Source organism: Elephas maximus, chromosome 3 (assembly GCF_024166365.1).
Source record: "Elephas maximus indicus isolate mEleMax1 chromosome 3, mEleMax1 primary haplotype, whole genome shotgun sequence".
NCBI lineage: Eukaryota > Metazoa > Chordata > Mammalia > Proboscidea > Elephantidae > Elephas > Elephas maximus.
In genome coordinates, this window is record NC_064821.1 from 191,429,910 (window position 1) to 191,497,052 (window position 67,143).

A 67,143-nucleotide genomic window follows, 5' to 3' on the forward strand; every position below is an offset into this window, starting at 1 on the left:
CACACATTGCTCCAACTTTGCAAACTCAGTGCCCATAAATCAATCCCAGGTAAGAAACTCGATTGGTCCTGCTTGGTTTGTTTACTCAGCCTTGAATGAATCCCTGTCATCAGGGCAACAGGGTGCTATGATTGACCAGTGTGGGTCAGGTACCCAGTCCTAAGGCCAAGGGTCTCTTACCAGAAAAAGAAAGCAAGTTACTACAGTCACTACACTAGCCATATGACCTTACAAAGGTTACTTAGCTTTCCTCTAATGTCAGTTTACAAAGTAGAGCTGCCCCATAGGGTTTCCAAGGAGCAGCTGGTAGATTCGAACTGCTGACCTTTTTGGTTAGCAGGTGTAGCTCTCAACTACTGTGCCACCAGGGCTTCCTCTTCTGTAACATGAGGCTAATATTACCCACCTCTCAGGTCAGATGAGATGAAGCATGTAAAGTACACAGCAAGCACTCAGTGAATGTTATTGAATGTAGCAGAGGAACTCCTGATACATGGAACCAATGTCACTGCCGGGATGTCGCCATCTGGCATGTCAGCAACATAAAACCATGATCTCAACCCCACGCATCCACTAAAACACAAGGAAAATGATCTGTTTCTGGTTCTCTGTCAATATTTGTCCTTTGAGCCCTCATTTTGTCGTCTGCCGGCAGTAGGCGTTAACAGCTTAAGAAAAAAATAATAAAACCTTAAAAATAAGTCTGTTTTATTTGCTTCATTCTTTTTCCTAATTTGGAATGGCCAATTCCCATTATAACTGGAAAAACATACAGGTATAGCTTCAAAAACAGCAGAGTTTGGTGACAACCCAGCCTGATTTGGTCAATGCCCCCCTTTCATAGATGAGAGAATTGATTCCCTGCAAGGGAATAGATACACACATCATCCTAGCTCACTCATACATAAGACCTTCTACCACTAAACCTGATTTTAAACCACACAGTGTCCCCTTGTTCTGTTCGAATGCACAGAACGTACGAGATCTGGCCTATGTACAGATTTCGCATGAGCACGATTAAGTGTTCTGGAATTTCCGTTCTTCCAAACGTTATTCATAATTTGTTATGATCCGCAGGGTCAAATGCATGGTCAATAAAAAACAGGTAAAGATCTTTCTGGTATTCTCTGCTTACAAGTGATATTCATTATTTTTTTAGCCAATTTGTTATTTCGTTAGTTAACTACAAGGTGACCTCAGGGGTTAGTTTCGGTTTAAGGTTTGTTTCGTGCGCGCGCGCATGTGTGTGTGTGTGTGTGTGTGTGTGTGTGATTTGGGTGAAAGTTTATAGAGCAAATTAGTTTCTCATTAAACAGTTAATACACAAATTGTTTTGTGACATTGGTCACCAGCCCTGGGATATGTCAACACTCCACCCTTCTCCACCCGTTTCCCTGTCTCCATTTGTCCAGTTTTTCTGTCCCTTCCTGACTTCTCATCTTTGCTCTTGGGCTGGTGTGCCCATTAGTCTTATATACATGGTTGAACCAAGAAGCACGTCCCTCAGGTGTGTTATTATTGGTCCCATAGACCTGACTAGTCTTTGGCTGAAGGGTGAACCTAAGAATGATTTCAGTACTGAGTTAAAAGTGTGTCCGGGGCCATACTCTCAGGGTTTCTTCAGTCTCTGTCAGACCAGCAAGCCTGATCTTTTTTTTTTTCTGTGACTTTGAATTTTGTTCTATGTTCTTCTCCTGCTCTGCCCAGAACCCTCTAATGTGATCCCTGCCAGAGCAGTCAGTGGTGGTAACCAGGCACCATCAAGCTGTTCTAGGCTCAGTCTGGTGGTAGTTGTGGTAGTTGTGGTCCATTAGTCCTTTGGACTAATCTTTCCCTTGTGTTTTTGGTCTTCTTCATTCTCCTTTGCTCTAGCTGTCCTTCCACCTTCTTTTGATGCTTCCTGCATCGTTCCATATTTTGCCCATCGAATCCTTCAAAATTGCAACTCCAGGCTTGAATTTTTTCTTCTGTTCTTTCAGCTTGAGAAATGCCAAATGTGTTCTTCTCTTTTGGTTTTCTAACTCCAGGTCTTTACGTATTTCATTGTAATACTTTGTTTTCTCAAGCCACCCTTTGAAATCTTCTGAAGACTTAAAGCACTTACTGATGAAGATCAAAGACTACAGCCTTCAGTGTGGATTATACTTCAACATAAAACAAAAATCCTCAAAACTGGACCAATAAGCAACATCATGATAAACAGAGAAGTTGTCAAGAATTTCATTTTACTTGGATCCACAACCAATGCCCATGGAAGCAGCAATCAAGAAATCAAAAGACACACTGTATTGGGCAAATCTCCTGCAAAAGACCTCTTTCAAGTGTTAAAAAGCAAAGATGTCACTTTGAGGACTAAGGTGTGCCTGATCCAAGCCATGGTACTTTCAATCTCTTCATATGCATGCAAAAGCAGGACAATGAATAAGGAAGACCGAAGAAGAATTGATGCCTTTGAATTATGGTGTTGGCGAAGTATATTGAAAATACCATGGACTGCCAGAAGAATGAGCAAATCTGTCTTGAAAGAAGTACAGACACAATGCTCCTTAGAAGTGAGAATGGTGAGACTTCATTTCACATACTTTGGACATGTTATCAGGAGGAGCCTCCTTTCTCACCTCTGGAGAGGATTACCCAGCAGCAATGGTTAACAGCTACAACTGCTAACCAAAAGGTCAGCAGTTCAAATTCACCAGCTGCTCCTTGGAAACCCTCTGGGGCAGTTTTACTCTGTCCTATTGGGTCACTATGGGTCAGAATCCTCTTGATGGAAACAGGTTAATGGACCACCATGTAGTTGTCGATGGATAATGGATAATGAATTTCACCTGAAAGTGGTAGACACCTTTCTGCTTGAAGGTGACCAGTTGTACCTGCCCCTTTGCTATGGGGCCCAGAGACTCCCTCTGGGAAGCCTCTCTCAGAGATTGGCTCACACTGGCCAAGCTATATCCAGGGCTCAGTGGACGTAAGAAGGATATCATGCTTGGTAAAGTAGAGGGTCAGCCAAAAAGAGGAAGACCCTCAACAAGATGGATTGACACAGTGGCTACAACAATGGGCTCAAACATAGCAACAATGGTGAGAATGGCACAGGACCAGGCAGTGTTTCCTTCTGTTGTACATAGGGTTGCTATGAGTCAGAACCGACTTGACGGCACCTAACAACAACAAACCTCCAGGTCATCCACCTGGTTCTCTATTCATGAACCAGCCTTCTGGTTTGCATTTGGACTCTCAAAGGAAATTTTTTCCTGGGAAGAAATTGCACTGATTCTTGGAAATATTTGGGTTTACCATGCAGTCATAAGAATGAACAAAAATTAGTCTCTCAGAACAAGATCATCCCGAGCAAAGTAATAAAGAATGACTTTCTCAACCTGCCCAGCTCCTGGTCAGATGAACATCTGCTCCTAAGAAGGAAATAAGGCAGGCAGACAGGTAGGCAGGAAGAAACTAAAATTTATTGAATGCTGACTCTGAGTAAGCATTGCACTAGTACTGTACATATATCACCTAGTTTAATCCTCCCAATCACCCGATAATGTGGACAATGTCTGTAAGTAATAGATCAAGAAACAGAAGCTCAGGAGATTAAATGTAGAGCTAGGATTTGAACTTGGGTCAGCCTGGCTGCAGAGCACCATTCCTGAATCACCTTGACTCTCAAACTCCTTCACCCAAAGTTCCTTCTCTGGCTATTCCTGGGTTCCTCTTCCTCTCCCTACTCCTGCTGATAGGACTATAGTTAGTCCTCTACCTTTTTGTCTCTTGCTTCCTTCTCTCTCCTTTCTTACCTTTTTTCTCACTCTCATGGCATCACTAACCACTTAGTTTATATAATTCCTAAAATCAAAATATTTAAATCTGCCTTCAGTCAGCCCAACCTCCTAGACCCAGGCTCCATTGGTGACTTCACTGCACCCCCAATCATCCACGCCCCAATGTGGACACTACTTCTGCCTTCCTCTATAGATTCCCCAGATCCAACCTGGCAACCTTGAGTCCCCACTGAGCACACACCATCTGATTCTGGGTTTTCCTTGGACCCTTGTCTCACCAAATTTTCCTCTCTGTTCCTATAGCTACTGTCTCATCCCAGCCTTCCCTGAGACAGCAACCTCCTATCCTCTCTCCTCCTGGACTCCAGGCTGTCTCTTCTTCATCCATTCTGACCAGATGTCCAGCTAACCTTTCAAATATGTTGCTTCTATCTGTCATTCACTTGCTCAAAAACCTTCTGGGTCTCTCTGCTGACCACGACAGCATTTCAACTCTTCAACGTGGCTCTCAAGGATACAACTCTCCAATTCATTCTTCATTTATGTATTCAACAAATCTTTCTTGAGTAGTGACACTGTGCTAGGCACTGGGGATACATTGCTGAACGAAACACGCATATTCCTTGCCCTGGTGGACTATATAGTCAAGTCAAAGAAGACAGAAAATAAGCAAATGTATAATTAAAAAATGTGGTAAGTTCTATGAACAAAAACCAGTGGGCACAATGATAGAGACTCATGACAGGTGGTGGTCACCTACTTGGGTAGGGTGGTCAGGAAATGGTTTGCTACAGAGAAGACCTTTCATCTTAGACCTGAAGTATGAGGAGTCACCCACACAGAAAGCAGAATGAAAATCCTAGGCAGGCGTGCAGAAGCAAGAATTTGGTGAGTGAAGGAAGCAAAAAAAGGCCAGAATGGGTAAGGTGCAGATGTCTAGAGAGAGATATAAGACTGGAGAGGTCATCTGGGGTCAAATCATGTAGAGCCTTGTAGACCAGTGTAAGGAATTAGGTTTTATTTTAAATATAACAGAAGGACATTGGAAGATTTTCAGTACATAGGAAATGACATAATCTGATTTAGGACTTAAAGAACACTCTGGGAAACTTTCAATAAAAGATCGTTGTTGTTAGGTGCCATCAAGTCAGTTCCGACTCATAGCGACCCTATGCACAACAGAACGAAACACTGCCCGGTCCTGAGCCATCCTTACAATTGTTGTTATGCTTGAGCTCATTGTTGCAGCCACTGTGTCAATCCACCTCGTTGAGGGTCTTCCTCTTTTCTGCTGACCCTGTACTCTGCCAAGCACGATGTTCTTCTCCAGGAACTGATCCCTCCTGACAACGTGTCCAAAGTATGTAAGATGCAGTCTCGCCATCCTTGCCTCTAAGGAGCATTCTGGTTGTACTTCTTCTAAGACAGATTTATTCGTTCTTTTGGCAGTCCATGGTATATTCAATATTCTTCGCCAACACCACAATTCAAAGGCATCAATTCTTCTTTCTTCCTTATTCATTGTCCAGCTTTCACATGCATATGATGCGATTGAAAATACCATGGCTTGGGTCAGTCACACATTAGTCTTCAAGGTGACATCTTTGCTCTTCAACACTTTAAAGAGGTCCTTTGCAGCAGATTTACCCAATGCAATGCGTCTTTTGATTTCCTGACTGCTGCTTCCATGGCTGTTGATTGTGGATCCAAGTAAAATGAAATCCTTGACAACTTCAGTCTTTTCTCCGTTTATCATGATGTTGCTCATTGGTCCAGTTGTGAGGCTTTTTGTTTTCTTTATGTTGAGGTGCAATCCATACTGAAGGCTGTGGTCTTTGATCTTCATTAGTAAGTGCTTCAAGCCCTCTTCACTTTCAGCAAGCAAGGTTGTGTTATCTGCATAACGCAGGTTGTTAATGAGTCTTCCTCCAATCCTGATGCCCCGTTCTTCTTTAAAGAGTCCAACTTCTCAGATTATTCGCTCAGCATACACGGTTAAATAGGTATGGTGAAAGAATACAACCTTGACGCACACCTTTCCTGACTTTAAACCAATCAGTATTCCCTTGTTCTGTCTGAACAACTGCCTCTTGATCTATGTAAATGTTCCTCATGAGCACAATTAAGTGTTCTGCAATTCCCGTTCTTAGCAATGTTACCCATAATTTGTTATAATCCACACAGTCGAATGCCTTTGCATAGTCAATAAAACACAGGTAAACATCCTTCTGGTATTCTCTGCTTTCAGCCAGGATCCATCTGACATCAGCAATGATATCCCTTGTTCCACGTCGTCTTCTAAAACCAGCCTGAATTTCTGGCAGTTCCCTGTCGATACACTGCTGCAGCCACCGTTTTTGAATGATCTTCAGCAAAATTTTGCTGAAGATCGTTCAATAAAAGATGTCAGGTACTTTTTCTCCACTTTGGAACCCCACTAAGAACAATTAAACAGAACAAAATGTTGAGGGTAAAAGGTCATGTTTAATGAAAGAAGGGGACTGGTACAACCCCAAGCCACAAACCATGAAGGAGACCTACCAAATACAATATGTGTGGATCTGAGCAAGGGAATAGAATGAGAGTAGAAGCATGCTACCTAAACTCTTGAGTAGAACACAGATTTCCCTGAAAGGGTTATCCAAAGTCCCTTTGATTGAAGCAATGTTTGAGGTTGAAAACAGGTAAGGGAACGGTCACCCTGAGAAGACCTAGTCTGACATCTCAGGCCAGCAGACAAGGGGGAACTTATGAAGAAAATATGGTGGCATGGCATTCTATTGCCTTATGACATGGCCTCCTAGCCAAGGATGCCACAAGAGGTGAACTGGGGTGAAGAAGGAGAGAAAGCAGAAAGCATCAGACCACATTCCACCAGGTTTTGCTGTGACCTAACTCCCATCTCCCAAAGACCAAAAATTGAAAGATGTGCTTCTCCCTGCCATGTACCACCCCAGCGTACTACATTCCTACCCTACTCTGCTCAACTCCATTCTTAAGGAGACAGCTAGCTCCATTCAAAGGGAATAAAAATAAAAATTAGCCTGGGAACTTTGTTTTTAAATGTTTGTTTGTTTGTTTTTTAATGAGGGAAATGTTGAAAATAAAAATAAGTGAAAAAAAAAGATAAAGTTTAATTATCAAAAGAGAATATAGCCAAAGAAACTCAGGAAGACCTCAAAGAATTCTACATAACCTTAAAAAAAAAAAAAACCTATATAACATGATCTTTATAAAAAGTAATTTTTAAAGAGATGCAAAGTTTCAAAGAAAAGATAATATAGCAAAAGAAGATGACTAAGGGAGAATTGGCAGATTTCAGAAGAGAAAAAGAAAAATGTTAAACATTACAAAGATGAAATTCATAAATAGCTTTTAAAAATACAGGTGATGGTCAACTGGTAATGGCCTTAGGACCTAAACTCTTACACCAGATCAACCACGATTCCCCCAGATAAAGGTGAGGTGGTTGAAACTTGAACAATTAGATAAAGCAGACAGATTTGCAGGAAAAAATATATATATGTGTGTGTGCGTGTGTGTGTATATAAACTTACCAAAACTGATTAAGAAAGAGAAATTCCAAAGATCTATAAACATCAAAGAAATCAATCAAGAGTATAAATGTACCCAAAAAAGCTAAAAATTAAATATAAAGCAGACCCAGATGGGTTTTACAGGCAAGTTTACCAAAGAATCAAGAAAAAAGCAGAAAAAGAGGAAATACAGCCAAACTTATTTTATAATGCAGGTATAAAATAACCTTTGTGGTAGATACTGCTAGTTACCCCATTACCTGTTCTCCCCTTATCTCTCATAGTAAAAGAATTTCTGCTTTTAAATTCAAATTAAGGCCACACTTCCCAGCCTACCTTGCAGCTAGGTGTAGCCGCATGACTAAATTCTGGTCAAGAGGAAGTAAATGCAGTGACGCATGTCACTTCTGATTCCCGCCTTTAAAGGCAGAGGACATGCTGTTCCTCCACCCTGATGCTTAGAAAATGGATGAACCATTTGGGCCATACAGCCTAGGGATGGCTGAGCAGAACCACCAACCTCCAGCTAGTACATGACGGAGGATTAAACTTCTGCCTTGTTCAAGTCACAGTTATTTTTGGTCTCTGTTACACTTAAGCAAACCTGTGCACTAAGAAGGTCATCCTAGATACCAACACCAGAAGGAAACTATACAAGAAAAAAAAAAATTGAAAGTCATTCTCAATTATGATCATAGATGAAAAATTCTAAGTAAAATACTCCAAAAAAACCAAACCCACTGCCGTCGAGTCGATTCCGACTCATAGTCACCCTATAGGACAGAGTAGAACAGCCCAATAGAGTTTCCAAGGAGCACCTGGTGGATTCAAACTGCCGACCTCTTGGTTAGCAGCCGTAGCACTTAATCACTACGCCACCAAAGTTTCCAAGTCAAATACTAGCAAATGAGATTTAGTATTATATTTTTTTAAATATATTATGACTAAGTTGAGCTTACGTCATGAATGCAATAACGATTTTAACATTGAAAAATCCATTAATGTAAATCACCATACTAAGTCGTTAACTGTTAAACCATTGCTGTAGAGTTAATTCCCGCTTATAGTGGCCCTGTAAGACAGAGCAGAACTGCCCCATAGGCTTTCCAAGGAGTAGCTGGTGGATTTGAACTGCTGACCTTTTGGTTAGCAGCTATAGCTCTTAACCACTTTGCCACCAGGGCTCTAAATCATCATAATAGTAGGTTAAAAATTAAACAGCCAGAACAAGAACAAAACTGGAGGACTCACACTTACCAATTTCGAAACTGCAAAGCTATTCCTCTTTGTGATCAAAACAGTGTGGTACTGGCCTGAGGATAGACTCATTACCATTAGAATAGAATAAAGATCCCAAAATAAGCCCTCACATACATGGTCAATTGATTTTCAACAAAGATGCCAAGACTATTCAATAGGGAAAGGACAATCTTTTCAACAAATGGTACTGGGACAACTGGGTATTCACAAACAAAAGAATGAAGTTGGACCCTTACTTAACACCATACACAGTGAAATCTGTGAGAGCCAGAACTTGATGGGACTGCCTTGTTTTTCTGGGCTTCTCAAGTTTTCTGCCTTTGGCAGGGCAAAGTCATCACTTTTCTATTGCTCTCTATTTAGTGGAAAATGCTTGAGCTTTCCTTCTCTGAAGATTTCTGCCTTACACAGATTCTAGCATTCATAGGTTTTACCACTCTAGAATCAATTCAAAATTGATCAAAGATCTAAACCTCAGAGTTAAAACTATAAAACTCTTGGAGGAAAACTTTACGACCTTGAATTTGGCAATGAGTTCTTAGGTATGACACCAAAAGCACAGACAACAATAAAAAATATATTGATAAGTTGGACTTTATCAAAATTTAAAACTTTTGTGTTTTAAATAACACTATCAAAAGAATGAAAAGACAATCCACAGAATGGGAGAAAATATTTGCAAATCATGTATCTGGTAAGGAATTCATATCCAGAATAAATGAAGAACTCTTACACTCAACAACAACAACAACAAAAGCCCAATTAAAAAACCGGTAAATGAATAAAAAAAAAAAAAAGGCAAAGAATTCGAATAGACATTTCTCCAAAGAAGATCTACAAATGGCTAATAAGCACATCAAAAGATACTCAAAACTGTTAGTCATTAGGGAAATGCAAATCAAAACTGTAATGAGATATCACTTTACACCTACTAAGATGGCTATCTTCAAAAAATAGTAAGTGTTGGCAAGGATATGGGGAAACTGAAACCCTCATGCATTGCTGGAAGAAATTTAAAATGGTGCAGCCACTGTAGAAACAGTTTGGTGGTTCCTCAACACTAGCAAATGCAATCTAGAATTCTTAAAAATAGAATTACCTTATGACCCAGTAATTCCACTCTTAGATCTACACCTGAAAGGCTTGAAAGCAGGGACTAAAACAGACACTTTTACACAAGTGTTCGTAGCAGCATTATTCACAATAGCCAAAAGGTGGAAACAACCCAATATTCCATCAAAGATGAATGGATAAACAACAGGTGGAATATTCTATGGCCCTAAAAAGGAATGAAGTTCTGATACATGCTATAACACAGTTGAATCTTGAGGACGTTATGCTAAGTGAAATAATCCAAGCAATGTTGTATGATTTCAGCTATATGAGATGTCCAGAACAGGCAAATTCATGGAGACAGAAAATGGAATGAAAGTTGCCAGGGGCTGGGGGCAGGGCAGTAATGGGGAGTTATTATTTAATGTGCATGAGATAATAAAAAGAACTGGAAACAGGTAGCCCTGTTGGAATAATAGTGATGGTTACACAACACTGTGAATGTATTTAATGCCACTGAATTATACACTTAAAAAATTGTTAAAATAGTAAGTGTTATGTATATTTTAACCACAATTTTGAAAAAAACATATGATTATGTCAATAGATGCCGGAATAATTCAATATTCGTTCATAATTAAAAAAAAGAAAAAAAAACCCTTAGTAATCTAGGAATAAAAAGAAACTTCTTGACCAATGAAGGGCATCAAGAAAAAACTTACTGCAATTTTAGTCTTAACATTGAACCATTAAAAGCATTCCCTTAAAGTCAGGAACAAGTAAAGGATTCCCACTATTATCACTTTATTCAACACTAATTTGAAGGTTCTGGCCATTACAGAAAGGAAAACATTTTTCTTAAGGAATAAGGATTAGAAAAAATAAATATATATGATTGCCTCCATAGGAAAAACAAGAACCCTGACAACCACCTACAAACAGGGCAGCATAAAAGCCCTGTTGGGATAAGAAGCTTATGGAAATGGAAGTTGGCTGAATTGAGACAAGCCTCCTCCCTTCGTCCAAATCCTCAGGACCTAAGGAGATCATTTCTTCTGAGAGACCCTTTTTTGTTAAAGTTTAAAGACAAATTCTTTTCCAGGTATGTTGTCTCGTGGAAGGGTAGCAAACAGGACAATGACGTCAGTTCTCTGGTGCCTTAGGCTGTCTACCCTGAGGGCTACCCCCAATACTCATTGCCAGACACAGTAGCTGAGAGCACCTGGAGAGCTGAGAAAACAGGAGGTCACAAGCCAAAATTACCAGAACCTGAGGTGTACAGCTATTACAGGGAAATACTAAAAAAGAAAAAAGTGCACCATAAACCATTTGAGGCAGAATTTTAAAACTTGGTTAAAATTTTAACCAAGAAGTTAAAATAAGATAATAAATATCTTCAAGAAGACAAAGGAGATTAATGATAGAAATAAGAACAAAAAGCCATTAAAAAAAAAGACATAAACCAAACCTTTTGCTATTGAGTCAATCCGACTCATAGAGACCCTACAGGACAGAGTAGAACTGACCCATAGGGTTTCCAAGACTGTAAATCTTTCTCCCGCAGAGCAGCTGTTGGGTTCTAACCACCGACTTTTTGGTTAGCAGCTGAGCGCTTAACCACTGCACCACCAGGGCTCAATTCGAAGTAGGCTTAGTAAATATTAAAAATATACTAGTTGACGTAGCTGCCATCGATCGTGGAGATCTTATGTACAACAGAATGAAGTTGAGATAAAGAAGACAATAACTGGGAAAAAGAGAGGATGAATACAGATGAAGAACAAATGAGCGAGCAGAAGGTCAGATTGGGAAATTCTCTCAGAAGGCAGCAGGAAAGAATAAAGAGAACATAAAAAGGGGAGCTAGATTATGTGAAAGATAGAAGTAGAAATACCAATAACAGGATAATAGGATTCCTCCCCCCCCCGCAAAAAAAAAAAAAAAAAAAAAGAGAGAAAAAAAATATTAGTGATAATGAAATTAGGGGTAATTGTGATAAATTTCTGAGAAATAGAGAATGATGAAAGATCTCAGATTGAAAGGTCTCACCGAGTGCTATAAGGGGTAAAAAAAAAAAAAAAAAAATCCAAACTCATTGTGGTTGAGTTGGTTCCTACTCACAGCAACCCTATAAGACAGAGTAGAACTGCCCCATACAGTTTCCTAGAAGGCCCTGGTGGATTTGAACTACCTACCTTTTGGTCAATAACCACAGCTCTTAACCACTACACCATTCAGGGTTTCCACTATAAGGGGTAATTAATGAAAAACCCACATCTAGACTGACCATAAGGAGCTCGGGTGGCCCAACAGTTAAGCCTTCAGCTACTAACCTAAAGGTTGGTGAATCCAACCCACCCAGCTGCTCCTCAGAAGTAAGACTTGGCAATCTATTCCCATAAAGATTACAGCCTAGAAAATCCTATGGGTAGTTCTACTCTGTCATATGTGGTCACTATGAGTGGAAATCGACTCCATAGCACCTAGCAACAACAGACTCATTATATATTGAAATTTAAGAACATCAAATTCAGATAAAATTCTAAACACTTCCAAAAGCAATAGACTGCCTATACAGGAAGAAGAATCAAATTGATATCAGACTTCTCAACAGCAACAATGGGTGCAAGAAAACAAAGTGATAATGTTTTTAACTATTTAAAGAAAATTTGTATATAGCGAAATAGTCATTCAAAGGTGAAGGTATAATAAAAATTCTTTTCAGAATTGTTCCTCCCCCATTAACATAAATTCACTGCCCCCTAAGTTTCCTATCTAATCTTTCGAGTTGCTATTGTTAATTTGATCCCATGTAAGTAGTTTTTAATTAATAGTTTTTTAAATAGCCAAAAAACTGAAAACAGTCAAAATAGCCATCAACAGGAGTATAGCTAAATTAGGACCTCTTCGTACAATGAAACACTATAGAGCAGTGAAACTCAACGAACTCCATTAGTATGGATAAATCTCATGTTTTAAACAAAAGAGGGAGTTGCAGAAGAAAGTATACATTACGATACCATTTATGTAAAAACATGCAAGATAAATAATACATTGTTTAGGGATGTTTGCATATGACCATAATTTTTTTTTTTTATTGTGAGAAACATAAGCACATAATTTAGGATAGTGGCTATGGCTGTGGATAGGGCAAGTGCAATAGGGGGTTGGACACAGAGACCTTCATAAGTTTTATTTATTTTAAGTGATCTTAAGCAAATATAGGAAAATGTTTCATTCAAAATGTTTATTTCAACAAAGCTTGTGGTTGGATGTTATATTACTTTCCATACTTTTCTGTACACTTGAAATATTTCATCATTAAAACTGGAAAAAAAAAGAAAAACTGAACATTCATTAAGAAAAAGCAAGCCACCTACAAGGGAGAAAAATTCGGTTAGTCTGAGATTTTCCCATGGCAACTCTCAATAGCAACAAACAGTGGAGCAATGTCTTACAAAGCCCAGAGAGAAGGAACGCATGACCCAAGAGTCGCATTCCCGGCCAAGTAACAACAGCATGGACTGAAAGAACTCGAGGAATACAGAAGCCAAGAGCCCTTTGAAATCCAACCAACCAAATGATGAGTCAAATAAAGGATGCGGGAATGACGAAGCCAAGCTAAGAGGTCTGTTTGTGAACTTTGAATTCATAGAGCTAAGGCTAACCTTGAATGGAAATCATGGTTACAGAAGTTGAATTGCTAAAAGTTGTGCAATACAATAGACAGTCCTGGGCAAAGCTGAAGAAAAATGTAGAACAAAATTATAACTAAAAAAAAAAGACCAGACTTACTGGTCTGACAGAGACTGGAGAAACCCCAAGTGTAAGGCCCCCAGGGTACCCTTATAGCTCAGTAATGAAGTCAATCCTGAGGTTCACCCTTCAGCCAAAGATTAGGGAGGCCCATAAAACAAAATGGTACTAACGGGGCACACCAGCCCAGGGGCAAGGATGAGAAGGCAGGAGGGGACAGGAAAGCTGGTAACAGGGAACCCAAGGTTGAGAAGGAGAGAGTGTTAACATCTCGTGGGGTTGGCAACCAGTAGCACAAAACAATATGTGTTATTAGTTGTTTAATGAGAAACTCGTTTACTTTGTAAACCTTCATCTAAAGTACAATTTAAAAAAAAAAAGAAATACACACTTAAGTATCTAAGGATAAAAAAAAAGTGTGCGATATATTTACATCAACGACAAAAAAAAAAAAGAGTAGCTGCTAAGGCCACTTATGTACAACTAAACACCTCATGGGATTTGGTTCCTTAGTTTGAAGGTTTAGGGTCATGGTTTCATGGGACATCCCAGTTAATTGGCCTAGTACCTTGTTTCGTGCTTCTGCTCTACCTCCTAACTAATGGAGTAGTGCCTAGGGTCTTAAAAACTTGTAAGCAGCCATCGAAGGTACACCAATTGGTCTCCATTCGCCTGGAACAGCAGAGGAAGAAGGAGAGCCAGGAATAGGAGGAGGAAATGGAATGTGTGGGTTATTTCCCCCATGAACAATTGTCCCCTTTGCCATGAGACCAGAAGAAGTAGATGGTGCCTGGCTACCATATACAGAACATTTTGTTTTGTTTTCATTTAATTTTTTTAATTGTACTTTAGATGAAAGTTTACAAAGCAAACATGTTCCTCATTAAACCATTAATACACATAATGTTTTATGACATTGGTTGCCATCCCCACAACATGTCAACACTCTCCCCATTACCAGCTTTCCTGTCCCCTCTTGCCTTCTAGTCCTTGCCCCTGGGCTGATGTGTCCATTTTGTCTTGTTTGGTTTTATGAGCCTGTCTAATCTTTGGCTGAAGGGTGAACCTCAGGAGTGACTTCATTACTGAGCTATAAGGGCTCCCTGGGGCCATATACTCGGGGTTTCTCCAGTCTCTGTCAGACTAGTAAGTGTGGTCTTTTTTTTTTTTTGGTGAGTTAGAATTTTGTTTTACATTTTTCTCTGGCTCTGTTTGATACCTTCTATTATAATCCCTGTCAGAGCAAGCGGTGGTGGTAATCGGGCACTATCTAGTTGTGCCGGACTCAGCCTGGTAGAGGCTTTGGTAGTTGTGGTTCATTAGTCCTTTGGACTAATCTTTCCCTTGCGTCTTGGGTTTTCTTTATTCTGTCTTGCTCCAGATGGGGTGAGACCACTGGAGCATCTTAGATGGCCGCTCAAGCTTTTAAGACCCCAGATGCTACTCACCAAAGTAGAATGTAGAACATTTTCTCTGTGAACTATGTTATGACAATTGAGCTAGATGTTCCCCAAGACCGTGGTTCCCATAGCCCCCAGCCCAGTAATTTGGTCCTTCAGGGAGTTTGGATGTGTCTATGGAGCTTCCATGACCTTGCCTTGGACAAGCTGTGCTGGCTTCCCCAGTATTGTGTACCATCTTACTCTTCACCAAAGTTACCACTTAACCCAACATTTTGATCAAAGATTCTGTAGAAGAATTCTGATCAAAAATGGGAAAATGCAGAATAGAATTTCAAATTCTCATGGAATTCAGAATTTCTGGAGCCGTGAAGGCTGCATGGACCCCTGAAACTACTGCCTGGAGATAATCTTTAAACCTTAAACCAAAAATATCCACTAAAGTCTTCTTAAAACCAAACAATAGTTTAGCTTAACCAGTAAAGAATGTGTGCGTTGAGCGTTGTGCTCTTTTAAGATCTATCTATATGAGATCGAATCAACAACAGCAAATGGAAAGATTAGAGGGGAAACTTAGGGGGCAGTGAGTTTTATGTTAATGGGGGAGGAACAACTTGGAAACGGAGGGCGAGGATGGTTGCACAACTTGAAGAATGTAATCAATGTCACTGAATTGTACATGCAGAAATTGTTGAGTTAGCGTGTGTTTTACTGTGTATATTCTCAACAACAAAAATAAAATATTTAAAAAAAAATCATGGTTACAAAACAGGATGCCAATACCGTACACATCAACATTTTAAAATTAGCTAATATAACTATCCGAAATTGGTAGATTGAGCCTGGGAAATGGCAATAAGTATAAATGCACTATTTTCCTCACTGGCAGAGCCCATAAATACTGTCTAAAATAGAAACGTGTAGTGAAGAGTTTTTTTTTTTTTAATCCCTGGGACCTTTTAAGAATTAATATTTCTCATGATAAAAAAATATTTATCTGAAGTTCAGGGATTTGTTCATTTTCCCTTTGATTTGTTTCCTCTGGTTAACTACAAGTAAAATTTAAATAGTACTTTTTATTATAAATAACACGTATCATGGCCCCATTTTTGTAACTTTTTTTTCTAGAAATCTCTCAGTCTTACTAGCTGCATGTACTCAGAGAGAGATACCAAAATCCTGCCCATCAAATGCTAGTGCTTATTTCTGGGTGGCAGGGGGGTGAGCAATTTTTTTCCCCTTCCTTCTCTATACTTTGCTTCATTGCCTAGTTATTTTCTTTTTAAATGAGCATGGGCCATGGGCATTCTGAAAAGGAAACAGAAAAAATTACTTTGGCAGTTATTTCTTAGATTGAAGCAGGCCATGTTAGAACAAAGAGGGTAGCTACTGCCATGGTAAGACAGTGGGGTTTTGAGATAGGGAAAGAGCTTTAGAGAGGGAAAGAAGTTTTGAAATTTATTATTGAGGTAGAACAAACGGAACTTGCTGAACAATTGGATATGGGGAATGAGAGAAAGGGAAGAAGAATCCAGGGAGACTTCTAGGCTTTTGACTTGAACAACTGCATAGATGGTAACACCATTTATGAGACAGCAAAGAATATTGGGGGAATGGATTTAGGAGAAAAACCAAGAGTAAGAGTTTTTTTTTTCTTTTTTTTTTTTTTTTAACATGGTAAATTTCAAATACTGTGAGGCATCCATGTAGAAGTTCTCTCATTCAACAAATATTGAGCACTTCTTATGTGCTAGGCACTGGGATATCACAATGAAGAAGTCGATGAAATTTCTCTCATGGAGCTTGCGTTGTGGTGAGGAAAAACAATAAGCAATAAATAAAATATGTCATATTTTAGAGGCTATCAGTGCGATGTAGAAAAATAAAGCAGGAAAGAAGGATGGGGAGTGCCCATCTGCAGGGAAGTTCGATTTTAAACAAAATGGTCAAAGAAGTGCAAAATCTGAGCAAAGACCTGAAGTACAAAAGGCAGGAGCTTTCTCTCAGTAACTCCAATTTATCACGGTCCCTCCCACCACAGGACCTTTGTACATGCTGGTTCCTCTATCCGGGAAAGCCCCTGCTCGTCTTTCAAATCTCAGCTCAACTGTCACTTCCTCAAGGATATTCCCACCTCCAGGATAAGTCAGATTTCTTTGTTAAAAATTCCTACAAATGTGATCCTTTTCTTCTAACCTAGGTCACCTCAATTTGCAATTACCCACTTGTCTCTATGATCGCAGGAGTCTCTGGGTAGTGCAAACAGTCGAAGCACTCAGCTGCTAGCACAGAAGTTGTGTTCAAGTCCACCCAGAGGCATTATGGAGGAAAGGCCTGGCAGTCTACTGCTGAAAAATCAGACCCTATGGAGCACATGGGTTCGCCATGAATCAGAATCAACTTGACAGTAACTGGTTGTGTGGTCACGGCTATTTGCTGTCTTCTCCCTCTGAACTGTGAGCTCCATAAAATCAGGAAACATATCTGTTCCTACTCTTTTTGTTACAGCACCTACTGTGTCTGGCACATGGGAGACTCTATATACTTCATGAATGAATGAATGAATGGGTCTACTGCGGTAGTAGTCACAGTCACACCATGAAGGGCCTGTAGAGGGCACTCTTGGCCCTCTGTAGTTATTGGAGGTAAGTTCTGGACAAGAACTTTCGGCACTTTAGGCCTCCCACACAGTTAGTAAAAGATGAAGTCTGAGTCACAACTCCCTGGTCACCAGCAGTGTGTCCTTGGGGAAGTCACATCATTTCTCAGAGCCTGGATATCTTCATCTGTGAAATGTGGACCATGAATCCTATTGTCTGGAGGACCAAGCGACCCTCAGAATGTGAAAGTATTTTTTAAAAACCTTTAACATTGGGCAAGCAGAAAGGATGGCTTAATTTTTCAAAAGGAACTTTACTAGGAATCGAAATGGAACGCAAAAGCAAATGTACAGGAGGTGCCAAGGCTGACACAAGTGGTCTTAGGTTTCTTACCCTCATGTGACAAGATGAATCAGACTCTCACCGTAAAGAAAGACAAGTCTGGCTACAGATGGGCTTGAAGGGCACAACTTACTAGGTACCCAGCACCTCTGTCCCAAGTGGGTTAGACACGAGGCCAGGCCAGTGCTAAACCCCAGATAGAAAGAGGACCTTCTTAACTCCCCTGGGGACCCACAGGTGCCCAGCCAGTGGCTCCCTCCAACCCTGCTCTGCTCAGGCCATCAGGTCCTTGCACTCCTGGGCAGAGGCCAGGAAGACAAGTCCTTCTCTGCCCCCAGCACCTCCCGGAGGTCTCAGGCCACGATGCCTGACCCTGCAGTGTCTGCTTTCGCTCCTCTGGGACCTCTCTGGCTCCCGGCCCTGAAGTCCAAGCCCTGACTGTCATTAAGTTTCTCTGACCTCCACTGAAGCTGAGCTTCCTCCGCAAACATCTAGGTTTAAGCTGAGATCCCCCAGCAACAGGCTTCTAGCTGGGGTCACAAACCTGCTGGGCTGCAGCCAAGTAGGGGGAGCAATGAAGGAAGCAGAGTCCAGCCTCTCAAGGAAGCATGACAAGCCCTGAGGGGGAGGGCAAGCTGGGGTTGCCCCCAACTCCTCGGCTCCTCCTGAGTCTCTCTCTCTTTCTGATCTCTGATACGGAGATAACATTTCCCTCCCTAAGCAATTTCCCTGTCTCTTTGGAATAAAAGGTGGGAATGCAGCGTAGGGCAGAGGGAACAGACACACTGGAGGATTGAGAGTACACTGAGGAGCCAGCAGAGGAAAGGAGGAGACAGGCGGGGCTGCTTGGTCCTGAAATGCCTCTGCAACTTCTCCTGAGATCCCTCACTGGAATCACTGCCCCCGCCACCCCAAGGCCTTGGCACCTGGCCACCCTGCTGTATCCTCCAAGAGGCTCCTTGTCCTTTGTCCCCTCACCAAGGCCTGACCCTCTCTTGCTTTTCATTCCAGCTCAGATCATGCTTCTTCCAGGTAACACCTCCCCTACACCATGGTGACTTAAAAACACACGGTTGCTGTTGAGTCAGCTCTACATGGCAACCCCACATGTGTCAGAGTAGAACTGGGCTCCATGGGGTTTTCGATGCCTGGTTTTTCAGAAGTAGATTGCCAGGCCTTTCTTCTGAAGTGCCACTGGGTAGACTCAAACCACCAGCCTTTCAGTTAGCAGCCAAGCCCTTTAAACATTTGTATCACCCGGAGACTCCTGCTACCCTCTAAAGCAGTGGTCTGTCTTCATAAGGCTTACTTCTGTGCTCCCTAAATGCATTTTGAAGAACAGTGTGCTGCCTGGCACGTCTTTAAATTGGCAGCTCAGATTTTTCATGACAAATTTAAATCATCACAAAGGATTTCATTTCTGAAGTATGGTAGGTATTGTGGCATTTTTACATAAAACTGTTTTAAATGTGTATTCAATGAAATCTGAACATTATGGCCATTTGATACTCTCCATCATCCATCCATTAAAAAACCCTTGTGGTTCAGTGGTTAAGAGCTATGGCTGCTAACCAAAAGGTTGGCAGTTCAAATCTACCAGGCACTCCTTGGAAACTTTATGGGGCAGTTCTACTCTGGTCTATAAGTTTGCTATGAGTCGGACTCAACTGGATGGCAATGAGTTTTTTGGTTTTGCTTTTAATATCCATTAAAAAACAAAATACATGAAAAAGTTCTGTACCGTTTGGTCAAGGCAGGATAGTGGTAATCAGGACAAGTAGAAGATACGCCCTTCACTTTTAATTAGGGAAAGGTTGTTGTGAAAGGTAGGTGGGCAAGGAGGACCAGCATGGTACCTTGACTGAAAGGCTGCTAGGAGGCAGGCCAGTTGTAGAAGGCTGAAGGTCTGTACGTGATTCCAACTCAACTATCTGGGCCCGCACAGCTCCTGAAGAATCTTCTTGGACCCTGGGGTGCACGGCCCCAGTTTGAAAGCCACTGACCCAAAGCTGCGCTGGCTGGGTTCCCTACCCTGTTTCTCTGCCTTCTTCCCTCAGACTGGCGGGGGCTTTCCAGTGAAAAGCATAAACTGGCACTGTCCCCCTGCAGCTGCAAACAGTGGTTTCCTTTCCCACTCCCAATCCCAACACTGGCCTCTCGCACCCCTTCCACTTCACCCTTACTTCCCCATCCCACAAATTTCTCTGTGCATTGGAATAAAAGTGAAGACTAAAGGAGACCTACTATGTGCCTGGAAGTTGAATATACATCTGTGTCTGTACTGCAAGGGCGCAGAGATGGCGAAACGTGACCTTTACCTTTCCTGGAGCAGGAGGGCAGCACTTGCTGGAAGCCAGGATTTCTGGCTTCTTTCTTGCTCCGCCTCCGGGGTTCCTCTGGGAGAGTTCCCCTTGCCTCAGGGGCCAGGGCAAAGACCACGGAGGCTTGAGGAGGCTCCCAAGGGGTGGAAAAGTTTAAATGAACATCACAAAGGCACAGGGTGAGAGGGCTACACCTCCAAATCCAGCCTTTATTGCCGTTCTCCAGTGGCTGAGCAGGAGGGAGGATGCCCAGACCTGCTTAGCTCATTCCCAGACACAAAGGCAGCTGGAGGGGATCCCTGGACATGCTTCTCTACCCAGCAGAGGGGCCAAGGGACAGGGGGAGAGTCTCTGCTCAAGCAGCGAGCCACCCCTGCAGGAGGTTGGGACGGGCCCAGAATCAGGCAAAGATCAAGCCGTAACGGCAGACATTGGACAGGTAGATGGGCTGGACAGGTGAGGAAACTCTTGGGGTCCCCAAACAGCATTGAGATCTCACAGAGGGGTCCTCAAGGCCTACTGGCTCCAGGGACTGAAACCCTCAGGGAAGCACCCCCCAACTGAGGCACTCACACAGGGGCCCTGATGTCCCCTCTCTCCTGCTCTGCAAGGGTCAGGGAGATGGTCTGAAGGGAGCAGCTAAGAAAAGGCCTGGTGGGCAGAGGAGGCTGAGGAGGGACCTGGCCAAGAGCATGGGAGGCTGGGTGCCAGGGTTAGTGCCAGGAAGGGGTGGGGGGCTCTAGCTGCTGCTCTGCTGCTCCTGCTGGCGGATGAGGTTGGCAATGGGGCTGGTGATGCCACCTATTAAGGTCCAGTACTCGTCGAAGCTGATACGTCCATCGTGGTTGGCATCTAGATTCTGAATAAGCTTGTCGGCGGCCTTTCGGTTCCCTGTGTCCTGGGGAGGGACTCAGGGTCAGCAACTCTGAGGGTGGCAGCCACACAGATCCCCCAGACAGGACCCTGGGCAGAGTTTAAGAAATCTGGCCACGGCGGCCTCTGCCATGGGAATACAAACAGAGCCTCACTGGTTCAGGCCTGGGCATTTGACAGGACAGAGGCCTGGGGGTGGGGGAGAGGCCCTGGGGTGGGGGGATCCTGCCAGGACAGAGGCCTGGGAGTGGGGGAGAGGTCCTGGGGTGGGGGAACCCTAGCAGGACAGAGGCCTGGGGGTGGGGGGCATCCTGAGAGGACAGAGACCTCCAGAGGTCGGGAAGGGGAGGCCTGAGATGGGTTCTTACCGTCAACATATGGTTGAGCTCTTTCTGGAGCATCTTGCGGAAGCTGCTCTTGCTGATCTTGTTCTTGACCAGGCTGTGCTTAGACACGTATTTGTAGAAGTTTTCCACTAGGACCACAACTGCCTTCTCCAGCTCGGTGTAGCTGTCCGCCATCTTACCACCTCACCTCCTCTTGGGGCCTGGGCAACAGAAGGGGAAATAAGAAGGGACCGCACAGGCCAACCCCCCTCCCTGACCTCCCTGCCCTTGTCCTTTTCCTGTCCCAGACCCTGAGCCCCCCAGGCTGGTTTGTCCTCAGGAGGAGGCAGGGGAAGGAGAAGACCGTGACAAGGTGGGCGTGGGGGGGTGGGGAGTGGAGGGACCTGGAATGAGAACTATGTGGTTCCTCTAATCCAGGTGTTCCCCAGCTCAACCGCCTCAGCAGGTTCTCCAAGCCCTTCCCCAGCCCCAGGCACCGGCTGACAGCACGTCAGAGCCCCAGTGAGAGCAAGAGGCTCCCATGGGAAGGGGAGGAGTAATTGCCCATCCTTACTGGCCAACACAGCTGGCCAAACGGCCCTGGGGGCAAGCTCTTAAGAACCGCAAAGGTGAGCCAAGGGGGGCGGGGGGACAGGAGCTATTGTCTTGCCCCCAGAGTTGGCTGAGATGAGACATTAGCCCTAGGCAACAAAGCAGGAGGTAGAGGCCTAGGTCCTCCCCTATATCCCAGCAGACCCCAGGGCAGTGAGTCAAGGGCTCAAGTCACAGCTGCCCCTCTCTGGGATAAGTTTCTGGTCCATTGAGTCAGATTCTGTGCTGAACCGCCCCAGCCATAGCCACTAGCCTCTCCCCTCACACCCACCCCTATAAATACAGCAGGCCTCAAGAACCCCCCATCTACCCATTACCTAAGGCAGAGCCAGGCCCGGTTTGTCCCAGCTGGAGTCACCCTGGACACAGCTGCAGCCTGCCAGAGGACACAGCATCCCCCCCTCGCCCCAGGACAAAAGGCACTCACATTCCGAGCGGATACAGCCTTCTGAATAACAGGATATGAGGGGCAGATCTGCTGTGGGAGTCACCGCCCAAGCCCAGAGCCCCCCCCCAAGTCAACCAGGCAAATCAGACTCCCCTCCCGCCCCCAAGCCCCGGAATGAACTCCAACCGCCCTCGCCTGGCGGCTCCTGGACACAGCGGGGACACAGCCACTGTGGGGCCTGAGTAGCCTGCAGTCTGATTCAGACAGGCTGCCTGCTGTGCCAGGCCCCACCCCAGCACCCTGCCCCTGCCACCTGCTTTCGAATCCCCTCATGGCCCTCCCTGCTCCCACACCTGCTCCCCTGGCCTCTCCACCTAGCTGAGCCTGCCCGCCATTCCAGCCCTGCCCAAGCCGCACCTCCTATGGGAAGCCTGCCCTGACCCTTGCCCTTGGCACCCTCCTCTGACTCCCACAGACATGGCTGTCTTCACTGCCCAACCTTGGCTGGGGCTCACTGACTGGAGTGGCCCAGCCTCTTCCTGGATCCCATCTTCCTAGACAGTCCTTGAGGCCAGGACATTGTTTTTACACACAGTCATATTTTCTCTGCCAAATCACAGGACTCAGAGCCTACCAGCAAGACTAGAAATTTGGGACATGTTTGTTTAATTCCTGAACATACCATCTCCATGCTTTAATCTCTGTATCTCCACTAGCCCTCACTGCAAGGGGACAGTGCCTTGCTCAAGGTAGATGCCCTATAAACGGTCCCTCTCCTGCCAGCCCTGATACCCGGTAGCCACAGCCCCCGACCATCCTTCTGAGCTGGTGCAGGGCTGTGCTTTCCTGGAGGAAGTGTGAAAGACGAGGGGAGGGGCAGGGCCAGGTTGCTGGAAGGAAGGAGAGAAGAGAGGGAGAGGGGTCAGGCTGGGGCGGCAGCCCGTCTCTGGCCTGGAATCCCGCCCTTCCTATCCCCTGCTTTGCCCGCCTGACCACTCTGGTCTGTGGCCGGAAGGATGGAGGATGGAGCAATGACTGCAGGAAACCATTCTCTTTCCATACAGATTATTTTTTACGGGTTTAACTGTGGGATTCAAAGTTTATATCTTCCTCAGACTTTCATACAAAAACTCTAACATTCACAAATGAGGAGGGAAAAAACTTTTTTCAATACAAGCACTGTTATTCCGCTGCACTTGGGGGTGGCCAGGCCCATGGCCGGCGTTTCAGGGGATTCATTTCAGGAAAGACAGTGCTAAGCCTGTTCCCAACAGAGCTTTGGGAATGGGGAGATAGCTCAGAGAAGCCTCTGTCTTTAACTATCCCAGACCATTCTCCCTATATGAGGAACTCTGAAGGAAATAAGGAGAGGACAATGGAAAGAAATTGGTTTTTTAGGTGGTATGACTCTCTGCTCTCTCCCGTGCCCCACCCACCACCTGTTTTCTTCATTTACCTCCTTGTCAGAGTCTTATTTCTCTGACCCCAGGAGTCCTTTCCTGCCCCTCTTCAATACCCTACTTGGCCACTGGCAGCAGCTAAGCAGGCAAGACACAGGATAAGCATCCCAAGAGACTCCTCAGCTGCCTGCAGTCAAGTGTGCTGGGTGACCCCAGAGAGGTAACTCGGCATCTCTAGGCTTCAGCCCCCAGGCCCTCTTCCCAGTAATCCACCCCGTTCCCCACCACCTTCTTGTAAATGGACCATGCTGGAAATAACCGTATGGACAAGTGCTTTCCTGAAGCATTTTCTGAAATAAGGGTGTCAGAGCGGTACAATCAGGTATCATTACCCTATTCCCTGGGGTCCAGGAGACAGGATCTTTTACCCTACCCATCCCACAGCTATTCACCCCTCCTCCCTGTCCCATCCTCTTACCAACCAAGGTGGAGGGAACCCAGTCATGGGAGGACCCATTCCCTCCTGGAACAGGTCAACAGGACTTTGCTACAGGTAGATCCTGGCCCAACAGTGGGGGCACGCAGACAATATGCACTGGAGCCTTCCCAAAAAGTGGAAGTGGGGACCATTTTCCAGTGGGCCCTCACACCTGGACCCCCAGCCCCCTCTCCACAATGTTCTCATTGTCTTCTCCTTGGCTGATTCATCACTGAGCAACCAGGAGGTTCCCGCCCGCCTCAACCCAGCTTGCTGACTTCTCCAAAAGCCCAAATTGCCCTGACACCATCCCCCTGGATCTCAGCCACTCCAGCCCCGCCCTCCCACCCCCAGGGTCCTGGCCCCACCCCCTCCAAGGGCCTTCTAACCCAGCCCCACCTCTTCAACTCGCAGGTTCCCTTCAACCTGAAGTCCTGATCATCTACCACACCCTCCAAAGTTCACCTTGCCTTCCCACCTCCATATACACTTCTTGAGCCTTAAATTTTTTCCAAGAGTGAGATTATGTCCCTGGACTCACGTCCCTCCAGGTCACTGTTCTCTCCAGAGTCTAGCCCACTCTCAACCCTAAACTTAGCATCCTGTGTCCCTTTCATCTACCTCCAACTCATTCACCCATGTGTTTGCCATTCATTTGCTTACTCATTCATTCATTGCTCATTTATCCACTCTCATTCATTCATTCACTTACTCTCTCAGAAACACGTTCATTCTCTCAATCATTCACTCATTCAATTCCTTGTTAATTCACTCATTCACCTCAACTCCCTTCCATACACAGGGATAGTGCAATCTGAACTGGCTTAGTAATACTTTACTCTATTTGCAAGGCTATTTCAAACAAATCCAGCTTAACCAGTCTCATTCTCTCATACTCTTTCCTCAGTTCCAGGGGACTATAATCTCAGTCTCTCATATAAAAATACCCCGTCTCTCCTCCCCACCCCATGCAGCACTCACATCTAACTCACAGAGACACACACGGAGCTAAGAACTCTGTATTCTTGGTCCCCTCATCTTGGGTAACCCATCTTCCTTCTACGCACTTCTGCTTTTGCAGCATGCATTTGTAGGAAGCACCTGGCTCCTCTGAAATTTCTTCCTGACAAGTGAACAAGTGAAGTTGGAGGAGTTTGGTGTGGGGAGAAAGACAAACACACTGTGTACACACACACACACACACACACACACACACACACACACGGCTGGTCCTGGCCTCACTAACACCCAGACCTATTTCCTAGTCAGTGGAGAAAGGCTGAGCCCCTCTCACCAGCACCCCCAGTGCTTCCTCTCCCAACACCCCTGCCCTCACCCCCACCCCACAGGGCTAGGCAGGGGAATGCTCCCATATAGTGCAGATGGCTCTGCCAAGCAAAGCAAGTCAAGCCAGGACCTGCCTGGGTCCTGAGGTGGAGGAGAAGCTGCTGAGGGTCGGGCCTTCTCGCTTTCGCTTTCCCCGGTGCTTCCAGGCTTCCCCAGGGTCTCACCAGGTTCCTCCCAGGACTCATAGTCCTTTCCCAAGGAACAGCTCCCAGAGCACAATGGGCCCTATGTCAGGGGACCTGCCTGGGTCCTGAGGTAGAGGAGAAGCCGCCTCAGCCCCTGGCCCCTCTACCTGGGTTCTCAGGCTTCCTGGGCCTTCTTCAATTCCTCCTAGGCCCCATCACCTCTCCCAGGACACAGCTCCCAGAGCCCAGAGAAGCCTGTGACCAGGGTCTGACCACGCTCCTGCCCCCCACCAACACGTTTTGCCCTTTTCTGTCAGGGAATGATCAGAACAGCTGTGGGCAAAGCTCCGGAACACTCTGCCTGGTAGCCCAGCCTCTGGAGAACAGCCCAGTCTGCTGCTGGGCCCTGGGAGGGGGTCTTCCCACCCCATACCCTCCTCTGTAGGCTTCCCACAGCCCCCAAACCCAACCCCAGGGGTTGAGGACTTTCCATTTCCAAAGTGGCCTCTGTGGAAAGTTAATCATTAGACATCTTCCTGCCCTGCCTCTGGCAGGCCCCTCTCCCCAGCCCTTTTCATTGCCCTTTTTCCTGGCCTCCCAAGCCTCTGCAGGGCCTCTCAGGCAACCTCGGACCTCCCAGGCCAGGCCTGGGGCGCTCACCTGCCTCCTCAGTCCACCTTCTCTCCAGCAGGGCTCTGGGGCCTGGGCTCTGGCACTGCCAAGCAGCTCCCCCGCTCACCCCAGCCAGAGCTCCTCCCCGCTGCACTCCCAGAATCTGTCCCACTCCCTCCCTGCCCTGCCTGGCGGAGCTGGCTCGGTGGGGAGATAGTGACTGAGCTCCCTCTTGACTTGGCCCTGGGGTTGGGCCCTTGTTAAAGGGATACACACCTTTTTTAACACCCTCCACCCCCACTCCAGAGGGAGTGGTGGAAGCTGGCACTCCCCCAACCCCACCCTCCTAACCCCGCCGGGCCTGATCAGAACCGGACATGGTGAAGACAGGAAGGGAAGGACTGTCACCTGCCCTTCTCACCTGGGTCACTGAGAGCCCAGTTTTAGGGGCCCCCAACAGACCAGTTCAGTTAGCATTCCAGGCCAGCCTGGCTGGCCACAGAAACTTCCTTGCTGTTGGTATTTCAGGAGTCACACCTGATTTCCGTGGGCCCCAGTGTTGCTCCTGGTCTTCCATCTCCAGTTCAGTCCATGGGGAATTCTCCTGAGACCCAACCCTGTTGGTGGTGGTTGCTGTCAAGTTGATTCCAACTCACGGCAACACCACGTGTGCAGAGTAAAATGGAACCATATTGTTTTCAAGGCCGTGAATTTTTCGGAAGCAAATTGCCAGGCTTGTTGTCTTCCAAGGCACCTTGGGCATGTTCATACCACCAAATTTTCAGCTAGGAGCCCAGCACTTAGCTGTTGGTACCACCCAGGAAGTCCATGGCCCATTCTCATGCACAGCACAGGACACCTCTGGTAACTATCCTCCACCCCTTCCCCAAGATACCCATGGAAACTGGGAGGTGCCATCTCACTATACAGAGGTGGCAGCTGACACCAGAGAGGGAACCCACTCACCTACCTCCACAGATACGATTTGTGTTCACTGACCACTCACTACGTGTCAGGCTTTCTGCTAAGTACTTGACATGATGCAGCGCAGTATCACCTTAACAATCCTGTGAGGGACGTGCTATTAATATTCCCATTTTACAGATGAAACTGATACTCTGAGAGCATGCCAAAGTCCCTAAGATAGTAAGTGGCGCTGCAAGGATTCAAACCCAGGCTTGCCAGCCTGTTCCTCAGCTCTGAGTTTCCCTTGCTAACAGTCAGCCAGGTTTCAGGACATCTGGGTTCACATCCTTTTCTCCAGGTGTACACACGCACCTCATCTTCTGTCAGAGGGCCAGGCCACCAAACAGACAAGCCCATCCCTCAGAGAGGACCAGTTCTCCCACCTTTTGGATCTGGAACCACCCTCAGCCCAAGCCCATGGGGATAAGTGAATCCCCATTCACTTCTGCTGCCAACCACTCCAGCCCTGACATGTCCCACCCCTCCCACTGGCTGTCGCCCATCCCCAACCCCCCTCACCCCGTGGACCTTCAAACACCCATGGGATGTCCTATCAAGACAACAGCTTTTCAAATAGAATAGGTAAAAAGTGTGGGACAAAATTCAAATTAAAAAAAGATCAGACTTAAAAGCCTGAAAGAGGCTGGAGGAACTCCCAAGACTATTGCCCCAAAACTAACTTCTAACTTGAAACTATAAACACTCCCGGAGACCACTTTTCAGCCAAATAATAGACAGCGCTATAACATCAACAATAACATCCGGGAAGAATGTGCTTCTTAGAACAATCAACCACAGGAGACCAAAAGGGCAACATTTGACCAAAACCAAAGATGAAAAAACAGGGAGGGAGAGGGAAACATGACTAATGAAAAAAAAAAAAAAAACGGGAAACCTAGGGAGGAAATGGGGGAGTGCTGACAAACTGCAGGGATTGCAACCAAAATCATGAAACAATTTGCATAAGAATCACTGATTGGAAAATTAATTTGGTATGTAAACTTCCACCTAAAGCACAATAAAATGTTAAATTAAAAAAAAAAAAAGACAACAGCTTTCACTTTTTCTATTTTTTTTATTAATCAAATGATACAAAACAACCATAATTCAGTAAATACCTAAGCACCCAGCTGGTCCCTCACCCCCAAAGTCAAGCCCTCCTCAGCCTCTCCCCAAACCTACTCCCCCTCCTCTGTTGCCTTACCCCAGGGACAGAGCCCTATGAGGAGCCTGGGGCTGAACTGGAGGTGGGAAGAGAAGGCACAGGACAGACAGCTACAGTTTGAATTGGAGGAGAGACTGGGAGAGATACGTTCTTGTAGGTTCTTTTTAGTGCCAAATATTCAGCCCTGTTTGTTCCCAGCCACCTCTCACAAGTCATTTCCCAGACTTCAGTTCCTCTCTGCCCTTTCCCCGTTACCAATTTCCTTGACCCTTACACCATTCTTATCCCTCAACATCCATCCCTGAGGATGGATCTTATTCCCAACCCACCCCCTGAGCCTCCCTCTGATGGGACTTCTGGCCCCATTAGCTCCTAGGAAGGAGGCACACAGAGACCTCTGGGAGGACCACTATGAATTACACAGAGGTAAAAGGTGCAGGCTGCAGAATGAGGTGGCAGTGGTGGACAGAAGGTTTTATTTCCTGGCCCACAGTCTCTAAGGTCCCCTTGCCCCAACATCCCCCCAAGATTTCCAGGAGAAGATTCTCAGCTCCCTGGGCAAGGGTTCTCCAGCTTCACACTCTTGGCTGCTTCTCCAATCAGCTCCCAGAAACTTCCAAACTCCAGTTTAGAGTCATTGCAGCCACCCAAGTTGGCAATTTTCTCTTCCAGCCCACAGTTGCTCTGAAGGGAGAGAAGACATCGACAGCTCAGAGAGGCAGCACCTCCAGATTGTCCCACCCCACCCTGCCCAGGGGCAGGAAGCAGAACCTAAGCCTACCTGGCATTGGCAAGGGGAAAGGGCTGGAGGGTTGCTATTGCCAGGGGCCGGAAGTATGGGTGTGGTCTTAAGGTACTTGCTTGGGAAGTCAGGGTACTAACTGGGGTGGGGTGCACTCCCTCAGTACCGGCATGAGGTGGGGCAGCTGCTGGGTGACCAGGTCCCGTAGCTCGGAGGGAGTCAGCGTTTCCTTTCCACCCTCCACTGAGTACTGGTGGAAGTTCTTGATAAGGGTCTCAATTGCCCTCTCCACGTCACTGAATTCCTGGGCATCCTGAGGGCAGGAGACATCATCACCCACGTCAGGGAGTTTCCACCTACCCACAGACACCATGCATCTCCAGGAGTCCACAAAGTCAACAAGGCAGAAGAAAGGAGCTGGAAGGCACACGGGTTCCCACCCACTCCCAAACCCAGAATCCAGCTGCACTCCCCCTCCCCCGCCACATGGGCCTCCCAGTCACAGCTGCCTCTGCCCTGAGCCACAGTTAGGCAAGCCTTCCCTCCCCCACCCCCAGTCCCCAGGCAGAGCAGGCCCCAGCATGTGGTCTTCTTGGGAAGGCTCCATCACAGCACCCTGTGTGGCATCATGGAGGGGGTTGGGGCTCTCAGGCAGGGTCCTTACAGGCTGACAGGCCGAGATGAGGGGGCCCAAGACAATGAGAAAATATAGACCCTTCGGTGGAGGAGAGGAGTGTGGGGACAGAAAACACACAAGGAATGAATGGACCTACCTCAGCGTTGGCGGATCGGCACTGTCCCATGGTGCCCTGGGTGCACTTGCTCCTCTGGAGAGGTATGTGGTTCTACAGCCTGTCCCAAAGGAGCTGATGGCTCATGCTCCACCTGGAGCAGAGGGAGGCCCTTCAGTGAGGGAAGAGCCCAGCATTCCTTCCTCAACTCCCTGCTTTGGCTCCACCCCAGATAATCAGTGCCTCACCCAAGGGGTCAGAGCCAGCCCCACACAACGCCCAGTCCCTGCCTAGGCTCCAAGAGCTAAGGTCACAGAACCCAGACCAGCCCACTTAGAGGGAATCCCTTAGACCTCACCTCAGCTCATTCCTCCCAACCCCTCTAACCACCACCTCCACTGTACACACAGACACAGACACACACAGACACACAGACACACCCCGCCTCCAGGACCTGGTTGCCCAGCCATTCCCCTGGCAGTCTAGGGTAGACTAGGAAGGTTAACTGTGCTCTCTGGGCCAAGTGCAGCCCATCTGGGTAAAAAGACCTGGATTTTCTTACCTGCTGGCAGCCGCTGAGACAGGACAGGAGGAGCCAGCTCACCTGAGCTCAGCTCTTATACCTGGGGGAAGGGAGGGGAGAAAGAGGGCTGGGCCTCATCCCTAAGCCACCCCTGCTATTATAGTTGCCTGGGTTCCGAGCCAGCTGTGTGGGCCCCACCCTCCTTTGGCCAGAGCAGATAGCCCTCTCTCCCCACCCTGCCACGGGGAGGGATCCGTGGAGGGCTCAGTCTGGGATGCCCCTCACCCTAGACCAGCAGTCTGGGTTGTGGGGGGAGGTGGGAAGAAAGGCTGGAGAGAGAGAAAGGGAGGGCTAGGAAACACTCCAGGGTTGAGCCTCGGAGGTGAAAGGACCTAGGGAAATTGTGGGGCAGGGAAGTGGCTGAGGTCTGCGTCAGTAACCAGGAAAGGAGGAGCAAGGGCTGATCGAGGCAGGGTTTCTAGCACAGAGGGAATGAGGAGCATGTGGGGTTGAGAGAGGTCCCTGAGGGCTACTCTAGACTTTCGATGTGACACACACAGTCCTCCCAACCAGGGCCAATTTGAATAGTGACACTTATCAAGGCTGCCCAGACCCCAGAACCCCAGCCTTTCCCAGTCCTGGTGGCAGAGATAAATGAAGAGGACTTGGATCAGAAGGAAAGGACCAGAGAAATGCAACCTGGTAGAGGGGACCAGCCAGACTGAGTGTTGTCCTGACTTCTCTTTTCCCAGAAAGCTCCCCTCATGGCCCGAATGGGTTACCTGGCATCTACTTACCTCCAAACCAGTCTGGCTGCCTGCTTCTCCCTCTCTCAGATCCCCAGGCTTTCCCGAACCCAGCGGCTTCACAGCAATCCCCGCCCACATTCCAGTATCCAGGATGACATCCTAGGCCCACTGGATCACAAGTCCAGGGACTCAGCCTCAGTTCACCCCCAACCCAAGTGGCCCTGCTCGCGCCTTCCCAGGCCCAGTGGCCTGGAACCTGAAGTAATTGGCACGGAGTGGAGTGGGGTTAAAAAAGGCAGAGGATAGTCAGTGTGGGTCAGAGCAAGAATGGGGTGGGCCCAGAGCCAAAGTTCCTAGGCTCCTTTTCTAAACTCTGAGATGAGAGTATACCTCCCAACGCTCCTCCCTCTGACTCCTTCTAGAGCTCCCCTGTGCTTCTGGTCTGGATAGCGGACCCTCTGTGACTATCTCAGTGGAGGGACCCTCCCAAGAGTGTCTCATTCTGAATGTTCTTCTGAGGGACCTCAACCTGGGGACCCCTCTGAGGGCTCTCAATCTGGAGGTTTCCCCAAGGCTGTCTCAGCCTGGGGTCCCTCTGAGGAATCTCAGTCTGGGGTCTCTCCAAGGGTCCCACTGTGGAGGGGCCTCAGTGTAGGAACATCTCTGGAATGTCTCATCCAAGCACCCCCCTTCCCAGAGAGTCCCAGCCTGGGAGTCCCTCTGAAGTGTCTCAGCCTGCGGGGCCATTAGATAGGAGGGGAGAGAGAGCTTGTCTCAGCCTAAAAATTCCTCCAGACTAGCATCCAGTAAAACCAATTGCCATCGAGTTGATTCCTACTCATGGTGACCCCATGTGTGTCAGAGTAAAGCTGTACTCCACAGGGATTTCAATGGCTGATTTTTTGGGAGTGGTTGCCAGGCCTTTCTTCCTTGGCATATCTCGGTGGATTCAAACTGCCAACCCGTCGGTGAGTAGCCAAGTGCTTTAACTGTCTGTACTACCCAGATTAAAAGCTGCCCCAAAGGACTCCACCTGACAGTATGGTAATGAGGAGTCAGCCCCACAAGGCAGCACCCTCTGAGCAGCCCTGCCCCTGCTCCCTCTGGTGGCAGGTAGGGCAAATCACATGCCCCTCAAACCATGAAGGAGAGGGAAAGCTGAGACACCACGGTGACCAAAAATTCTTCTTCCTGCAGCCCCACCACCACCACCCTCACTCGACGGCCCTTGAAGCAGAACGTTATGTCCATCTTTTTCCTTCACCCTTGCTACGGAGGGAGGGGAGAGAGAAGGAGAGTCTAGTACTTCCAAGCATCCATCCAGAGAGCAGCCCAGTTAATCACAGAGGCTCTGGAATTTCAACCCAATTCCATCTATTCTTATCTTTATGACTTAACCTCTCCAAAATCTGTTTCCTCACCTTTAATATAGGACTTAAAAATAGGACCAACTCAAGAACACCTATCTCAAAGGACTGTGAGAATTAACTAAAATAATACTGAGGAAATGATTAGCACTGTGACTGGCACGTAGTAAGCCCTCGACACCTGTTCACAGCTATCATTATCATTTGGTGGCACAAACCATGAGAATAAGAAATTTGGGAGCAAGGACCATGCCCCTGAGTCTCAGAAGGCACCTGGGGGGCATGAGTTACCTCATCTGCCCCTTACCCAGATCTCTGTCGCTACCTTTCAATATTCATTCATCAACCATTTATTTATTAAGCACTGTACAAGACATGGAGCTAGGTGCTATAGGACATGTGAAGATGAATAACGTTCCCTGCCTCCAAGGATCCTGGGTGGAGCAAACAGTTTGCACTCAACTAATAATCTAAAGGTTGACAGTTGTAATTTACCCAGCAGCTCCTCAGAAGAAAGGCCTGGCAAACTGCTTCTGTAAAGATAACAGCCAAGAAAACTCTACGGAGCAGTTCTACTCTCTAACACATGAGGTCATCATGAGTCAGAATCCATTTCATGGCAACGGGTTAACCGGCCTTCAAGGAGCTCGTAATTTCCAGACCCATCCTCAGGCAGGGCAAAGCTTTTCCACCCCCTAGTCTCAAGGTGCAGTGGTTCGAATCCACCAGCCACTCTGCAGGAGAAAGATGTGGCAGTCTGCTTCTGTAAAGACTACAGCCTTGGAAGCCCTATGAGGCAGTTCTACCCTGTCCTATCAGGTCGCTGAGTCAGAATCAACTTGATGGCAATAGGTAATCTCAAGAGAGAAAAAGGGAAACGGGTCCATAAGTAGCACATTTTTGTTTCAAGAAGGAAGCTTTATTTGGGGGGAAGTGGGGTTCTGCCCAGCCCACCTGGCCCTGCTCAGCCCGCCCCCATCCCTGCTAGTCAGCTTTACTTCTTCTGGATCTCTAGGGCCACCTCCTTCCTGATCTCCTTAGCCAGCTCCCCAATCAGCCTCCAGTACTCATGGAACTTGAGCTCTGAGTCCTGATTCACATCCAAGCTTTTCATCTTCTCATCGAGGGAGCCCACATCCTGAGGAGACACCAAGAGGAAAGGCAGAGTTAGAAACTAGAGTTCTTGAGACAAGCAGTGAGGAGAGAATTGCCAACTGCCATTCTCTGAGGGAGGGCGAATAAAAATGGCAGCATGGAAGCATCTGACCTCCTCTAACTTCACAAGGGATAAAGAGAATCAAGATCACCAGCCCAAGGCTGATTCCTATGAGGCAGAGGTCAGACAAGCCTTCTCTCTCCAAATTTTTTACCAATTCTGACACCAACCATCCCTCCCACAGCATTCTCTACTTCTCTGCTGGGTCGACAATTCATTGCAACGGGCGCAAAGAACTCACAGACCATACTCTCCGTTATGAGGTTTATTAGGGAAGTAACAGGTTACAGTTCAGTAGCAGGCATGACTCAGGACACAGTTCTTCAATCAGGGCAGCCTCTTCTCAGAGGTGCCAGCAGGCAGGCCTCAACCTGGCCCTTGGCCCCTTGATGCCTCAGCCCAACCTCTGCCCTGCTTGGACAAGCATTACAAACTCTTTAGCTCCATCAGTAAGTACTTGGAGGCACCCCACTCTGCCAGCAAGCCTCGGCCTGAAGGCACTCAGCTCTCTGGCTCCGTGGATCGGCAAGACCAGCTCTATGGTCTGAGAAGCCCACTGTGCCATCTTGGGCCAATCTCCTGGTTCTGCTGCCACCATTTCTTTGCCACTGCTTCTTGCCATCTTGTGCTGTCTCCAGTGTTACAACCCTCTCCGTCTCCTGGGTATAGAAAGTTCTAAGTGCAGAGATCCTGGGTCCAAAGGACACACTCCACTCCCATCTCTTCCTCTTGGTGATACTGAGTTCCTCTGTTTGCTTCTCTCTTCTTTTATCTCTTGTAAGATAAAAGGTGTGACTCAAGTAAGGGTGTGACTTGAATAAGGGTGGTAAAGGTGGTGACTGGGGTAAGGGTGGTAACTTGAGTCACAACCTTCTGGTAAGGCAGCCACTGAAGATACATCCCGCTCTAATGCTACCTCATTAACATAACGGACAACTCACTTCCAAATGAGATCATAACCACAGGCACTGAGGCTAGGATTTATAACACATCACAAAATGGAGGATAATTACATCAGATCACAAAAATGGTAGATGGCTACATCATTACATAGCTGCCAAATTACATCATTACATAGCTGCCAAACCACTAAAAATCATGGCCCAGCCAAGTTAACATACAACCATAACCATCACAGGTTTCATACACCTTATTTGCAATCGCTGTGTGGGAGGCACAAAGACTATGACTAGAGGGGCCATATTAAGTAATTCACTGCATCACAGAGAGGAGGGCTACAGCCCCAGGACAGCGATGCTGTGGTAGGGAACTCCAAGAGGCACCAGCAGGGGAAGGTGGAGAAACTTGATTTGTAACATTTGCTGTGGTGTAAATACTCCCATGATGGCCAATTTCAAACCACAAACATGATGTCAACGAAGGAGGTTATGAGCTGGCCCCAGCACACCACTGTGCCAGCCATGAGATTTGACCAAGGATACTCAAGGAGCTGTTGCAGGGATGGATTCAGTCTGGTCACTCTCAGAGCCACCCTCCTTTTTCATGAGAGCAGGACAAGTTCACATCACTTAGCTGCTTGTTTGCATAACCCTGATGCCTTCCCAAGGAACCCTGGTGGTGCAATGGTTAGGCACTCAGCTGCTAACCAAAAGCCGCTCCATGGGATACAGATACGGCCACCTGCTTCTGTAAAGATTTACAGCCTTGGAAACGCTGTGGAGCAGTTCTACTCTGTCATAGGGCTACTATGAGTCCGAATCAACTTGATAGCAACGGGTTTTGGGTTTTAATGTCTTCCCCTTTTTCCAGCTGGGTCCTAACCTGGTAGATCAGGGAAATGGCAAGGATATGGGGTATTTGGTTTTCTAGGGGTCCTTGGCCAAATCTCTCACCATAGGCCTGTGGGATCCATGGATCCTATAAGCCGGATCATCATGATGAAAGGATTTGATGCAAGATAAAGATCACAGTCAAAAAGGAGACTGTTCAAAGGACGAGTCAAGGTCAAACCAGAGAAGGGTGCCTCAGGCGAAGCCTGACGCTCAACTTCTGACTAGACATTGGGATTGGGACGAAGGCAGAGAAGACCTGCCACATCTACAGATGGCATAAGGCTAATTCACAGAACAGCTACACAAGAATTTCAAAATCACAATTATGTTTAACTGCAAAATACTCTAAGTATTGCCAGTGGAAGGCAAGGATACCTAGTGAAACATTATATGGGGAGGGAAAAAACAAAACAAAACATGCAATTAGGCAAGAGAAAGAAATAAAAAGTATGAGTATCGGGAGAGAATATTAGTGTATTCTAAGAAAAAACCAAAACGGTGATAAAGGCTAATACTTCAACAAGTGCAAGCACTTAATAGAGCTAACTGTTCCAGACACTATGCTAAACACATGACGTGCTTTACTTCATTTAATTCTCATAATCTGCTACAATGAAAGGCTCCGTGAGCACAGGGCCGTTGTCCATCTTGTTCACCACTGTAACACCCCAGTGCCTGGGAGAGCAGAAATCTGGCGCGTAGCTGCTGCTTGCTAACCACTGTAAGCTGAAGCCTAGGACTGTGACAGGACAGGACATAGTAGCTGCTCAATAAATACTGGTTGACTAAACACAAGACCAACCCAACAAGGAGGGTACTGTTATAAGTCCACTTCACAGGTGAGAACATTAAGGCTCGAAAGATTAAATAACCAAGGATGACAACCCTGCATTTGAACCTAGACTGTCTCAGAGCTTATGCTCTTATCCACTTCTTGATATTTCTCAAAAAAAAAAATTAAAGAACTATTAGAAATGATAAGGTGTCTGGTTACAATATTAATACACAAAAACCAATAACATTTAAGTATACGAATATTAACCAGTTGGAAAATTTAATGAGAAAAAAATCCCATTTAAAATAGTAAAAAATAAAATATTTAGGCATAAATTTACAAATCAAACCTTTGTGGAGAAAACTGAACAGAGGGAGATAAAACGAAATCTGAATAAAGAGAAAAACATGGCTTTTTCTTAGACTCAAAAGTGCCAGTTTTCTCTCAAATATAATTTCACATGATTCCAATTCAAATAGGAGTCCCTGGGTGGTGCAAATGATTAATGGACTCCGCTGCTAACCAAAAGGCTGGAGGTTTGAATCAACAACAGAGTCCACTGAAGAAAGGCCTGGCAATCTACTTCCCCCAAATCAGCCATTTAAAACTCTATGGAGCACAGTCTTACTGTGACACACATGGTGTCGCCATGAGTCAGAGTTAATTCAATGGTCACTGGTACTGGTTCAATTAAAATCTACAGGATTCTTTTTAACATAATAAAATGTTACCAAAATTCATCTTGAAAAATAAACACTGGAAATCACTTGTAATATTCTGGAAACTACAAATAATGAGGGAACAAACCCTACAGGTATTAAAACATATTATAAAACTACAGTAGTTAAACCAGCTTGTTACTAGATAAGCAATAAACAGATCGATGAAGCAGAAAAAAGGGACCCAAAATGCACATGTGAATTGAATAGGTAATAAACGTAGTGTTTCAAATTAGTAGGAAAGTTTAAATCATAAAATAAAGTCTGGGTTTTTTGTTCTGTTTTTTGTCTTTTGTTGTTATTGTCTGTTAAAATAGGGAAGATCTTTCTAAGCATCACATAAAACACAAAAGCCATTCAGGGAAAGTTCAATAGATTTGACTATACAAACTTGTTAGGGGGAAATACTTGCAACACATACAGTAGACAAAAGGCTAATGTCTTTATTCTAGGAAGAGCCATAACAAACCAATATGAAAAAGAAAAACTCTGATAAAAAGAAACAAGCAGTTCACAGAAAAAGCAATATAAATGTTCATCAGCAACATTTTTTGAAAATCAGAACAAGATCCCATTTTCACATATTAGATTAACCCGTGGCCATTGAGTGGATTCTGACTCATAGTGACCCTATAAGAGAGAGTAGAACTGCCCCACAGGCTGTAATCTTTAAGGGGAAACCCTGGTGGCATAGTGGTTAAGTGCTATGGCTCCTAACCAAAGGGTCAGCAGTTTGAACCCACTAGGTGCTCCTTGGAAACTCTACAGGGCAGTTCTACTCTGTCCTATAGGGTCGCTATGAGTTGGAATCGACTCCACGGCACTGGGTTTGGTTTGGTTTAATCTTTAAGGAGGTAGACTACCACATCTTTCTCCCTCAGAGCGGCTGGCGGGTTGGAACCTCCGACTTTTCAGTTAGCAGCCAAAAGTGCTTAACCACCGCTCCACCAGGGCTCCTTACATATTAGATTAGCAAATGTTAAAAGATTGATAATACCAAATTCAGGCAAGGATGTGGAAAACGGGCAGGCACTAGCATGCACTGTTGATGACCACGTAAACTTGTCGGGTGGCAGATTGGTAATATCTATAAAAATTCAGTAAAAAGATGCCTTTTGACCAAATACTTCTACTGATATTTACCCTATACAGATATTATCCTTCAAGTACATAAAGATATATGAACATGGGTGTTTGCAAAAGAGACAAAAAAACCGGCACAAGAGAAATGTCAGTCAATAGAGGTTTTGGCTATGCAACTTTGTGTTAATCTATATAATGAAATACAGGGCACCATTTTCATTTCATTGATTGTAAATGTTATTAATACGATGTTAAAAATTTTATCTTAGTTTTAAAATGTTGTATGAACTAGGGCTAGCTTACAAACTGTAAAATACGAAAATATTTAGGGAACCATGACTTTTTACCCTTCTTTTTTTTAATTTTTTTATTGTTGTAAAAAGCATAGGTAACACATTTGCCAATTTAACATTTTTCACACACAGAATTCAGTGAGATCAATTACATCAATCGTGCTGTACAACCATGACCCGTATCCTTTGCCAAATTTTTCCTTCCCATAAACAAAAACTCATTGCCTCCTAAACAGTAATTCCCCCCACTCCTCATTCTCTAGCCCCTGGTAACCTCTATGTATGTTTATTTACTTAATAATATTTTATTATGTTTTTGGTACAGGTTTACACAACAGTTTAGGTTCCTCTTTGGCAATTTCTATACAAATTGTTCAGTGACATTGATTACGTTTTTCACAATGGATGAACATTGTCATGGATTGAATTCTGTCCCCCCAAAAATGTGTGTATCAACTTGGTTAGGCCATACGCGGCGATTGTTCTCCACTTTGTGACTGAAATTTTATGTTGAGAGGATTAGGTGGGATTGTAACACCACGCTTACTCAGGTAGGTCGCCTCCCTGATCCAAGGTAAAGGGGGTTTCCCTGGGGTGTGGCCTGCACCACTTTTTATCTCTCAAGAGATAAAAGGAAAGGGAAGTGAGCACAGAGTTGAGGACCTCACACCACCAAGAAAGCAGCACCAGGAGCAGAACGCGTCCTTTGGACATGGGGTCCCTGTACCTGAGAAGCTCTTCGACCAGGGGAAGATCGAGGACAAGGACCTTCCTCCAGAGCGGATGGAGAGAGAAAGCCTTCCCCTGGATGTGACACCTTGAATTTGGACTTGTAACCTACTAGACTGTGACAAAATAAATTTCTCTTTGTTAAAGCCATCCACTTGTGGTATTTCTGTTATGACAGGACTAGATGACTAACACAAACATTCTCAATACTTCCAATTGGTTGTTCTGTTTCCATTAATCTAGTTTCCCTTTCCCCTTACATTCTCATCTTCGCTTTAAAATAATTGTTGACTGTTTGGTTTTACATAGATGATTTTTTTTAAAGGAGCATAGTTCTTATGGGTAATACTCTTTATTTTGTGAGCCAATCTGTTATTTAGCTAAAAGTTGATCTCAGGGGCTAGTTTCATTTCAAGGTTTCAAGAGTAAGTATCTCAGGGCATAGTTTTAGGGAGTCCTCCAGTCTCAACTGGTCCAGCAAGTCTGGCTTTTTGTTTTTCTTTAGTAATTTGAGGTTCTGTTCCACCTTTTTTTTTTTTTCTATTCTACCAGGGTCCATCTATTGTGGCCCTGATCAGAACAGTCAGTAGTGGCAGCTGGGCACCATCTAGTTCTTCTGGTCTCAAGGTAGATGAGACCATGGCTCATGTAAACTATTAGTCCCTAGTAACTACTATTAAACTCTGATCTGTATATAGTTACCTATTTTAAGTACTTCGTATTGGTAACATCATACAGTATTTGTCCTTTTGTGATTGATTTATTTCACTCAGCATGATGTTTTCAAGTTTCATCCATGCTGTACCATGTATCAGGGCTTCATTTCCCTTGAAAGCAGTGAGACAAACAGGCACCACTTTCTTTAATAGGAAAATATCCAATAGTCGTTAATTTTTTTTAAAAAAACTATTTGTAAGATGCATTCATTCATTCACTCACTCAATAAATATTTATTGAACATCTACTAGGAGGTGGGCACTGCTCTCAGTACTGGAGATAAAGCAGTGAGCAAACTCCCTTCCTTCATGGGACTTACATTCTTGGTAAACATACGAGTATGTAACGAAGGTCAAGTGTGATGGGTGTGTTCTCGAAAAAATAAAGCAGGGCCAAGGAATAGAGAGCAATGGAGATAATATCTGGAATTGGTGGTGAAGGAAGACAACTCTAAGGATTTGCCATCTGAGCAGAAATCTGGATTAAATGAAGAATAACGCTAACAAATACCTGGACGATGAGCATTCTGGGCCGAGGAAAAAGCAAGCTGAAAAGCCAAGAGGCGGGAACATGCTTGGCATTGAAGAAAGGGCAAGAAGGCTGATATGGCTGGAGAGGTGTCAAAGGAAAGAAAAAAGGAATGAGGGAGGAGGAGAAGAGGCCGATCACATAGGGCCTTGTGGATCACAGAAGGGACCTTCAATGTGTAAGAGAAGTCCCAGGGTTTAGAGCAGAGGAATGACATGATCTGATTTACGATTTAAAAGGAAAATTCTGGCTGCAGGCTAGAGTACAGATTCTGGGGGACCAAGGGTGAAAGCAGGGAAACCATTTACGAAGCTATCATAATAGGGCAGGTGGTGGAAGACTGCTAAGACATGATTGAATTCAAGTATTTTGATAGTAGAGCCTACAGGGTTTGTTGATAGACTGGCTGAAAGGTGTGAGGTATGGGAAAAGGAAAAGGAGACTCCAAAGCTTTTGATCTGAAGAAATGGGGGAATTGTGGAGCCACATGCTGAGATGGGGAGAGGAGCAAGTTGCAGAGGCATATGGTGGGAAATACGGTTCTGCCTTGGACATGTTTGGTTTGAGATGCCTACTAGGGACCTAAGAGGAGATGTCAAAGTAGACAGTTGGATGTGTAAGTCTGGACTCCAGAGAAGAGTTCTGAGACAGACTATAAATTTGGGACTCATCACTATATAAAACCAAAACCAAATCCAAATCTGTTGCCCTTGAGTCGATTCCAACTAAGAATGACCCTATAGGACAGAACTGCCCCATAGGGTTTCCTGTGGCTGATAGATTTGAACTGGTGACCTTTTGAATAGCAGTAGAGCTATTAACCACTGTGCCACCAGGGATCCTTGATCATCAGCATATAGATGGTGCTTAAAGCTATAGGATCACCAAGGGAGTGAATGTAGATAAAGGAGTAAACAGGTCTAAGAACTGAGCCTGGAGGCACACCAACATTCAGAGATTGGAAAAAGGAGGTTCTTAGACTTTATTCAATGTGTAAAGCAAAGAAGACTAAGGAGGAGCAGCCACACAGATAGCAGGAAAACCAGGAGCACTTGTTATCTAGAAAACCAAGTGAAGAAAATGTTTCAACAATGTAAACAAGGAATATGAACTGATCATTTAGCAGTAAGGAGATCACTCATAATAGTAGCAAGAGAAGTTTCAGTGGCAGTGGGGTGGTGGGGATGAAAACCTGACTAGAATGGATGCAAGAAGAAATGGGGGATGGGGAGCAGACAGTGTCAGGAGAGGAGAGAGTGAAGGCCCTAAGTATAAATAACTCTCACTGCTTTTGAGGAATTCTGCTATAAAGGGGAGCAGAGATATAAGGCATAGCTCGAGGGGGTTATAGGGCCAAGGGAAGTTTTCTTTCTTTCTTTTTTTTTTAAGATGGGAGATATTACAGCATATGTGCAAGCTGATAAGAATGACCCATAGAGAGGAATCATTTAATGATGCAAGACAGAGAGGGAGAATAATTGCAAGAATAAAGTCTTTAAGTAGGCCAGAGGGGATGGGATCCAGGGCACCAGTGAAAGGGTTGGCCTTAGGAGCAGTGACAGATCCTTCATGGTAACAGGCAGAGCATGTGCTGATCAGGTTGCAGATTTGGGAGAGGGAGCACTGAGAAGTTTCTTGATTGCTCCTATTTTCTGTGTGAACTAAGAAGCAAAGTCATCAACCGAGAGAAGAAGAATGTGGAGGGGGAGGTACTGGACCCTAAGGAGAGAGGAAAGTTTTGAACTAACCATCTGAAAGAGCTGGTAAATGAAGTGATGAAAGAACTGTAGAATTGCCAAGGGTCCCCTCGGGGTTTGTGGTTATAGATTTAAGTGAGACAAGTCAGCATGGCTGTGTGTGTGTGTGTGTGTGTGCGTTTATTTGTTTGTTTTTTCCAGTCAGATTCACTCTACCAGTGCAGACTCAGGATGCTGGATTTAACCAGCATGTTAATCAGCAAGTTAATGTAGGTAGAGTGTTGGATTTAACCTGGGTGGTGCAAGCAGTTTGCGTTTTACTACTAACCTAAAGGTTAGCAATTCGAACTCACCCAGCAGCACTGCCAAAGAAAGGCCTGGTGGTCTGCCTCCATTAAGGTTATAGCCAAGAAAACTCTATGGAGCAGTTCTACTCTGTAACACATGGAGTCGCCATGAGTCAGACTCAACGAAACAGGGCAATGGGTTACAGGGATGCCACCAGACAAGCAGGACAGAAGGAGACAGAAGCAAGGAAGTTAAGGGAGTGATTATAAGAATGAACTTTAGAACTGGAGTTGAGTAAGAAGGTTAATAAGGACACAAGGGATGAGGATGAAAAAAGAAAAAAGGGTCAAGAGATTAGAGGTTCCAGTGGTATAAAGGAAATGCTGGGAGGAGGAAAAGAGGAATAGATTTGGAAAGTCAGGAGGTGGCAGTCAGAGAAAGGAAAGCTTGAAATTAAGATTGTGGAGGTGGCACATTTTTTTGGTAATAAGGTCTAAAGTCCGAACATAGAAATGGGATGCTGAGATGAAGGGCAGAATCTTTGGAATTTAGGTTTTGGATGAGTTGTCTGTGGGGATACTGAGGCCACCGAGAATAATGACAGAAGCAATCATGAGAAAAAGAACAGTAAGCCAGGGGCTGAAGTGCTATGAAGACTGCAATAAGAGAGATGGCAGGTAATACACGGGCTTCCAAAGAGCAAGGGTGCTTAGCAAGAAGGAGGAACTTAAATCTGGAAGCAGCAATGAAAAGCAAAGAGGTCTTCTCCTGTGTTCCCAGGCCCAGAGGGAGTTGGATGTGGAAGAAAAAAAAAAAGCCATTACTTGACAAGGCAACAGGGAATGCTGTACCTTCAGGCAAGAGCCAGATTTTCAGTAAGATGATGAGGAAAAAACTCTGAGAAGTCTAAGGATGAAGGGGATTTTGCCGGAGAAAAGACTATGAGTTTCAAACATTCATTTGTGTTTTTAAAAAATCCATATTCTCATACTTTTACATGCCTGGGAATTTTCAGAAAGGATGGAAGAGAAACTCAGCAGCCTGGAATGGTGTGCCAACCCAAAGGCAATGAAATTTAAGTCCTGACTCCTTTCTGTTAGTAGGAGAAAAGGAATGACCCTGTCAGGCACAATGTTGAGGGGATTTCCGTAGTGGGTGGAAAGTGATCATAGTTCCTCCTTATGAGCCCCTGATATACTGAGATTCTGTGACTCCATGAATTTGGCTGTTTTTACTTTTATTTTTGACAAGCCCCTTTGCACCATTGGACTTCAGTTTCCATATGTGTGAAGTGGGGAAGTTGGGCAATGTTTTCTCTTGACCTCCTTCTAGCTCTGATGACCTACGAATCTCCTGGAAGCCAGCCCTGGGCCCAGTCCTGTGTTGCGAAATGAGACCAGAGAGGCACAGACTAGACACAGGAAGCCAACAGTATGGTCTGAAGGGATCATGAAGCCCCGTAACACTCTCGCTTGCATAAACAGGTTTTTTAGTTACCTAGTTAGTTACACACACACACCCCAGGTAGGAAAATCAAGAACCATTTATCTGCACCCTTCCCCACAATCACACTTGTGCTCATACCATCATGTTCAACAATATCACCCACAACCACTGTCTCACAAAATCTTAGTCCTGCAGACCCTCACCTACCTTGAGCAGGTGAGGCAACTGCTGGGTGACCAGTTCCTTAAACTCATTGATGCTGAGGCTGTCCTTCCTGCCCTCCCGCCCTGCAAAGGTGAAAAAAGTGGTGACCACTGTCTCGATGGCGGTCTCCAGCTCAGTCAGTGGCTCTGCTGCCATGAGGACCCAGGGCCTGGAGCTGGTGTCCTGAGGGGCTGACCTGCAGGAGATGAAGGAGCAGAGGGAGAGTCAGGGAGACCAGGGGATCCAAGAATAGGCCAGAGGGTTCCCTGCCCTGGCTTTGCCACCTCAGGCTTCCACCCAGAAGGGGAATTATGTAGAAAAAGGAGAGGGCAGGAGACCAGGCAACATCATCTCAGTTGAGGTGGGTGATAGGAGGCATTTCAGCTCCAGAAACCCTTTCTTCTGTAGGTTTTGAATTCTAGGGGCCCTTTTTTAAGTGTTTGTGTCTTAGGGACCCTTCTGTGGTGGCCCCTCAGATTGGAGTCCCCTCTGTTGGAGGCTCTCAGTCTGGGGGTCCTTCTTTGGAGTTCTCTCAGTCTGGGGATCCCTCTGTGGAGTTCCCTCAGGCTGGCAGCCCTTCTGTGGGGTTTCAGTCCCAAGGGCCCTTTTGGAATCTCACCCAGCCTCAAAGGGTCATAAAGTTGTTTATTTCCGAAGCTTGTTTGTGTTCAGACGTGGGTCTCCACCCGCCTGCACTCCGCCACACACTCTGGCCGCTCTTTCCAACAGAGGAGCCCAGGGTCTGGCAAATGCCCAGCTGTGGTCAGGGCTGGCAAACCCGTCTTCATCATTTCCCCACTCCGCCTCCCTTCAGGCGCAAGTGCTGAAGCAGCTGGGCACAGGGCTGAGCCCTGGACCCCACAGACCGTCTCCTCTCCTGTTTCCGGTGACAGGGGTCCCCGATGGGACTCGCTGACTCCCCGCGCCCAGAAAGGGAGGGAGAGAGGGCTTCGGCACTCAAAGTCCTTGAGGGTAAGGGGGGCGGGCTGGAGGAAGGGGACATTCCCAAACGCCCCGCCTGTTCCCAACCACCGCCTGCGGGGAATGTTGCTTGATTTCCCTAAACCACTTCCTGAAATCCTATCTGAGCTGGCTCCGGGGAAGGGACCTGAGAGCCCGAGGAGGAAAGGGGTGTCCCAGGCTCTGCCCTGCAGGGTTAGAGGGACGCGACTCACCGGGGCAAGGAGATGGGGTGCAGCGAGCGGGAGCTGCCGGGCTGAGGTTTATAAGCGCCCGCGGAGGGAGGAGAGAGCCGCTCACAAGCCCAGAAGTGTCGAGTTTCCGTCGATGATTCGGAAGAAAGGGTACCGCCCAATCACGCCTCTGAGCTATGAAGCCTGGAACCTGGGCCCCCCGCAACCCAGCGCCACAGCGCCCCCACTTGGGGGAGGACGGGAGGACCTGCCGCGAGATGCCTGGATAGATCCCACCCAGCAGGGATCCTATACCTCCGAATACAGGGGGCCCCCCAACCTAGCCCCACCACACCCCACATCTAATCAGGAGTGTATAGGATGAGAGCGGAGAGGCAACTGCAGATTCAAATAACCAACCGAGGGAGCTCAGAGCTGAGAGACCCAACCTAAGCAATGCCACAGAGCGTCCCTCAGGAATCAAGATCCTCTCAGCGAACTCATGACTAAGACATCATAAAAAGGGCTCCAGGCCGAGACCCCCAGAGAGGAGGCCCTGGATTGAAGTCCCTCAGTGGAGTCTCAGACTGAAGCCCCTCAGGCAGACTCCTGGGACTAAATTACTCAGGGGACCCCCCAGTGAGACTTTATGGAGGAGCTTCAGTCTCAGACCTCCTCAAAGGGATCCTCCCCTTTCTCTGTCCAATGGGGCACAGCCAGCCACAGGGGCTGCCAGCTGAGCTGGGGTGAGACATCTCTGTCCCTCCCAGGGCCTCTTTTCCGTGGCCCCCTCGCCTTGCTGGTGCCTAGCAAGGGAGAAGGTGGGGGGGGCCGGCAGACCAAGGCTGGAGAAGAGGACACAAGGCAGCCTGTTCCAGCCCAGGAGACAGAGGGCGCCTCTGTTCGCTCCTGGCCCTTTGCCCCACTGGGTGTCTGTCTGTGAAGGGGTGGAGCCAGTGGGGGGGGGTCAGCGGGGGAAGGAGGACTGAAGACAGGTCTCCCGACACAGCTCTGGTAGCCACATTTGCAGACTCATCTGTCTGTCCAGAACCTGCTCCCACCTCAGGCCCAGGCTAACTGTGAGTATCCTGCCCCACCTGGGCTAGGGCCCTTCCCTGGCTAGCTTGGGGGAAAGGGGGTTTCAGGGGAGTTCTAGGAGTCTGGGGATGATGGCATTGTGGAGGACCGAGGGTCTGGGAGGAGATAGTGTGGTGGCAGTTTGGGATTTGGAGGAGACAAGATTGGGAAGGTGATGAGGCAGCCAAGTGAAGGTCAGAGGGAAATCTGGGAGCTCAACAGATGAGGAAACCAGTGGGGAACCTGTCAGCCCTGAGCAAGTTTCCGGGCCACTGGGCCTCCCAACAAGGAGCCCACAAGTCCCCTCCCAAGGCTCCCACAATCTCCCAGGTGCAGGCTTGGGGACCTGGTAGCCCCCACCTTGTTTCCAGTAGGGTAAGAATAAGAGAGCAAATAGAACAGCTGCTTCGGCCTGCCCCCCCCCCCCGCCACCCCCACCCAGCCTGCCAAGAGCTCAGGTCCCAGGAAGTCCCGGGGTGGCAGAGCATGGATGATGTGATACCAGAAGAGGGAGCACTACGGCACTGTACCTACCCCCCACTCTACCTGCACATGACCTCCCCTTTCTCGGCCCAGACCTCCAGACTCCTCTTTCCCCCAATTCTTTACTCTTTGTTTTCCCATCTGCCCTCCCCCCACCCGCCCACTCTGCAACCAGGTCCTCTCAGAACTGCCCCCCCACAAAATCCCAGGGTGCTCAAGAGCTCCAGGCAACCTCCAGGCACCCCTCCTGGATGGGGCAGGTAATCAAGCCCCAAAACCCCTCCCTCATACACCCCCTTATCCCTTCCATCAGCCCCAGCTTGGGTTCCCTCTCCTCCTGTGTCTCTGTGACAACCATTTCTCATGTCTGGAGTTCAGGTGACGCACACAAGGATTCCATTGAAGAGCTGGGATGTCATCTGATCAGGGCCCATTGTCCAGCCCCCCAGGCCTGGGGAAGGATGGGGACACCTGATCTGAGACATCTGAGCTGCCCCCTGAGACTGTGAAGGGGCTGATTGTCCTCCCAGGGCCAAGGGAAAGAGGCCCCCCTGGCTTGACAGGCTCCTCACCCCAGCCCTCTCCTCAATAGGCCCCTCCATTCTCCTCTCCCAGCCCCTTGAACTCAAAGGACCGCTCACCTTTAGCCCTTTATCTCCTCCAACACACACCATCCCCCATTCCCCCTGCTCCCACTGTCCCCACAGTGAGCAGGCTGGGCCTGGGGAGAGGGGTGATGAAAAGCAGCAGGGACAACAAGGCCCTACAGGTCTCCTTGCCCCTTTATGGAAGCCCTGGCTCTAGGGATAAAGGGTTAAGGCTCCCTTCCCACCACTCACCTGATGAAGGGGCTGATTCTACAGTGAAGTGAGAGGAGCCAAACTAGAGGTAATGGGAGGCATACCCCAGGGAAGCCAAAATGACATATTCAGGAGATAATGGAGTTGAGGCACCAAAAGGGTTCCCTAGGTTGCTGACAGGAAGCTCAGGGGCGGTGAGATCCTCCCCCAAGAAGTCTTGGGCCACTCACTCTGGCTGCTACCCCTCCATTCAGGCTCACTGAGGGCACCAGACTAACTCCTTGCTAGGGTTGGGGAGTGGAGTCAAGGTTGTGGAGAGGACCCCAGCCCACCACCTCCTACAAAAGAACTTGGCTGTGCTGCGCAGGCAATGCCCAGGATAAAAATAGAGCCTGGCCACATCCTGTGACCATTCCTGCCTGCCCCACCCTCCTCAGTCTCTGCCCAGGCAGCCAGGACCCACTGCAGCAGTCCTCTGCAGGACTTCAGAGCCAACCCAGCTCCATCTGCTCTATCTCCATGCCCAAACCCTGACTCCATCTGGTCTGGATTTAGGTCTGTTTGGGTTTTCCCCACATTGTAAAATCTCAAGGAAAGATAAATAGGTGTGGGGATCTGATCTCGTGGCTATTCTGGCCTCGGACCAGGCCTGAGGCCAGAACTCCCCTCACCCCAGCCCCAGACACCCTAGGCTTGGTCCCCAGCTCACTTCCATCTTGGGGGGTAGGTGAGCTGCCGAAATGGGCTCTGAGCTGGAGACTGCAATGGAGACCCTCATCAACGTGTTCCACGCCCACTCGGGCAAGGAGGGGGACAAGTACAAGCTGAGCAAGAAGGAGCTGAAAGAGCTGCTGCAGACTGAGCTCTCCGGCTTCCTGGACGTGAGCAAAGAGTGGGGGTACAGGGTGGAGTGGGCAAGGAGTGGGCACCTTTCTGCCATCTACTCATCCTACTCCCAGGTCAGCCCAACCATCTCTCTGCTCTCCCAGGCTCCTCTCCTGCGTTTTTCCAGGCTCCCCTGCTTTTCCTGGTTCAAGTCCAAATGCCCTGGTTTACTGAGCACCTGCTAAGTGCTAGGCCCTGTGTAGATCCATCAGCAACAAAGCTCACAGCCTAGAAGGGAAAGACTGACACTTGAAAGTTAACCATGAACTACGGGAAATATACGGAGCCTTAACAGGGGTCCCAAAAAGGTTTGTGGCAGAATATTAACCTGATTAGAGTGAGCCAGCTTCTCCAGACAGGTGACACTTGAGCCATGGATTTCCACTGGTAGATAAGTGGGGTAAATGTAGACAGCAGGTAACAGCATGAACAAAAGCATGGGAGACAGAAGAAGAATAGGGAACCTGCTCAGTAGTTTGACTGGAGTGCAACATACAGATAATTAGGCCGCAGATGCTAACAGGGGTCAGTAGTAAAGAAGAAGCCACAGGCACAGTAGAAAGTGCACAGGCTTTGAGGTTTGATTAGATCTAGGTTCAAATTCTAACCCCACCACTTTCTAGCTTTGTGACTTTGGGCACATTACTTAACCACTGACTGACAATTTTTTTCTTCTAAAATAGGAATAATGAAACTTACCTCATATTATTTTTCTTAAGATTTAAATCAGATAATGCGTGTAAACTCCTAGTGTATTGCTTGGCTCATTGTAGGCACTCAACGTTTGGTAATTTCTGCTAATACTATTTCTCTGCCATGTTAAGGAGCTTATTCTCTAGGCAACCAGTTCATAAATGTTTGTTACTTTTGAGGAGGGGAGCAGAGGAGCTCCATTGGATGTAGCTCTCCCTCTTGCTCACCTCTGTCTCCTTCTCCCCAATCAACTATTCCCTTAACACTGACTCAGTGCTAGGCCCCTATACTCCTTGTACACCTGCCCCTTCCTTTCCTCCCTTGGCAGGCCCAGAAGGATGCCGACGCTGTGGACAAGGTGATGAAGGAGCTAGATGAGAATGGAGACGGGGAGGTGGACTTCCAGGAGTATGTGGTGCTGGTGGCTGCCCTCACTGTGGCCTGTAACAACTTCTTCTGGGAGAGCAGCTGAGCAGGCAGCCCCAGTGAGCAGCGCCCTTCCCCTCTACAGTGCCGGACCTGCCCATTCACCCCACTTTCCCCTCACCCCACTTTTCCCTCCCCACATTCCCCATTCCCCATCAAGGGCGCAAGAGTAGCAGGTCAGGCCTGCAACTCCTCTCTCATTAAAGGCTTCTCTCTCGCCAGCCATCTGCTGTCTGTCTCCTCTGGGGTCCAGAAGTGGGTGGAGAAGTAAAGACTGCTCACTCAGGACTAGCCTTATTTGGGGAGGAGCCTTACTTGGGGAAGGGTCTTATTCGGAAAGAGGTCACTTGCATTACATCCTCCTACTTGAGGAATGCTCAAGGCCCAGCAATGTGGGGTTTTAGGGTTCCAGCTGTTAAGTGGAAGAGACATCAGCTTCTTGGCTATAAAGCCAGAAAAAGAATCTCCATTCAACATTAACCAGTATTTACTAAGGACCTACCAATGTGCTTAAGGAGGTGGCACAGCTACGGTTGCTAACCAAAAGGTCGGCAGTTCGAATCTGATTGGAAACCCTATGGGGCAATTCTACTCTGTCCTATAGGGTCCCTATGGTCGTGGTTTTTTTTAGGGAGTCCCTGGGTGGCATAAAGGTTAAAGCGCTTGACTACCAACTGAAAGGATAAAGATTAGAGTCCACTCAGAGGTGCCTCAAAAGAAAGTCCTGCTGATCTGCTTCTGAAAAATCAGCCATTGAAAACCTGTGGAGCACAGTTCTACTCTGACACACATGGGGTCGCCATGAGTCAGAAGGACTCAAGGCAACTGGTAACTGGTACCATGTGCCAGACATTGTGTAGGAACTTAGGATACAGCAGTGAACAAAACAAACACCATCCTTACTCTCACATGGCTAAAGTCCAGCAAGGATACCGGGCCATTAAAACACATACACACAAGTGCTAGGAAGAGAAATAAAAGAATCTGATGCATAAGTAAGGTGGAGGAAGGGTTGAAGATGTGTTCATTCACTCATGTCTCAAATATCTGAGCACTCTGTTGTGTATCCAGACATAAAAAAAGTCCCTTTATAGAACTGTGTCAAAATTCACATGGCTGGCAGGTGGAGAGGGAGGACATGAAAGGGTGAGCAGGGACGCAAAGATCTCCCCAAATAAGGACTAAGCAATATTCGGGCCAAATTGGGGACGGAAAGAAGTGGAGAGGTTAATACGGACGGGAAGCGGTGAATGGCGCAGGAACCGGGAAAGTGTTCTCAACTCCCAAAATAGGGAGAATGGGGTTGAGCGGACAGCCCGGCTCCGTGATCTGCAAGAGGTGGAGTAAAATTCCGCGGAAAGATTTTTAGACGGTCAGACTTAGACGGTCTATCTTAGGAGGGAAGGAGTAAACAAGGGGATACGAAAACATTTTTCTTCGAGACTGAATCCGTCTCAGTGGCCCTGACTACGAAGGACTCCAGGGGTCTACAGCTCCTAAACCGAGGCGCCTCCAACGTGAAGGCCCCGTCAAGCCTCAACACTAGGGCCATTGGCCACGCCCCTCCGCGGTCGGAGCGCTTGGTGTAACACAAACAGGGCCTTTTACTAAAGCTCCGCCTCCTCCCTGCGGCTCCGCCCCTCAGCCTCGTGCCCAAGTAGCAAAAGTCTTTCCCGCCCCCTAGTTGTGCGTGGATCTGACGCCTGACGTAATAGCGTCGACGCCATTTTAGCCGGCCCCACTCCGCACGGGGCGTGGTGGCCATTTTGTTTTGGACGTCGAGCGGGACACGGCGGCGTCGGCGGCGGCAGCGGCAGCGGCAGCGGCAGCTGTGGTGGCATAGACGAAAAGAAGGAAAAGGCAGGCTGGGTGAGCAGGCGGACTGGCCAAACAGCCCGCAAACAACAACGAGCTAGCCTAGCAGTCTATCGATTACGCATCTAACCAACCGCCCACCAAGTTACCCCGAGCCCCCCACCGTCAACTCAGGTTCGGCCGGTCCCCGGCCCGCTTGCCGCAGCCGTGGTGGCAGCCCCGGGAGGAGCACTGGCGTCCGTTTCTTTTGGTGCGTTTCTGCAGTGAGGAGGGGGAGAGTCTTGGGGAACGGAAGGAGCTGGCGGTCGCGAAGTGGGGGGTGGTGGCATGTGGAAGCCGACCGGGTGTTGGAGTGAGGACGCCCCCGAGAGGGGGCGGAGCCCGGGAGGAGGAGGTGGGGAGAGGCTCAACTGGAAACTGGTGGCGGGATTGATGGGGGATAACAGGGAAAAAAGGAGAATTGTTTGGCGAGTTGAGCAAAGCTGGCTGTCTTCCCCAGGTTTTGAGATGGTAGAGAGGCTAAGTGAGGGCTGTGGGACTTTGGCTTGAAAATTAACGGTGGCTTTAGCGTTACATTCTGTAGAGAGCTCTCTGGGAGCTAGCTCTCAGGTGAATGCCTATTTAGGAAGCCTTTTCTACTCCATCGTCAAGCTCCCCAATCCCTTGCTAAGGCCACTACTCGATTTTAACGTCGAAAGCCAGTTTTGAAGCCAAGTATGCCTGTTTTTTCTCCAGATCAATGCTTCTCAACTTTAGACGCGCATTAGAGGCACCTGGCTAACATTCCTCCCCCCATTGCTGATCCCCAGCCCCACCCCCACCGATTGTGGTTAATTGGTCTGTGCCTAGGTTTCTATAGTTTTAAAAGCTCCCTGGGTAAGTCATATGTTGCCATACACTACCAGTTGAGAACTGATCTAGATTAAAAGCCAAGCTGTTAACACCCCTTTTTGCCATCTTTGGTTCTGCTACCATTTTTGAGACTTTGGCTGATATTTTATGTTCTGTGGGCTTCAAATTTTAATAGTTTGAAGTAATTACCTTAAAAACTTAAGCAACTGAAATGTGTTTTCATGTGATCTTCAATAGTCAGTGGTGAAGGTCTTTCCATTTGTTGTTGGTTCGGGCCTTGGCCCTTGTAGAAAGAGGTCGTTGTTATTCCAATTTGCTCATTTTGTCCATTATCCTTTGTAGATTCTCGGGATTTGAAGATGGCTGCACAGTCAGCTCCGAAAGTTGTGCTAAAAAGCACCACCAAGATGTCTCTAAATGAGCGGTGAGGCAGCCAACAGCAACTTCAGCTCGTTCATAAGAAAACATTACTTAAATTGGCCCTGGGATCCAATGCACAAAAACGGTTTTAAAATAACTAAATACCAACAGAAGGCTACAGACTTCTGTTCTTAGTTGCATCTTAATATGGTACACACATTGGGCGGTTGTTTCAAAACCCCTTTTTCAGTAGATTTTTATGTTAAGCTGTCTGAAACATTTATCTGGTGGGATGTATTTTAAAAAGACTCCTCACACCCTCCCTCTCTTCACATTTTTTTTTTACGTTGATACAGGGGTGGTGCAGCACGGTAGCATGGTACCCTGGCTGCAGAAGGCTTGCTGCCCAGTCCAAGGCCAGCAGTGTTGCGTCTGGCCTGTAAGAGGCAGGTAGCAAGCCATGAATCTGTCCAAAGGCCCTTGAATATCATTCTTGGGCCTTGTAAGAGGCACTTGCTTTGCTCCATTTCACTTTCTTCCCATTCTGCTTTTAGTTTGTTTTTGTTTTGGATTCTTTTACAGTTGTGTTCTTCTCTTTCGTGCCATTCATCTTACCTTAACAGAAATAATAGAGTGTCTTCCCAAGCTCTGAAATGATTGAACTAATTTAACTTTCTCATAAGTAATTATTTGGAGTCAGGGAAAGTGTCCATTTGAGGTTAAGAAAAGTTTAGGTATTTAAAGTAGCTTTTGTCTCTGAGAGCTCTGTTCATTGAGGGCCTTTGGCCAAAAAATTTATTAAGTTGATGTTAGACTGCTAGGAGATTTGTCTGTCTGTTTTTGTCTTTTTGAAGCATATGTGCTGCTTCTCTAGCCCCTTTGGTATGATATACTTACTAGCTGTCCATATTAGCAAGCTACTGAGTAAACAAAACATAAGAAAATGTGATGCAGTCCTGTAATATATATGGATGTACTATTTCCGTAGTCCCTGGGTGGTGCAAACAATTAAGGCACTTGGCTGCTAATAGGTTGGTGGTTTGAGGCCGCCGCCCCCCTGAGGTGCCTCAGAAGAAAGGGCTGGCAGTCTGCTTCCCAAAAAGCAGCCATTGAAACCACCGTGGACTACAGTTCGACTCTGACATACATGGAGTCCCCATAAGTCAAAATTGACTCAGCAACTGGTAGTAGTTCCATGGGCTTTGAAGGTGCTCTAGTCACTCCTTGTATTTGCCCTTGGAATGCACTCTGAGGTTCCCCAAGGTTTTGGTTATCTTTGTTTGTCTTTGAAACTACATCTTCTGTCTCTTGTTATCATATCTGCTTATTGCGTGTTTTTCATACCTTCCATTTCTCTAAAAGCTGTTACCTGAGCCCTTGTTATCACTTTTGATTGAATGTGCTGCACTTAGCTACATTTCTAAGTTTCTGATTCTTGCAAGTTTGTGGAAACAGAGGAGTCTTTAACCCACATCAGCCTTGATCTAAAGTGTACCACTTTACTTAAAGTTCGTGGGATCTGGAGCTCCTGGTCTAGCAAGCCATGAAAATGCCAATAAATGTTTTGTAATAAAGCTTTTATTTAAACATCCATTTTGTTCGACCTTGAAGCTTTACTAATATGCTGAAGAACAAACAGCCGATGCCAGTGAATATTCGGGCTTCGATGCAGCAACAACAGCAGCTAGCCAGTGCCAGAAACAGAAGACTGGCCCAGCAGATGGAGAATAGACCCTCTGTCCAGGCAGCATTAAAACTTAAGCAGGTGAGAGAATGGGTCTTAATGCTCCAGAAGCAGCTGGTGATCTCTGTCAGGCAGAGCCCTGAGGCTGTCAGGACGTGATGGATGATTTACAAGGTGGCTCAGGGCAAAAGCTGAAACTTCTCTGGAAGAAAGAGAAGTTCAGAAAATTCCAAATTGGGCAGGTACTGATAAGTAACTTTTTATTGTCTTTCTCTTTCGGGGAGTTTGCCATCTTTGTGGCCTGTTTCTGTATTATCAATGAGTGTCAGTCTCTTTATTCTCTGATCCTTCTTTCTCAAAGTAGATTTACTGGCCTTTTCCACAAAGAAAGTTGGTTTCTGTTATAGATGATCTTCAAAACATCCTTTGCTCCCTATTAAATGATTTACAAACTAGCGAAATAATTTCATTCTTCTTTGTTCCCTAGTATAGGGAGTTCTAAAGGCCTCGGTCAAAGGTTTCAGTGCTAAAATATAGAAAGTAGGGTGCCCCTCATCTCCACAGCACCTAAAGTTTTATCAATAAAGTATCACAAGAGCACTGAGTAATTTAAGAGTTAGTGGGTTCTCTCTCAAATTTCCAGCAAGAGATAATTCTATTCAGACCTGAAATAAAACCTGCTCTTTATTATTCATAGACTTTATATGCAAGTCCGGACAGTGGCTGTGGAAGGATATGTCCAAGCTGTGGCTGGGCGTCTGGAGGGCGGTGCCATGCAACTGTAAGGATTTTAGCTGGTAGCACTGCATGGCTGTGCATAAATTCAGCAGTTAAATATAACACACCCTCCCACCCCCACCCTGAGCCATTGGGCTCATTGACCAAAAATAAACGAGGCTCTTTGCATCAGCTACCTTAAGCCTTAGAGTGACTGGATTTGTCCCTGACTCAGGAAAGCAGTAAAAAGCACCACATTTTCCAAGAGTATATGTAAAAAAATTGCTGAAGATAAGTCTCTGACATTTTTCTAAATGACTTAACAACAGGTAGCTTTAAGTGTAGGCTTTGCAGAAAGTAGCCTCTAGAGCAGTTTTATTCAGTAAAACTTCATGCAGTGATGGAAGTGTCCTGTCTGTGCTTTCTGCTACTGCAGTCACTCGCCACATGTGGCTGTTGAGCACTTGAAATGTGGCTAGTGCAATTGAAGAACTGAATTTTTAATTTTATTTACTTTTAATTTAAATAGCCGTATGTGGCTAGTGGCTGCATTATCTTACAGCACAGCTCCAGAGTGGAAACTGGGTGGTAGAATTGACGTTCTTAAGCTTCCTGTCAATGTTAAAGACCAGTATTGGTGGCAAGTAAGGATTGGGAGAGGAGAAGAATTTCTAAGCAGTCTCTGGCTCGTCCGTTTAAACCCAGAGCTCAGGAGGATGTACTCAGGATAACTGAACACAAAAGGACTTGTGGAATGAAATCCCGACCTCGTAATTGTTTTGTGTTATTGGGGGAGCAGTGTCACAGGCCCTTACGGTTCGTTGCAACAGCCCATTAGGTAGATAATGTCTAGAGCCTACCCCTTTGGTTAGAAGCACTTTGTGATCTTGTGGTAAAAAGCTAATAATGCCTCACAGCATCTTTTTGGGGAGTGTTAACTGCAAAAAAGAAAAACAGTGGTAGTGACTTGTAGGTGAAACCTAGATGCATAGAATTTATTTTCATTCATACTGACTGATGGCTTTATAGGAAGACAAGTTTGCTAGTGCCTTGGTGTGTTAAGGCTGTGTTGCCCTCTACTTTGAAAGAATTTAATTCTCTTGAGATGTGATGATCTTCATTGGGTTTCTCTTTGAGGGGCAGATTATTGAAAATCACTATCTCTCCAGTATATCTTTGTGTCAAGTGTGGCCCTGAGTTTTATCGTTATAACTCACCTGTCTTAATTCTAACACATAAGTTTGGCTGGCTGTGTACAGAGGTACATTTGAGTTATAAGTTTATTTTGAATTAAAGGTCATTAAACTGGCTCAGTGGAGCACTTTCAAAAGACAGACGTGGAATTATCGATATTTATGAAATTTAAGGAAAGGAGATTTGACTGTTCTGTGTTTATTTACATCTTAAGGTAAAAATGGACCATCTGGAGATAGATACTCAGAGGAAAAATGGAGGAGACTGGCCTCTTTGACTGAGAAATCAATCTTGTTCTTAAGTCATAAGAACTCAAATGAACTTGTAATTTAAATTTTACCCAGAGTGTGATGAACTTCCTGTGGTCTTTGAGTAAGCCTTTGAAGACAGTGGTAGTCCTTGGGCAGGTATGAATCAAGTCACATCATTGTCAACCTTTGATTCAAAAACAGCAGAATCCGGGAGTTGAACTCAAGACTGTTCTTCCTTAAACTAAAATCCCAGGTGGTGGTGTATGACTTCAGTAGCCAAAATAGTGAGGTAATTTGTGGTGATGCAGTATCATGGAACCATACTCAAGCTTCTTAAGAGTTTTTGCTCTGAATCAGAATTTTGCTGCTTTTATACCCATGTTCTGAGGCAAAGCCTTGCTTCTGGTTTGGGGTCCTTTTGACACAGTTTATCTCCCTCCACACCAGACATCTCACTCGCTTCTTTTTCTCTGCACTTTGAGTTGCCATATCCCATTGGATTCCTTTTTTGATCTCAATCCCCTAACACCTTTTCTTCCAGAAGAGCTTAAAGCAGCGCCTGGGTAAGAGTAACATCCAGGCACGGTTAGGCCGACCCATAGGGGTCCTGGCCAGGGGAGCAATCGGAGGACGAGGCCTGCCCATAATCCAGAGAGGCTTGCCCAGAGGAGGACTACGTGGGGGACGTGCCACAAGAACCCTACTTAGGGGCGGGATGTCACTCCGAGGTCAGTGCTGTGTACCTGATCATTGGTAAGCCTCACCCCCTTCCTTGTTCACTTGGGCTGCTTATGGACACATTTGTTTAACATCTTTAAGCCTGAATTTGTATTGATATAATAAGTTTTGAAATCACATATTTTTAATAGTGCTGCATGTTTTTTATCAATACCATCCCTTTTCTGATAATGTGCAATGGTGAGAGGCTATGACCTGCATAAAAACAGGTAATTCATGTCATCTCCATTCCATTTTAAAACACCCTGCTGCTGCTTGAATCAAAGCACAAAGTCAAGTCTAAGGAATTTATGGGTCTGTTGGCCTATATCTTAACTACCATCACTGTGTTTCTGGTGCTAGTGAAACGCTCTTACATCTGGGAAAAAAACAGGACAAATTGACCCAAAGCACTTACCTATATGTTATATTTTGGGCACTGTTAATACTGTTTCCTCTATTGTTTTTGTCCCTTACAAAAGCATATTAAGAGCAGGAACCATATCAGTAAATCTACGGTAATACTAGGCATCTATCTGATTATTTATTAGATACTTATTAAATGTATGTACTTACTCATTAACATACTCCCGCTTCTTCCAAAAATGGATTTTGATCAGACTTGTTGAATTGATTGAATAAAGAGCAGCCTAATCTATTCACACTGAGTATGCAGCCTGCCCCACCCAACCTAAAAATTAACCAGATTACTCTCATTTAACCCTCACCGCCTTCCTTTGGTTAGAATCTACTTTGTCTCTCTTGGATTTACCTGCCTATACATTGTATGCCTCCTCTCCAAGGTCAAAACCTGCTCCGAGGTGGACGAGCCGTAGCTCCCCGAATGGGCTTAAGAAGAGGTGGTGTTCGAGGTCGTGGAGGTCCTGGGAGAGGGGGCCTAGGGCGTGGAGCTATGGGTCGTGGCGGAATCGGTGGTAGAGGTTAGTCAGCTACCAACTTCAGAGAGTAGCTTCCCCTTATTTCCCTCCCTCAAAAGCTCAGAGCCACCTTTCTTCACAGCTTCAAGTTACAGACAGCCTTATTTGTTTGTCTTGTTTTGTTCTGAAACTGGCTTATTTTGTAAATTCACATGCTGGTGGTATGAAAGTCCCATGGTTTTTTTTAAGAACCAGTCAAGAGTCAAGTGTATATTACAGAGCCAAGTTATACACAGTTGTCTTTCAGGCTTTTGCAAATTTAAATTATATTCTTAAAATGACGAAATGGTCAGTTTGGGGTTTGATCTTTCTCTGACCCTACCCCACCACCACCACACACCCATCCTGTAGCTCAGAATCCCAGTTTGAGTCAAATAAGAATAGGGAAGATGGAGGTAATACAAAGGGGAAGCAGAGACAGGATGTGGTGAGACTTGGTACTGGGCATTGCTCTGAAACCAAGTAAATTCAAGGTAAAGTTGGTGCCTATGGGGGAACCAGAGATTTCATCCAAAAAAAGATCAAAGTAGAAAGCAAGATGGTGTCATTGTCAGTTAAACTGGCTATTATCGATAGTCTTACCTTTGAGACTTACTGATACTTGTCTTGTGACTTTATTACCCAGGTTGGAAATGAGTTTTAATGGTGTTGCTGTTTACTAATGCCAAATTTCGTGGGCGCTTTCTGCCCTAGAGCTTAGTGGAAAACTCTCAACACCTGTCGGGGGAGAGGGGTGGGGCAGGGGAGGGGTCTGTTCTTTCAGCTCCTGTGTCTATTTGCTTTGGTCCTTTTAAGGTGTGTGGTGGATTTTTCCATAATTGATGATGTTGTAGTTGCCAAGGGATAACTGTTAGGAAAGGAAATTTGATAACAGGGCTTGTTTTTTTCTCTCCCATTATATGCCTCTTGGCTTATTGAGTGAAGTGCAAGTTAGTTAGGGTTTCAGGATGAAATAACATGTCTCCAAATTATCTTTGACTTGGTTTCTGAGACATCACAGAGGTGTGAGGGATAAAGTAACTTTTCAGAAAGCTGGTATGTTCTGTTAAGTGAGCTGAAACCATCTCAGGTAATCATTATTGTCATTAGGTGACTAAAATCAGAGGTAGTAGTGACTGGGATTATTCAAAATGTTTTTCCCATCTCCCAACATTGTTCCTGTGTCAGAATAACTCCTCAGTCTCTTGGTAATAAACTCCTCAAAATAACTGCTTGATAAATTTAAAGAGAGATGAAATAACTTTCCAAAACGGTCTCCAGTAAGGCCTAATTTGAAAACTAGCTTCACACCCCTGATTGTGCCCTTGTTACCTCCTCTCTATCAAATACAATGTATTTTAATTATAAATTTATAGAGTCTAAACTTTAAGGTAATTTCTTTGTGGAGAGATTAAGATTTTTTAATTGTAATTTTTAGTAATCTTCCTTTAGTTAATTGATAAATTTTTTAATAGACTTTAGAGATCGGCATGTAATAAGGGATTCATTACGTGTGCTTTCCATGTGTTGCTTTCTGCCCGGTGTGTTTGCTATTTTCTCAGATTTCCCTCCTCTCTGCCCTGCCCTTTCTCAGCTAGGCCCCACTGTTCTAAGGGGCATTTACCATAGTACCTATTAAGCCTACTTGTAACTGTTGTCTTTTTTTTTTTCTCCCCCCTCTTTGGGCCAGGTCGGGGTATGATAGGTCGGGGAAGAGGGGGCTTTGGAGGCAGAGGCAGAGGCCGTGGACGAGGAAGAGGTGCCCTTTCTCGCCCTGTACTGACCAAAGAGCAGCTGGACAACCAGTTGGATGCGTACATGTCAAAAACGAAAGGACACCTGGATGCCGAGTTGGATGCCTACATGGCGCAGACAGATCCTGAAACCAATGAGTGAAGCCTGCCCCCCCTCCCGTGAGAGACTCTCATTGAAGTCACCACATCTGGAAATAACCGTGAGATAACAGATGAGAAGAAACCTGGTTGAGGCTGGAAGGACCTGTCAAAATAGGCTGTGGACTTACTTGCCACCAGTTTGCATTTAGTGTGTTCCTTTACTTTTTGATACTGTGTTGTATGAAACCCTTTTTCCTTTGACTTGTTTTATATATTATATATATTTTTCACCCAGACTTCTCTTCACATATGGATGTTTGTTGGCCTTGTGGCTGGAACACCCTCTTCCTATCGCTGCCTCCCCTCACTTGTCGTATTTTCTGACATTCTGACATTTCCTCTGTTCATCTCTGCATCCCCAAAAAGAGGTCTCAGAAAGAGCCATTGAGGGTATGTTTTACAATCAGTAGTTCTCCCTAATGTCTAGGTTTCTAAAAGGCCTCTTTAGTGGCCTTTCAGAAACGTTTAGAAAATCCGAAGCTCCAAAGTGCGTTCTGCTGCGTTGACAATTTAGTGTAGCAAATTGGGAACACTGACTTAGCTATAGGACCACATAACAGGTTACAGGTGATAGCAGCTCTTATCTAGTTAAAGTTTACCACCATGTGTGTTGACACCACATAGATGACAACCAGTGTGCACTTTCTACCCTCAAGTGAGAGAAGCTTTTTGCTTTGTATCATGTCCAAGGGAGTACTATTGGGTTGGCTTATACCTGCAATGCAGAGAAAGAAGCCATTTGCGTTGGCAGACGCTGCAGAAGGGTGAGGGATGGAATGATGGCAGACTAACTGCTGGGAGGGGTCAGGTGATACTCATGCTGAAATGCTATTATCCTTGTGTTTATTCCAAACTAGTCTTGGGCTTCTCCACTCATTTGCTTTGTTCGACCCTCTTATTTCCCTTGAAAGTTTAATTAAGTACAACCATATTTTGTCAACTGTTCCAGTTTCAGTGGAATATTGTATTGATTATAACAAATCGTTCTCTCAAATCCAACCTGGACTTTGTCTTTATTTGTTGCATTTCTTGAAATACCATGGCCAAATTCAGAGTATCCTGATAAAGTGTAGAGAGTCCTTTTCTTGGCTGTATTAAAATTCTGGGGAATATATGGCTTTGGGGCAGGGAAAAGTGAAGGATTTGCCTAAAAGGAAATGAAGGGAATATTAGATTAGGGTGTCTGCTCAAATTTAGATTCAGATGTCATATCACAAAGGGGAGCAGGAACTGCCCTCCTTCAGTTAGACCCTGGAGAAAGATTATGAACTGCCCTTTTCTTCACCCCACAAAGTAGTAGACCCATAGGAAATGAGCAGGATGGTCTTGGGTAATATCCTGGCCCCTGGCACTGGTTTCCCTTCTTCCTTGTGCAGTTTACTGTAAGACAAGAACGCTACCTCTCCGCCAAACCAGGCTAGTTGCCACTGGGCTGTCTAGCACCCAAAACTGTTGGGAGGTTTTGTGTTTTGGGGGTGGGGGTGCTGGGAAGGAAATTTTGGTCAGGGCAACCTGGGCTTCAATCCTGTGTGACCTGTGCTACTTGACTTCAGGATTTGTGAGTCCAAGTGCTTTAGGTAATTATGTAGGATGGAGAACTTGAGGGATAGACCACGTGGGGTTGGTGGACAGAACCACACTGACATAATTAACCAGCTTGACCTGGTTTCCAAGTGGTGCAGTGGTTAAGCATTTGGCTGCTAACCAAAAGGTCAGCAGTTTCAATCCACCAGCTGTTCCTCAGAAACCCTATGAGGCAGTCCTCTGTCCTATAAGTTTGCTATGAGTCGGAATTGACAGCAACGGGTTTGGTTGTTTTGTTTTTTTTTTTTAAATACTGTCATTATTTCCTCTTAAAGGTGGAATGTGGGGCTGAAGGTCATGAGCTCAAAAATGTCCATAGCCTTGGAGGGAGCAAGGAAAGGCACTTCTGTGTGGACAAGACCAATTATAGGGCAGGCTCCATTTAGTCGCAGTCCCTAAGGCTTCTGAAGTGAGGGAGGTGCTGATTGACAGTAGGCAGGATACCCCTTGCAAACCAAACATGGTTGTCTTGTAGCAGGCACCTCCCAGGGCGTCCAAGATGCTTTTATTTTGGAAGACTGGGAGTAAGCTGCAGAGTGAATGAGTTAGGGTTACTCACCCTCTTCCATGACAATACCTTCCAAGGCCCGTTTCTGTGGAATTTTGTCCAGAGTTACCCTTTCCAAATGCTCAGCCTCTTTCCCAAGGTGGCTAACAGGTATGTTCCCCTCAAATATGACTTCCTTTATTTATCTGGGGCCTGCCTTGAGTGTGTTTTTAATCTGGTGGTTTGTAGCTGCCCGCTTTCCATCATAATCAGCTGAGATCCTGTGTGTAAGAAAAGGAATGAAACGGGCACTTAGAATCTTGGACCACATGAGAGTAACGAGGGACCTGGAAAACAAGAACTTCAAAAGAAGATGAAGTATTCTGAGACTGGGGGAATTTAGCAAGGCACCAGTCTGAAAGCCAAAGAGATACAGTGTGAAGGGAGCTGGAGGAGTGGACAGGCATTGCTCACAGACGCTGGCTACTCAGCTGCTGTTGGGTCTAGAGCCAGAGTACCTGATTTAGGCTAGAGAAGGGAGGGACCACAGAGGGACCTCTGGCAGTGGGAGTCTGACTCTCAAAATGCCCCCTTCTAACTCCATGCACTTAACACATCTGTGCCCATCTTTCCTTGTTGAGGGGTCTACACACACTTCAGGCAAGGTTACAGGTTCAAACTGAAGTGTTGGGAGTCTGGAAATGGTGAGAGGAGCACAGGGTGGCAGCAAGTGTCTGACAGATGGAATTCCTTTGGGGCCCCCTCCCTTCCTGCCTACCTCATAAAAAGATTCATCATTCCAGTGGGCACGCGGAACTCCCCTGCCAGCCACGGGCCCTTGAGCCTTACCTGTTCCTCACTACAGTTGCCAGTCTCCTGAGGCCTGTGCCCCCCTCTGCCATCTTCAGTCCCTAGAGAGTATCCTGGGTGGAGTGGGACAAAGACAGTGAGTCTCACTCCTGGGTTAGCCTTTCATTCATTCAGCCACCATCTGCCATACAGACCCAAACAAGGCATTATTGTTGTAAGACAGTGGGAGCACAGAAAAGAGATTGATGAGCTGCATGTTGAAAGTCAAGGGAAAGTTTGACAGAGAAGGGGGAAGAATATTCCATGCAGAGTGTGAATTACTTAATATGGCCCTTCTAGCCATAGTCTCACACAATGATTGGGTGGAGCTCTGCAAATAATGTGTTTGTGGCCCACCAAGGGGATTGGACATCTTGCTGCAAATACAAATAAGGTGTATGGAAGCTGTGATGGTTAAGATTATGTGTCAACATGGCTAGGCCATGATTTTCAGGTGTTTGGCAGTTATGTAATGATGTAGTCATCCCCCATTTTTTGTGATCCGATGTAATTATCCTCCATTTTGTGATGTAAATTCTAGCCTCTATGCCTGTGGTTATGGTCCAATTTGGGAGTGAGTTGTCTGTTAATGAGGCAGGATTAGGGTGGGATGTATCTTGAGTCGCCACCTTACTCAGAGGGTGTGACTCAAGTCACCACCCTTACCACCCTTATTTGAGTCACACCCTTGCACCGCCTTGCTCAAAGTAAGGGGAGTTTCCTTGAAAGTATGGTCTGCATTCAATTTATATGAATGTTCTGGCAAAGCTCTCTCTTGCTCTGGAGTCTGCATCTTTCTCATCATCATCTGACCTCCAGTTCTTGGAACTTGAGCCAGCAGACTGCTGTCTGACCTGCCAATTCTGGGATTCACCAGCTTCCGCAGCTCTGTGAGCCAGCAGCCTGCTGTCTGATCTGTCAATTTAGGCTTGTCAGCTCCTGCAATCACAGGAGTCAGGTGAAGCCTCCAACCTGACACCTGACCCAAGGACTTGGGACTTGCCAGCCTCCACAACTCCGTGAGTCATTTCCTTGATGACTCTTGAGTTCTGCGAGACGTTGCAGTGAATTACCGAACCCAAAGGACAGGAGAGAGAGCACTGAGGGGAGGAGGAGTAGTTGATGTTAGAGATGATGGAGTGCTACAGCAGTTTGGAAAAGCGCTGGACATTTGGGACATCTTTAACCTCTGCTTCATAGGAACCAGTTTTGTGCTGATGCTTATAAAAGAAATAATTCATTCACAGAGGTAGTAATAACATGTTCTGACCTTTGGTTCAGAAGCCTAAAAGAGCATTTCATACACTGGGGAAAGTGAGCATTCAGCAGGTCTCCAAGGTAGAATAAGAGAGAGAGCTGATAAGTTGGGGTAGGTAGCCTGGAGCCCAGTTGTCTGCTAAAGGGTTTAGGCTTTGCTTTGGTCAGCCAGAAGGCACTGAAGGATTTTAAGCAAAAGAGGGACAGAGGATGATTTACACAGAATACTGGTGGAAGGTGAGGATGGCCTAGAGAGAGCCACAATGGAGTATGGGAAAACATAAGGGCTCCTGGGTTAGTCAAAAAAAACCAAGAGGACCTGAATTGCAGGCAGTAGCAGTGTGAGGGGAAGAAGATCACACTCGCAACAGTTTCCTAGTGTAAAAGTGGTATGGTGGGGGTGTCTGACCTCCTCTAACTTCACAAGGGGGGAGGAGAAACAAGATCAACAGCCCAAGGTTGATTCCTATGAGGTGAAGGTCAGACAGACCTCCTTCTCTCCAACCTTTTTACCAGTTCTGACAGTTGACCCTCCCACAGCACTCGCTACTTCTCTGCTAGATTCAATAATTCATAGGAATTGCCACAACACAAACTCACAGACAATTACGGGTTTATTAGGGAAGTAACAGGTTACAATTCAGGGTACTGTTCTTTTCTCAGGATAGCCTCTTTTCAGCCATGCCTCTGCCCTGCTAGGGTAAGTGTTACCAAGCCCTTTAGCTCCACCAGTAAGTACCCATCCCCCCAAACACATTCCTCCAGTAAGCCTTGGCCCGAAGGCACTCAGCCCTCTCTTCTGTGGGTCTGTGAGCCTAGCTCCACCAAGTGCCCGGAGGCACCCCACTCCACCAGCAAGCCTCTTGCCCAAAGGTACTCAGCTCTTTGGGTCCATGGGTCACCAAGCCCCACCGCAGCTCTCTTGCACCAGTCTCCTGCTTTTGCTGCCTCTGTTGCTGCCGTTTCTCTACCACTGCTCCTCTGCTCCTCACCTGGTGTTACAGCTCTCTCTCTATCTCCTGGATCTAGTAGGTTCTCAGCTCAGGGATCCTGGGTCCAAAGGATGCAGTGTCCTCCTGGCTCTTCTTTCTTGGTAGCAGTCAGGTCCCCCTCCGCTCTGGGATTGGCTCTCTTTTAGGCTTAACAGTTGGCAAAACTGACCAATCTCCTTGTCAGGGTTCCATACACTTATTTGCATGGTACCAACTCCACAGGGATTCCATGCACCTTATTTGCATTATCAGCAAGCTGTCCAATCCCCTTGGTGGGCTACGAGCACCTTATTTACATGGTCCCACCCATTTTGTGGGAGTCACAATGACTATGGGTAGAAGGGCCATATTAAGTAATTCATTGCACCGAACCTAGGTATCAGATGTCTGGGATGTCTGTGGGAGTGAGGGAAAGAGAGAAGTCAGGGACAGTTCTCAGCTCTCCAACTTGAACAACCAAACCCGTTGCCGTCAAGTCAATTTTGACTCATAATGACCCTATAGGACAGAGTAGAACTGCCCCATAGGGTTTCCGAGGAATGATTGGTGGATTCAAACTGCCGACCTTTATAGTCACCAGGTCTCCGTAAGAGAAAGGATGTGCATATCTCCTCCCTAGCCTGTTCTTGCTCTGTCTCCATAGTGCCCCCATGTGGTGACCCCATGGTGTCTCACCTGGAATCAACTGAAGCACTGTTGCCCACCCACCATCCACCCCAGTATCCACAGCAGCTACCCACTCCCCATGGCATCATATCTTGGTGAGAGCCAGGCATCTAAGCAAGAGGGTCTAGCTGAGGACAGGATAAATTCTGATGGCGGCACCTTCCTCCCCTCCTCCAGGTTCCTTGGGCTTTGTCAGACAGTTCCAGCTACAGATTCATCCCCAGCAGCCCGCCAGAAGTAGGAGCAGGACTGGGAGGGAGATGAGGGGCCCAGAGAGGGCCTGGCCTGGTCTCTGTCCCCCTTCTCCTCTTTCATAGTTGTCCCCACCTCCTGCTACCTGGAGCCAACCTCCCATTGATTCTCCAGGGACTGTAGAAAGGTCATGGGTGCCCAAACCTCCATTGCCCTGGGCTCTGGGGGCCTTTAAGGGCTCACCTCCTGCTCTGCCCTATCCCTCTCCCCTCATATACACACACACATTCACAGACACAATTGCCACAGTGGACAGAGTGCAGCAGGGCAGAAGGACCCCTGAGGATAGAGGCTGAGGCCTAGGAATAGGGTACTGGGACCTGTGATGATGGCAGCATCTCCCAGTCATGTGCCTCTTACTGTCTGGGGCAGCTAAGGCTACATGAGCCTTCTTTAAAGGATTCACTTGATTATTTATGCTTGATTTATTTTTTATTAATTTCTTTACCCTTTAGTGTAAAGTGATTATAAGCCCAAAATTTAAATATCAGTTGTGAGCATGGCAGAGGACCAGGCAGTGTTTTGTACACAGGGTTGCTATGAGTTGGAACCGACTCTAATTCTCTCTGAGCAGGGATATTACTTAATCTCATAGGTATTTTAGAGTGCAGACTGACCTGGAGGTTGGAGAAACTAAAGGCAATGAGACCAGTCAGGAGCCTGTTGCAATAGGCCTCATTAAAGACAAGGGTGAAATCAAAGTGATAAGAAGAGGAGTGGAAAGTAAAGGATAAAGACAAAACACACAGTGATTTTCCTCAGGGAACTAGCCTTTGAAGTAGGATTACCAGGTGAAATACACACACTAAAAATGTATTCATTGTATATATGAAATTAAAATTTAACTGGGTGTCCTGAGGACTTTTTGTTTCTTGTTTTGTTTTCTAAATCTGGCAACCATATTTTGAAGAGATACCTGAAAGGACTGTGGCCTGTGTGAGACAAAAAATTTCATTTGGCCTTTTGTCTCTGGTTCCTAAAAATAGCCCTTGAAATTCCTGAGCCATCAAGGTGCCTTTTGTTTTTCAAAATGCCAGGCAACACTTAAATATGTGCAAATGTAGTAAACAAAAAACCAACCAAGCCCAGTGCCCTCGAGTCAATTACAACTCATAGCGACCCTATAGGACAGAGTAGAACTGCCCCACAGAGTTTCCAAGGAGCACCTGGCGGATTTGAACTGTCGACCCTTTGGTTAGCAGCCGTAGCACTTAA

The 67,143-nt window shown here is 46.3% G+C and overlaps 5 protein-coding genes across 11 annotated transcripts; 2 read left to right on the forward strand and 3 right to left on the reverse strand.

Moving 5' to 3' along the window:
- Positions 1-20,205: 20,205 nt before the first annotated feature.
- Positions 20,206-26,398, reverse strand: S100A16 (S100 calcium binding protein A16). Of its 3 annotated transcripts, none has more exons than XM_049880547.1 (3): positions 26,260-26,398; positions 21,292-21,470; positions 20,207-20,948 (listed from the first exon to the last, which is right to left on the reverse strand). In XM_049880547.1, exons 2-3 carry the CDS (start codon positions 21,442-21,444, stop codon positions 20,790-20,792), a joined length of 312 nt encoding a protein of 103 aa, XP_049736504.1. In that variant the 5' UTR covers positions 21,445-21,470; positions 26,260-26,398; the 3' UTR covers positions 20,207-20,789. The 3 variants fall into 3 exon arrangements, with proteins under 3 accessions (XP_049736506.1, XP_049736504.1, XP_049736505.1); XM_049880548.1 differs by lacking the exon at positions 26,260-26,398 and adding an exon at positions 22,179-22,278; XM_049880549.1 differs by lacking the exon at positions 26,260-26,398 and having other exon boundaries at positions 20,206-20,948.
- A 2,392-nt stretch (positions 26,399-28,790) lies between these two features.
- Positions 28,791-31,462, reverse strand: S100A14 (S100 calcium binding protein A14). 2 transcript variants are annotated; one of them, XM_049880554.1, is made up of 5 exons: positions 31,136-31,462; positions 30,378-30,438; positions 29,858-29,969; positions 29,251-29,397; positions 28,791-29,026 (listed from the first exon to the last, which is right to left on the reverse strand). In XM_049880554.1, the coding sequence occupies exons 3-5, from the start codon at positions 29,885-29,887 to the stop codon at positions 28,889-28,891; spliced, it is 315 nt and encodes a 104-aa protein (XP_049736511.1). In that variant the 5' UTR covers positions 29,888-29,969; positions 30,378-30,438; positions 31,136-31,462; the 3' UTR covers positions 28,791-28,888. The 2 variants fall into 2 exon arrangements, with proteins under 2 accessions (XP_049736511.1, XP_049736509.1); XM_049880552.1 differs by having other exon boundaries at positions 30,378-31,462.
- A 1,848-nt stretch (positions 31,463-33,310) lies between these two features.
- On the reverse strand, positions 33,311-45,253 carry S100A13 (S100 calcium binding protein A13). 2 transcript variants are annotated; one of them, XM_049880556.1, is made up of 3 exons: positions 44,562-44,909; positions 43,946-44,138; positions 33,311-33,592 (listed from the first exon to the last, which is right to left on the reverse strand). In XM_049880556.1, the coding sequence occupies exons 2-3, from the start codon at positions 44,096-44,098 to the stop codon at positions 33,449-33,451; spliced, it is 297 nt and encodes a 98-aa protein (XP_049736513.1). In that variant the 5' UTR covers positions 44,099-44,138; positions 44,562-44,909; the 3' UTR covers positions 33,311-33,448. The 2 variants fall into 2 exon arrangements, with proteins under 2 accessions (XP_049736513.1, XP_049736512.1); XM_049880555.1 differs by lacking the exon at positions 44,562-44,909 and adding an exon at positions 45,118-45,253 and having other exon boundaries at positions 33,320-33,592.
- Positions 45,254-45,834: 581 nt separating this feature from the next.
- S100A1 (S100 calcium binding protein A1) lies at positions 45,835-49,662 on the forward strand. 2 transcript variants are annotated; one of them, XM_049880558.1, is made up of 4 exons: positions 45,835-46,154; positions 46,811-46,895; positions 48,163-48,316; positions 49,342-49,662. In XM_049880558.1, exons 3-4 carry the CDS (start codon positions 48,176-48,178, stop codon positions 49,483-49,485), a joined length of 285 nt encoding a protein of 94 aa, XP_049736515.1. In that variant the 5' UTR covers positions 45,835-46,154; positions 46,811-46,895; positions 48,163-48,175; the 3' UTR covers positions 49,486-49,662. The 2 variants fall into 2 exon arrangements, with proteins under 2 accessions (XP_049736515.1, XP_049736514.1); XM_049880557.1 differs by lacking the exon at positions 46,811-46,895 and having other exon boundaries at positions 45,839-46,154.
- Positions 49,663-51,182: 1,520 nt separating this feature from the next.
- On the forward strand, positions 51,183-60,369 carry CHTOP (chromatin target of PRMT1). Of its 2 annotated transcripts, none has more exons than XM_049880550.1 (6): positions 51,183-51,504; positions 52,449-52,530; positions 54,078-54,231; positions 56,854-57,040; positions 57,833-57,970; positions 59,637-60,369. In XM_049880550.1, exons 2-6 carry the CDS (start codon positions 52,466-52,468, stop codon positions 59,840-59,842), a joined length of 750 nt encoding a protein of 249 aa, XP_049736507.1. In that variant the 5' UTR covers positions 51,183-51,504; positions 52,449-52,465; the 3' UTR covers positions 59,843-60,369. The 2 variants fall into 2 exon arrangements, with proteins under 2 accessions (XP_049736507.1, XP_049736508.1); XM_049880551.1 differs by having other exon boundaries at positions 56,857-57,040.
- Positions 60,370-67,143: the final 6,774 nt, after the last annotated feature.

What these genes read in the sequence shown, in the direction of transcription:
- S100A16 (XM_049880549.1), bottom strand. Translation starts at nt 21,444, where the DNA reads ATGGCGGACAGCTACACCGAGCTGGAGAAGGCAGTTGTGGTCCTAGTG. An exon ending in AGCTCAACCATATGTTGACG is followed by an intron (nt 20,949 to 21,291) that starts GTAAGAACCCAT and finishes GTCCCTCCCCAG; the next exon opens with GACACAGGGAACCGAAAGGC.
- S100A14 (XM_049880554.1), bottom strand. Translation starts at nt 29,887, where the DNA reads ATGGGACAGTGCCGATCCGCCAACGCTGAG. An exon ending in GCCGATCCGCCAACGCTGAG is followed by an intron (nt 29,398 to 29,857) that starts GTAGGTCCATTC and finishes TCCTGCCCTCAG; the next exon opens with GATGCCCAGGAATTCAGTGA. An exon ending in AGCTGCCCCACCTCATGCCG is followed by an intron (nt 29,027 to 29,250) that starts GTACTGAGGGAG and finishes CTCTCCCTTCAG; the next exon opens with AGCAACTGTGGGCTGGAAGA.
- S100A13 (XM_049880556.1), bottom strand. Translation starts at nt 44,098, where the DNA reads ATGGCAGCAGAGCCACTGACTGAGCTGGAGACCGCCATCGAGACAGTG. An exon ending in AGTTGCCTCACCTGCTCAAG is followed by an intron (nt 33,593 to 43,945) that starts GTAGGTGAGGGT and finishes GTGTCTCCTCAG; the next exon opens with GATGTGGGCTCCCTCGATGA.
- S100A1 (XM_049880558.1), top strand. Translation starts at nt 48,176, where the DNA reads ATGGGCTCTGAGCTGGAGACTGCAATGGAGACCCTCATCAACGTGTTC. An exon ending in AGCTCTCCGGCTTCCTGGAC is followed by an intron (nt 48,317 to 49,341) that starts GTGAGCAAAGAG and finishes CTCCCTTGGCAG; the next exon opens with GCCCAGAAGGATGCCGACGC.
- CHTOP (XM_049880550.1), top strand. Translation starts at nt 52,466, where the DNA reads ATGGCTGCACAGTCAGCTCCGAAAGTTGTGCTAAAAAGCACCACCAAG. An exon ending in GGGCGGGATGTCACTCCGAG is followed by an intron (nt 57,041 to 57,832) that starts GTCAGTGCTGTG and finishes CTCCTCTCCAAG; the next exon opens with GTCAAAACCTGCTCCGAGGT. An exon ending in TGGCGGAATCGGTGGTAGAG is followed by an intron (nt 57,971 to 59,636) that starts GTTAGTCAGCTA and finishes TCTTTGGGCCAG; the next exon opens with GTCGGGGTATGATAGGTCGG.